This window comes from Erpetoichthys calabaricus, chromosome 3 (assembly GCF_900747795.2).
Source record: "Erpetoichthys calabaricus chromosome 3, fErpCal1.3, whole genome shotgun sequence".
NCBI lineage: Eukaryota > Metazoa > Chordata > Cladistia > Polypteriformes > Polypteridae > Erpetoichthys > Erpetoichthys calabaricus.
Window position 1 is genome coordinate 191,507,484 of NC_041396.2, and position 56,567 is coordinate 191,564,050.

General features: G+C 38.4%; 1 long non-coding RNA gene across 1 annotated transcript; it reads left to right on the plus strand.

The window, feature by feature from the left end:
• The first annotated feature begins 3,392 nt into the window (after positions 1-3,392).
• Positions 3,393-12,854, plus strand: LOC127527020 (uncharacterized). Its single transcript, XR_007934373.1, has 3 exons — positions 3,393-3,596; positions 11,586-11,683; positions 11,720-12,854. It is a non-coding gene; the product is annotated as an uncharacterized LOC127527020 (long non-coding RNA).
• The last annotated feature ends 43,713 nt before the right edge of the window (positions 12,855-56,567 follow it).

The following is a 56,567-nucleotide window of genomic DNA, read 5'->3' on the forward strand; positions in this document are numbered from 1 at the left end:
ATTACTTAACATTCTCAGACTTTGGTTAATTCAATTCAGGGTCACGTGGTATTAATGTAACAATGCAAGGTGACTGTTATTGTCTAGATATGAACAATTGTTAATTGATTGGAGACGGTAACAATGACAGAAAGACGGGAGGCATAGCTGAAGGAATCAGAGTTGAAGATACTACGATTTTCGCACAGAGTAACGAGGGCAGACAGGATTAGAAATTAATATATCAGAGCAGAGGTGGTGAACTTATTTATTGGTGGGGGCCACATTAGAAAAAAATTCAGAGACCGGGGGCCAGATCAGTTCCTCACAAAAATCCAATCAATTGTTACCTGTGTATCATAAAATATTCTAACCATTAACCACCTCCATTCTAAACACCTTACTGTGTAAATATATAAAAACAGAATTGTTACCGTTTTTAATATTTGTTTTAATGCAATAAACTTTTCTAAAACACTTTTACATTGCATATGACTGGAATATTTACTTAACAGTAAAACAAGGTATTGAACATACTTCATCGCTGCTTATGTACAATTTACCCAGATTGAGTGGTACACTATATAAATTATATATTCAATAACAATCATACCTAAGACATTCTAATCTGTTCCATAAAACCTCAAACACAATTGGTTAAGTTGCATGATGAGTACCACTTCTGTATGAAGAATATAATCCATATAATTGCCATTAGATTAGGCTTCTTAGAAGAAGACACCTGGCATCTTTTTTGCTTTAACCAGCTCTTCAATATCAGGAGAGAGCCTCTGAATAATGGCAACATTCAAAATGTCATTTAAGTGTGTGTGTGTGTCAGGCGAGAATGCAGTTTTGATTTCTTTCCATTCATAACTGAAAATTCCTGCTCACAAATCTGAGTACTTCCAAAACTCAAAATTCCTGAAGTAAAGGCTGTCAGTTGTGGATATTTTGGCAGAAGATACTGGTAAAAGCTGTCCAGACCTACAGTGACAAATTTGTTTCTCAACACAGAATTGCACTGGTAAGTCAATCAGTTCCATTTGCAGGTCTATGGGTGCATCAGACGGGCTGAAGATGAAAAGTGAGGTAAACATCTTGATTATTGGATTGGGTCTGTTCATGATCTGAAAATAGTGCTGAAAATCAGTTTTCAGTGATGTAATTTTGTTCTTTTATTGCTCCAAGTAGTCATTCACTCCTTCGGTACTCGATTCTTTCAAACAGGGACAACGTACAGGAATGATAGCCACAAGCTGTGTCTCCCACAGATTCAGTTGTCTTTTGAAATGCACTGATGCTATCGAAGTACTGTAGTAGAAATCGACATCTTAATTAAAAAAAGAAGCTTATCCTATATCAGGACAAATCTGATAAAACTTTGTTAGTCAGTAATCAGGCAGGAGGAAAACTTGTCCAGCTGCGTCATTTATTACACCTGCAGCACCACGCTGAGAAGGGAGCATCTCTTAGGTGTAGGTCTATTTTATGAGCAACTGAATTTATATAACAGTGTCAATCAAACTATACATTTACTCTGGTTGGTTCACTGGTTAACAACCATATGACTTTTATAAAATAAAGGTTTATTTAATTACATTCGTATTCTTTTTATACAGTTCGGGGTGAATCACTACCCTTGAACTTTCTGTGTATATAACAACCGTCCAATCTTCTTGAATATAGGACATCTGATCTCTTAGTCATCTTTCAGTTCATTTTGTGTGAGTGTTCAAGAGCTGCTCCAGCCAGTCCACTGTCCTATTGTCAAATGCATTACGTACAGAATAAAAGTCATGACAGTTATGATGACAACCGAAACAATAAAGATTTAAAAAAAATACTGTATATATATTTGTTTCATTCCAATAAACACCTGGCAAACCCAGTTTTGTAATTTCTACATTGACAACAAATCATATAAACTAACGAATAGCAATTCTGGTGTTACGACCTGGAAATGGTTAGGATAAGGACCTGCAGCCACAAGGGGTCTCAAGGCCTGAACTTGAGGCCAGCTGTGCTAAACGTCTGCAGCAATGTGGATCAGATGTCTTGTGTTTTGTACAACCCCCAGTCTAAAGTCTTCATAGATCGACCCTGCCATGGACTAACCCCCATCTAGAGTTGGTCGTTCATTTATACTCCATGAAAAAAAAAATCGCTAGGGATGAAAATTATAAGGGGAAACGCTCTGAAAGGTGGGGGTTTTATCACATCTATAAAGGCCACAGTGTGCTTGAGAATCACCCGCAGCATGAAGTCGCCGCCCCGCCGATTAAAAATATCACGCATGGACAAAATGGTGTACCCGCAACGGCAAAATGTCGACGTGACGGTGCGTACCGGGGTACTTCAAGCACCGGTCTATTCTCTACATCAGATCAGTCCTTGTTTTGCCAGTGTCGCATTTTCAGTCTTTACTTGTATTGCACATATTTAAAATAAAATGACATTATATACACGTGCCAGAAGGCCTAGCACTGTGTTAATGTTGTGATTACTTTTTAAATGACAGCTTATACTGTTAGATAAACATTTGCGAGCTTTTCAAAGTCGTTTGCTTTGATCTACCAGCAGAGGTCGCCATTCGATCGCAGCGAAAGTGAAAACTGCAACCTGCTGGTGTGGTGGCGCAGTGGTTAGTGCTAATGACACCTCTAGACTCCAGTTTAAACTTTAGGGTACGCGTGTCCCATTTTCTTCATTTCTTTCAGACCTACTGCTTTGGGCTCTATGCTTTATCTATTCTTTTACACTGATCACAATAGGAGTGACATCAGTAATCAATCAACCCAATCCTGGGCCATGTCACCGTCTATGTCAAGTTCATGCTCTCCAACTTTGTGTATGTGAAATTTCTACGGATAACTCAATGCGTTTCTGGTTATGTTGCCTGGCATCCCAAAATTTGTTATGTCTGTGGTTTGAAAGTGCATGTGTTGGATGATGCCTAGCTTGTAACGGAAAATGACTGAATGGATGATAAACTAAAGCCGTACTACAAAACAACATTTTCTTTTCAGCTTAAATATAACTCGCATTCGTTAAAAATAATGAAAACAGCATAATATATGCAATAAATAAGTGATTATAAAGGGGGTATGCCTTCTTATAAACATACAAATATCGAAGCGCACGCATTGCAAAATTAACCATTATGAACTATCTTGTTTTTACAGTTAAAAATATGTTTTATATAAATTCTTTTACATATTCAGCTATTATTTTACAAACTCTTGCTCTACGTTGATCTGACTTAAGGGAAAAATTCGATGACGCTCAAGTAACGAAAGCACGGTAGGGTGAATTGCACGTTTTGTTTGTTTCCCAGTAGTTAGTAAAGATTAAAAAAAAACTCTCAGGTAAAACAGACCGACGTACATCTGGCTATTGCTATGGACAGCAATCAATCAAGTGGTGCTACGTCACTCAGCAGCCTTGATATAAAGTCGCATCAGGCAGCTGAATTAACAGCATCAGTCCTAGAGCGCCGCACCTGTCGCGTCGAAAAAAATCAGAACAGCTGTGGATAAAGAGATCCTGGAAAAATGACCAAAGTGACCCTTGTATGCCTGGGATTACTTGTCCTGGCCGCCTATATTCCAGTACAGGTATGATGAACTGTTTTTCATTTTTTTACGTTTTGCTTTTATGCATTTATTTGTCTTACTAGTAGAAGAACTCAACAGGAGTTACTTCTGAGTTACTGCTGTGTTACTTCTAAACAATGGACCTGCATTCAAGTTTACTTCGATGCATTCTGTCTCTTCTGATGCAGGCAATTCGAATTATTCGAAGTCATTATCAATAAATACATTTTGACTTTATTACTTAAATCTAACTTAAATTTGACAATACTGTACATTTACGTGCGCATAGTTGCATATCTGAAAAGCCTCATATTAATTTTATTTAAAAAACATTGTCTGTGTCTGGGTGCAGTGTAGCCACTACAAACTATTTGATTAATACTATAAATGTAAAATTCTTGGAATTTGTTTTTCTTTCTTTCTTTCTTTCTTTCTTTCTTTCTTTCTTTCTTTCTTTCTTTCTTTCTTTCTTTCTTTCTTTCTTTCTTTCTTTCTTTCTTTCTTCATTAAGATTTTTTGTTTCTTTGGTAATTACTTGATATTACCCATAATCTTCTTTCTTTCAATAATTATTGGCATGAAACACTTAAGCGTCACCCGAAGCCCTCCCAAGTCCCCCAGCACGCTCCTCTTACCCCACTCATCGACCGAGCAGATTGTGGCGCGCTGAATGCTTATTTCTGCGATGAAAACGCTTGCTGACTATTTCTTCAAAATCCACACGCACTCCAGTTTTTGATGAATTGAAAAAGCGCTTGCTTCGTAAAGATGATTTTTTTAAATCTCTATTCGCATCTTTCATAATCGCCTTTCTGGTCGCACTCGGTAGTAGCATATGAGAAATAAAATAAAAGCACGTAATAAACCGTTGCTTTTTATTGCTTAACTGAAAGGAAGCCATCCATATCGGTTAAGACTAGAACAGCTAACAGGTGTTCATTGCATATTTTAACAGTAATAAACATGAAAAGAGCGGTGTGCGCTGTTGCCTCACACGTCCGGAGTTCAAATCTTGTCTCTTCGTAATTGGCTGTGTGCACTTCGCCCGTTCTAAACTTTTTTTTCGGATAGTCCACTCTGGTTTTTCTTTCTCATCCCAAAGACGATTTTAGGGTATCTGGCGGCTGAAAGTGGGTAAATGTAGGTGCGTGCGTGTGCCCCATAATAGATCGGCACCCAGTCTACGGCTAATTTCAGCTTTGCCCGTATGACTGAGATGGAATAAGAAGTTTCGGAGAATGGATGTATGGCATCATAGAGATTTTTTTTTCTCTCGGATCAACTGTACATCGTCGCTCTGTCTCCCTTTTTGCACGCTCGAAACTGTATACTAACTAAGGTATACTTTCGCGCGCAGAAGACAAATAAGACAATGCAGCAATTAAAGATCAGCGTCATTATGAATTTTCCACTGACTTACTGCATAGTATGAAAAATAACAGTCAAAGCATTGAGAATGTTTTTAAAAAAATATGCGGATACTGGCACATAAAAACAAAGGTTCATAATCTCAAACGAACGTCTTTTTGTGAGCAAATAAGCGATTCGATAGAAAAAGCTTGCTTGATGTATATAACAACGTCCAATCCGTGCCTAATGCCTACCAAGAAAACTGAATGTGTAGTACACAAAGCTACACGTTTACCTGTAATATCGAACTTCTAAAACTGGTTACTGTTTTGGACAGACCTGTAATGCTCACATATAGAATATCGCCTTTGACGATGTAGGTAGTAATCAATCTACCCACCCCTCAAAATTCCGTATTCGATTGTTACAATCCACAGTGGCCGGTAATAAGCGTCATTCGGCTGCAGCATCTCAGGTCTGACGCGTTCAGAAAATGCATTGATGTTGGAGTGCATCTAACTCAGCGCGCATTAACGAGTACAAAGTAAAATCCCAGTATATGTTCTTCTCTCCACTTTCTAAACCGCTTTTTCATTACAGGGTCGCGACAAGTATGGGTTTATTAGTACGATCTCGGTAAACAATCCGGACTGGATGTCAGATAATAAAAACCGGATAACGAAACAAGGCATAGTTATTGGGGTTAAGGTGGAGATCGATGAACCGGATTTGCTGCGCGCGCAGTATCTCTCTGCTTTTAAAAAATAAAATACTTTACCGGCAGAACCGGGAGTTGGGATCTGGCTTTTCAGGTCTAGTTTTAGTGAACTCGTCTTTCCAGTTTCAATAGCTGCTTTATTATGGTGTAAGGTCCGGGTTCAATCGCGATATTACATTATTAAAAAGGTAAGAAGTGTATGAAAGGGTGCTATTTGCTCATATTGATAAATAACGGCAATGGAATCGGATCTGTTGCCAAATTTGTTTCACCACCTTAAGACAGCTTTCCGACTTTTGGGAGGCACGGTTACGAAGCAGCCTCACAGCACCACAGTCCAAGCTTCCAGTCCAGGCTCAGTTACAAAATGTGTGGAGTATGCAAGCTCTTCCCTTGGTTGGGACGTACCGCTAACGTACACGCGAATTTCAAAGACGAGTAAGTGTCTGTGCTCTGTGAAAGATCGACGCCCTGTTGGCACCGTTAAGCTTGTTCGACTGAAACCACCGGAAAACTGCCGCATCTAGGCGTTTCCTAAACCGCTCCTTGCTAAAATGCTATGTGAAACGGAAAATAACGGTAGGTAACGTGTTAGAAGCGTACTGATCTAAAACGCTAGACAAACGCTCAAGTGTGAAAGGGTCCTAAATAAACCGGTAATGTGGCGGCGCGCTGGTTTTCTGATCGATTAGCGCTTCCATGATTCGGAACTTTGTAAACAAAATCGGAATATTATAAAAATGTTGGATGACTCGTTATTTCCTAAATGCACCGAGGCACTACAGCTGATAAAAAACGCCAAATAGAAACAGTCTAGTGTTCTACAGTTCCACAGCAGTCCCAAAGGGTCAGTCAGTTGTTAAAAGCGGAGGAAGGCAGCGCAGGCTTGCGAGTCTAACCGGTACAATGAGAAAGAAGGACGATATAAAGCACGCCCGGGTTAGCAGCGCAAGCTCACATTATTAGCTTGTTGTTTAACGTCAGTATAAGGCCAGTTTCCATCCATCCACTCAGTTTCTGAAACTGCGGGGAACGCACTCATGCACGTCCACTTTTATCGCTACATTAACATTTATAAGTAATTTATTTGCAAAATAAAAGATCTATGCTGAAGGCAGTTTTAGGATTCTTGGTATAATGTTGAATGTATGAATTTTACTGCTGTTTATATGAATTATCCTACAATGTATTTTCAGTAGGTGGTACAGTAATGACAGAACTTAGTTGGCAGTGGTGCAATCTGAACCAGTGGCGATAGAATATCAACTCAGGCTCTCATCTACTAGGTCATTCTGCCTGTGTCTGTCATGTTTTACCTATTGGTGGTCTTAACCATTAAGCAGCCTACACTTAAAAAATGCCAAAGTGGTTCTTCAGAGCAATGCCATAAGGCAGTGGTTTTCCAACCTTTGTGGTATCACAATCCAGTTTTTCATGTGCCATTGTATTCGCAGCTCACCTGATCCAGCTCAGTGAATCGCACACGATTGTCAAAGCAACTTTGGGGGGTTAGTGTTTTGTCTGGGGTCGGCCAACCTGCAATGCCACCATAGTTCACAGGCCAAGAAGCGCTGCCATAGGGGAACCATTTTTTCTTCCCAAAAAGAACCATCTTCATGAAGGCCCTAGAAAGAACCTTTATGTATTTAAATCTATAAAAAGTTTTTAAATGATCCTTGCTGCATACAATAACAAAATCCAAGTTGAGGTTTTTTTGGTCTCTCAGTATCCTGCTAGAAAGCTTACCATGCATTAATTATTTCTGTTTTTTGCATATTTGAAGAACCATTTTCAATTTCCAAAATAAAACAACAATTTTATGTACAAAGAACCCTTCTCAGAAGGAAACGGTTCTTTGACAAGTAGGTCTAGGAGGAAACACACAGCCCAGCAAAGTGCCATTAAAGAACCGCAGTTTTTAAGAGTTAAGCATGATGAGCAGTATGTGGTGTTGGTCATCTTTCCAGCACATCTGAATCACTAGAAGACAACTGGCATAAATATGATCAGAACACTGTATTTGTGCAAGGTGAACCATGCTGGATATGCACATTTCTGTGTTGTTCTAATTTTAAAATGTTAATCTGTAAAATAAATAATCTACTGAAAAATAGAAAAGAACAAAAAACAGCTGTGTCAGTTTTCTAAGTGATCACCTTTTCCTTGCTATAGATACTAATTAGGTTAACACTTCCTTGATCATTACTAAATTGATACTGTATATGCTCCAGAACTAATAAATTATGAAGAAAATTATGAAAAAATTCTCAAGACACAATTCATGTCCTTAACAAATCACACATAGTTGGTTCCATTGTTATGAACATTGAGAACTCACTTACTTACTTGAGGTGTGGAAGGTATCTTGTAAAGTGAATGTGGTTTAGGAAATACCGGTCTTGTAAATAAAAAAAAAAATCTAGGTAAAATGAAAGATGGAAATTACTTTAATTATTCAGGCATGTTTAAATGTGCAAAGTGATATTAATCTGTAAGGTAAATGAAGCAAAACTGCTTTATTATCCCTGAGATGTGTGCCAACCTGAGAACTGATGATAACATACTTTAACTCAGTTTTAATAAATTGAAATAGTAGAGTTAAGACCTCCCATTGTATATACATAAAGATATCTGAGGTGGCTCAGCAATGAAAAGAGTTTGTGTGGTACATTCATAGTCTCGGTACACAAGGTGCTTTCAGCACATCCAGAGCGTGTGTATCTCATGCCTGCCATTTTTTTACGGTTTTAGTTGTGTTAGCCAGAAACTATACTGACAACTCAAAAACAATTGCTAACCCATTCACCTTTTTCCCACCAAAATACACATTGGTCAACCAAGCAGACTGGTTAACCAGCAATCTAAAGGTCTCCAGAGTTGGCCGATATGTTTCAGGTTACTTTCCATCATTTAATTGGCTTTACACAGTGACTGCTATATAATAAAAGCTGTAGGATGCTGGTGCTTCCTTCTCAAAGAGCAATCACAACAAGGGGTTATTGGCTTGTTCCAGAACACAGATCATAGTAACTTCTTTGTTATTTCCTATTAGCACAATTGTTATGTTCAGTTTATCATCTGATCTATGAGTTTCACTTGAATGCAAAAATTAAAAGACATGTAGAAAGAAATGAGGAAGAACAGAACAACATGGAAATGCCAACAAGACATTATTTAAATTATTTTCAAAAATGTTGAAAAATCTGTTGCTTATACTGTATGCCCTCTGATAGATTAGCGTCCTGTACAGTAGCAGGTGTAGGGATAAAATAAACACCATTTTAATACACTGTGATGCCCTGGTGCCCTGTCCAGTGTTTGTTCCTGCCTTACATCTTCTGTTACTTGGGACAGGCTCCAGCACCAAGGGATTAGTTGGTTTAGAATGACATGACATGGCATTTTAATACAGAATTTCAGCTTCATGTGCCACTATTCAAACAGAGTTCCTAGTAATGTGATTCAGTCAGAATTTCCAGCCTGATCACCTTGGAAGTGTGTACATGTTCAGTTATCGAATATCAGTTTTTGTAGTCAGGAGGAACACTAGAATCTGTGCCATATGAGGACAATATAGCTAACCAAGAGGTTAGTAGGCTTTCTTAAAGCTTGCTTCATGTGCCATATGCATATAAAAATGTTTAAAATTTGTAACTGCAGCTTGTGGGCAGCACATTATCCTGGTGGTTAGCACTGTTACTGGACTTTTAATCTTCCTTTCATGTCTGCATGGATTTTCCTTCCACATCCTCAAAAGATGTGCAGGTTACATTAACTGGTGATTCCAAACTAGTCCATGTACAAGTGTGATTTTGGGAGTGAGTGAGGCCTGCAATGGGCTGGCACCCAGTCTACAGCTATTTCCCACCTTGTGACCAGTGTTGCCCATATAGACCTGGAGCCTCAACCACCCTTATTTAGATAAAGCAAGTTTGAGAATGATGACGTTTGGAGCAGCAATGCATTTGTTGAAAAGAAGTTCAGATTGTACTAACAATAAGCAGCATGGCAAAAACCTAGAGCCCAGACAGCATAAAAGCTGCAAAGGGATCATTTTGATTCTTTTATTTAACCGTCTACTATCAGTCTTCTTGGCTGTTGTCATCAGATGTCATTTTGTTTAATCTACATCAAATTACATCACCAATAGAGTCATTGCACGATTTCTATACAGTTCCCTTTCTTCTTAGTTGTCTCAGCCATTGCAACCTCTCATATAATACTCGCTGTGTCTGTACATAATCTAGTAAAACTATCTTTATGACAGTTTGATGGGGGTTTCCTCTCACATTTCTAAACAATTGCATATTTTTTAGTTAACAATTGTACATTTTTTCTGTGCAAGTGTGGGCGCATTATGGTCGAAACAGCAATAGAGCAGTGCCCTGTCCAGAGTTGGGCCTTGCCTTGTATCTCATCAGCATGGATTATAGCCCATTTGTGGTCTGGAATTGGATTAAGAGGGTTGGTTAATGTTATGACTGTATACACATTGTGCTGTTTATGTACATTTCATTCTGCAGATGAAACTGTAATCGGGAGACATCCATTTCTTGACATATTATTCGGGTTCTCTATCTTTGCGTATTGCTTTGCTGTCATTGCCAACAGCATTGTTATATCATCACATCATGTGCTTTTGACCTCTGTGTCTATAATTCTTTGGTTTTTCATTTATTTGGTGAATCACAGCCCTTTTTGTCTACATTGGCTTGAATTTCTCACCTCACCAGCACTCTTCTCTCCACATTTATGGGGAATGGAAGCATTTCTGTTAGCACTGCTGCTATTACCCGACTGCCTTTTTAGTGAAGCCATACCCTCTTCTTCTGTTCCTTTACAAAAGTCCACTGAAGATAGGAAATATCCAAAGGACAGGATTTAGTAGTAACAGACAGGAAGACAAAGAAAACATCACATGGTGTTAAAAAGCCCTCATGGGCCTATGTGATCTGAGAATAAAATGCATGCAGCGGTCTTGTGTGGGTTTGTTGCAGTCAGAGTGGGTACCTGCCTATTTAAAGAAATAACTAATGGGTGCACATTCATAAAGAAAACAAACAAAAGAAAAAGCACAGAAAAAACATTCCAAGAAATGGGAAAAACACAGTGCAAAGAGACCTCCAAAAACAGCGAACTAAGTAGCTATCAAAATAAGAAAAAACAGTCCAAAAACAAAGCTTGGCTTTTTCTCAAAAATATCAGAAGAGCTGATGGTCTTATCATCCTTTTACAATACTATCCCAACGTGTTATTTTACCATCCACTATCAAATCATGATAGATTGTCCATTTTGGATGTCTGTAATAATGGGAAATTGCCAGCCTTAGAAAACTATCAAAAATAAAAGCAAGCATAAAAAAACATCACAAAGCTTGCAGATCTGGCTGAGACGTGGTTAACAGCAGTGTACTGTTTGCATGTGCCCCCCATTTTGGAGCATGTCCTCCTCCATCCCATAGAGGTGGTCTGATGGCTCTAAATTTTGCCTTGATGGATGGCTGCCCCATTCATGGCAGCATTGCCAGCACTGGTTTTGACAAACTTGTATTCAAGGAGCTGGTTGGGAAACTGAATGAAGAGTGTGAGTGTGGGTATGTGTAAGCATCGGCCCATGACCACGAGGGCACCTCAGAGGCGCCTGTCCTGCTTCAGCCCCCTTCAGCCATGTGATAGAAAGGTAAGCTAATAGAATGGCATGTGGATGAGCAAGCAAGATCAAGTTTGTTTTCTCGAGACTGCAGTGTTTCAGAATTGTAGCAGACACAGACAATGGTTTTAGACTGAAGCACATTGTTAGCAAATTGATAAAAGTGAAACTTATCAAGCCGTTCAAATAATGTCTATTTAGTGAAATGTTAATGTCAGATTTCATGCTGCTGAGAACTGGGATGGAATACTGCCACATAACCTCATGTTTGGTCTTGCTTTTCTTCTTGCAGGTGGATTGTCAGAGCAGCAGCACCACCACTAACGCTAGCACCGCATCTTCGGCTTCAACAGTAAGCAGCATGGTGTCAACATCACATACCACCTTGATGTCTGCATTAAGCAAAAGTTCATCACCAAGCAACAGTACATCACCAAGCAACAGTACATCATCAAGCGCCACAATTTCATCCTCCACAACCAAAGGGGCCGGCACCTGCTTGAAATCACAGGCCAGTTTATTGTTGGTCCCATTCCTGCTTTGCGCCACCATTCTACTACATCATGGCTGTTAAAGACTTAGAAAGAAAAATCACAGACAAGGAAAACTGTCAAGCCCAGCAGTGAAGAAGGAGGCAGATGAGAGCAAAGTTTTTTAAATGCATCTTTTAATTGTTTTAATATTCTGTAAAACAACATCTCAAAATAAGTGATTTGGAAAACAAACTGCACTCTTTGTGAATGCCCCTTCGGATAAGTGGTTTGTGCAATGCTCCTCTTTTTCAAGAATAAAAATGTCAACTACTACAGTAATTCAAATAGTAAAGATACCATACCAAGGAAAAAAATGACGGGGTCATAAGCAATAAGGTGCGCACTTTCATGTGTTCTTTTAAAATGAACCGATGTAGTCTTCAGTCTTACTTAAAGATTTTTGGTGATTTTTTTATATTCTGTATCTAAGCTTCTGAGTAAAATGGCCTTTAATACTGTTGATGACTCCAATATTCTTAAGGGAAAAAAATAACCAGAAATGAAAATAAACAAGTTAAATTACAAAAAAGCAGACCAGTCACCTTTTAAGCCTAATAACAAGCAAAAATGTACCAAGCAATCAACTATATCTGAAATATTCTAAAAATAATGTTTCTATCTGCAAAGCAAATTTATTTAAACTTGGATTTGAATTTTAAACATAAACCCTAGCTATTTACTCTATATCTAAGTTAGCAATGCAGATTCAAAGTTGGCATGAAGGTTTTGATACCAGTTTAAAAAAATAGACAAACTTAAAATGGAATGTCTCTTTCACATGACTTTTTAAAAATATTTTCTTTATTGTACAAATATTTAATGTACTCCCAGTTTCCTACATTATCTCAGCTGGTCGAATTGAAACTGCTGTGATTTAACACTTTTTCCATAGATTTATATTTTTTGTATAAAATTGGATTGTTTATTTATATAACTGTGTCTCTGTCAGTTTAGCTTGAATGATGGCAGCAATCAGGGAGTAATGTTTTACCTAATGTATTTTAAAAATAATAAACTCTTGGAAATAATATGTTTCTCCTTGCAATATTTTCTTTTTTAATTAAAAAGTACACCTGCTTCATCCTGGATTGCAACATCTTCACAAATATTTGCAACAAAAAGGACCTTTAAGTTGTTCGAGTTGAATGAAATTTATTGGAACTTAACAGCCATCAAAATAAAATAGAGATGGTACAAAGTCGGCAAATGATCTGCAGGATCTCATAATGTTAAAAAAAAGGCTAAAATGCAGTTATCTTTTCTGTATATCTATTATCATATTTTAATATGTCAATGTGAGGGTTTACTTGTAGACTTACACGCAGTGGTGTTTCCAGACTGCCATTCCATCTGCTCTCAGAGCTGGAATGCAGGAGCATGGCTGGAGAGAGTGGTCAACCAAATTCATTTTTTTCAACCCAAAATATTTGGATAAATGCTGAAATTATTATTACCATCTATTCAGTTTCCTATTATTTATATATCTGACTGTTTATAGTATCATATACTTCTTTACCTGTTTTGCACTAATCCTGTGTTTTTGTGTATGTTGCACCGTGGTCCTGGGAAACGTTATTTTGCGCCACTGTATGGTGCAATATGGTGTATGGATGGGATGACAATAAAGCCACTTGACTTGACCCGACTTGACTTGAGAAAGACAGCTTAGCCCCATCTACAGTACATTGTTGGTTTTCAATTCAAACCCTTCATCTAGGAGTCTGCATTCCCACTCGACCAAACTTAATATGTCGCAGCATGGGATATCAGTTTATTACTGTGGGTCCCAGAAGGAAGCCAAGTGACAACAGTTTTTTTCCACAGTTATTGCAAAATTATAATTGAGAGGTGACCTAAATCTTTACATTTAAGGTAAATGTTGTTATATTTAGTGAGCCATTCCCTTTGGGTGGTGGACAATGAGAAAAGCTGCACGTGGGAAGCTGTATTAGAATTAAAATAAACCCATATATTGGCTGATGCAGCTAAAACAAGTCTCTTAAAATATTAAACACATAAAAATGAGAAAAGCAAAATCAGATGTACAGTAGTCATTTCCTGTTGTCATTGAAAAAGGAAAATAGCCATCATTTGCTTGTTGGGTCTTTAAAAGATCTAGCGTACAACAACATGGTGCCATAGACGAAGAAAAGTCCAAGACCCAAATTAGTAAATATCAAGTTAAGGCTGAGTCGAAGATGAGCTGGGGCCATCAAGTCCAAGTCCAAATAATAGTGAGACCAAGTCAAGACCAAGGGCCTCATGTATAACGACATGTGTAGAATTTACACTAAAACATGGCATATGGACAAAAACAGAAATGTGTGTACACACAAAAAATTCAGGTGCATAAAGCTGTGCATAAGCAAAGTTCCATGCACTTCCCCTTTATAAATCTCAATCAACATGAATTTTAAAAACATGTACACGTCTACAGCTCCACCGTGACTCCTCCCAGAATTTTGCATATTTGAATATATAACTTAATATAAATGTCCCCTTCTGTTCAGTGTTTTGTTAAAAGACAATGGGAAAAGCGTGTGTAAAAAAGAAGAAGTTCATGGATTGCGAAGTGCGAAGTGAGGCAAAAAAAAGTACAATTTGGTGGTTTAGGCAGTGGTATGAGCAACAGAACTAAATTGATGGAGTGGCACTCAAAAGTTCAAGTTCAGAAAGTTGCACAATGCCCAAAATACGAAAGAAATGTTCAGATGTCAACGTCAAAGCAAAAGGCAAGAATAATCCCTGGATGCGGTGCCAGCTCATCACTATTGCCGCACCACCGTGCCCCCACATGTTTAATTATTAACAGTATACATTATTTAAATGAAGTTAATTTATCTGTAAAATGTAATATACATACTTTAGTGCATTTCATCATAAAAATTATATCAAGTATATATCCTAGTATTCTAACAGCACACCGCTCCAAGAGGATACTGTTGTTCTTGGAAATCTAAATCGACTAAGGAACCAGTCATAATCATCTGTAAATACACACTCTCTTCTTTTGAATTGGATTCCTTTACTGTCATTGCATGGCACAATGAAATTCAATATGCAACTCCTCCATAAACTTATTTTCTTATAAAATGATAAAAAAATACAATAAAACACTATGAAAAATATACAATATGAAAGCATAAGTACCATAAACATGTACATACAGTGCAGATAGTGCAAATGGTTCATAAAGTGGCTCAGATTGTGCAGTATTACAGTTGTAGTACTCTTTTACAGTGAGGTAATTGAAATTATAAGTACAAACAGTTCTACTGGGAGCACTAGATGGACTGATTGAGTGCGTTTATAGCTCTTGGGATGAAACTGTCTCTGAGACTCGAGATCCATTTGGGAATGGTTCTGAAGCGTTTGTCACGTGGGAGAAGTTCAAATAGACTGTGGCATGGATGTGTGGAATCCATGCAGATGCTGGTGGTCTTTCCTGAGGCAGTGTGTACTCTAAATGTCCTCCAGGACTGGAAGCTGTTTCCTCTGCTGTAAGCTGTAATCTCCCACACTCTCAACACAGCCTGTGCAACTGCAATACATCACACAAATACAATAAACAGGTTAAAATACTCTCTTTGGTGCACTGTGAGTAACAACACTAAAGCAGCTATGGTAGTTGGAATAGTTTGGCCATTCTGTGCACCATTATATTGTTCCAGAATGATAATATTCAAGTGCCTTAAATTTGTAAATGATATGCAGTTAATTTTGATGTATTTGATAAAAGCCCGCATCTTGGATGTGAATCTAAAAAAGAAAGGTAAACCACAGAAACAGTAGGACTGCTTTGATGCTGGGTGCCACCTGTTTGCAAAATCGAGCAGGAATGTATGTATGCATGGTGGGAGGCTGCCATGAAAATGTGTGTGGCTTTGCACCAGGTTTAGTTTTTATACATCTCCAAGTGAGGATGGAAATTGGCAAATATGCAACATTTTTGTGCGTACACACTGTTTATGCATGAGGCCCCGAGACAGGAAACAAATATGGAGTTCTCTTTGAGACCAATCCATAACTAGAATTTAATCAGTTCCAGCCCAAATTTGCTATTTGTCTGATGGAGTCAATGAGACTCAGCTTTACAGTACCCCTGAAGAGTCACTTTAGACAATTGTCATGGGAAAGGATCTCACTAGTCACAGGTGTCCATACAATAGAGCATCAAGTAGAGATAATCCCAAACAAAAACGTCAACTCACAATTACAGAAAATCATCTCTATCTATAAAAAATGATAAGACGTTAATCCATCCAGCATCCGTGCCCTTGCCCAGTTGTGATGTTGTCTAGTGTTCACAAGATGACAGGAATGTCCAATGGACAAAAGCAAGTGGCCAGTGTAAGATAGTAAACCATGTGGCATTCGTCCATGTGTCATATCACCCGTAAAAGTTCTGGAGTGTTTGATGAAAAAAGGCAACAAGATGTACAAAAACAGAAGGATGTAAGGAATATCCAGTGAAAAGACAGTCATAAATGCACAAGTTAATCGAAAGAGACAGATTTTCCATTGTACCATTGGGCCTGTTTTAATAAATGGGCATTTCACTATGCTGGTCACTCTATGTTGTACCAGTAATGTTCTCTATGCCAGTAAATAACAAGAAATGGCCTACGAAGATGAAAACTGTGCAAAACATCCCACTCAAATTACACATAAGGCAATGTATTAGTCACTTAAAATTACAAAAAGTGCATAAACTAAGGCTATTTAAGAATTCAGGTTTTCAAAGTATTTTGTGCCTGCTCTTTGCATTCACTTACTACTATCTAATGTTTTATCATTTTTCCCTTGTAGGTAATGTGCACTTGCAGTTGAGCCATAAAATGCCAATACACCATAGTATACTTTAGCACTACATAAGTCCATGGTTGCACTGAAGAAATAAGAGAACTAGGGTGGTCCACAAACCAACGCAAAGAGTTGATGTTTGTAGAATCATTTTTCCACAAAGATTATTTTTTGTCAATTAGGGATAGCTTGCTTACCTGTGAAATTTTGGCCCGATTGTGAAACATTAAGAGGTTGCTTCATTCTGAACATTTTATTTGTATTTTTACTAAGTACATACTTTTGCAAAGAAAACTGGCAAAGTGAGTAGGAAAAAATAAGAAAAAAATGCAATGGAGAACAATCTAGTACAAAGGTGGAGTTCCTAGAACATTCTAGTAGTAACTGGAAGTTTCCAGAACATTCTAGTTTTAAGAACAAGCTAGTAGTAAGTAGGAGTTTCTGTTTTAGCCCATTTAATGACAATCTCAGCAGAAACAAAGGAAAAGTTGGTGCAAAGCATGAAGTGGCCACAATTATCAGACATTCTTCAACGTCTTAAAGAGACAAATTAATCTGAGCAGCTGAAGTTGGAGGATCTGGTAACAGAAAAAATAACCTTCTTTTTTGATGTCATTCTGGAAAATAGCAACAGCAAAGAAAGGTATTAGCCTTTTCTCAAGAAACCACCAGAACAGTGGACAGATGATTCAATCTTCAATGAATCTTATAAACTGATCAAAGGATGAGGAACAGAAACAGTTTATTCTTCGACTGGTCACAAACCATTGCAAGAATGTTGCAACTTCAGTAAAGACAGTGTTAACGTTGTTTTCTTACAAGTGTGCAACAGTTATCTGCTGTTCAGATCAGATGACATAAAAAATTCCAAATGGAACGAATGACTGCTAAATGATGCTTATTTTCATTTAAAAATCTGTGTGTTTGTTATAAATATGATAAAAAAAAAATAAAACTAGCCTTGTGAAGAACTTGAATCTGTTATTTAGTTGCCTTTTTTTGACCTCCCTAAAGAGGACATTACTTACTGAGAGTTCTATGCACTTTTTAGGTATTTTATTTTAATTTTCAAACATAATATTGAAAAAGAGAAAATTATAGACCAACATCTTGGCTTTTGTCATTTAATCTATAAAAATGAAAAACAACAATTTAACAATAAAGCACCTATTTTTTAGTTATTCCATGTTCAAACTGAAGTCTTTGCAGCTGTTTCCTAACTTTAGTCTGCCTAGGTAATATAAGTTATGGATCATCACTTTTTTTTAAAGAACAACAAAGTTTATGACCAGATAATCTGCACAGCAATAGACAAGAATGTAGCAACCCTTGAAGGAACCATATAGAACACCAGGTAATCTTTTTGTGGATATCGGAACACCTTAATTTGATTATGCAATGCAGTCTCTACCACAGTCTCCCTCATGTCTGCCCGATGTTAAGGTCCCAGTTACACCATCAAAACTGATCTGGCTAGCACTGCTTTCCTCCTTTCTCTCACTATTCTCTCTCTACTATCCTTCTGAATTACCTGTGATCCTCAGCTCCTCGTTCATCTTGGGCTCCCCCCATCTGCTTTTTTTCTGCTCCTACTGTGGGTGTGCGGGTTAGGGAAGCCCAGTCAACTTTACATTGCCCATTGCTCAGCTCTTCACAAAATCACGGAAGTGGGTAGGCCTACTGCTAGTGCAAGTTGGCTGAGCTTCTTGTTTTTCTGGATGCTCCTGTGCTGTAGATCTTCCACAACCAAGGAAGGATGATGGTTGATCTATGTTAACTAGGGATCCACAGTCAATTTTTGGAGAGTCAGAAGTGGAGGGCCCACAAAGGTATGGTGCCAATCTATCTCTGCAGAGTACAACCTTATGCCCAGTAAGAGGAGGTTGGACTCTGTATACCACTTCTCCCACTTTATCTTACCCAAGGCAAGGTCCAACCCAGGAGCTATCTAGTTTTGAGCAGTGCCCTTTCCTTCGTTTTGGACTAATGACCCATACAGATTCTCCTGCCCAGAAGTGTCCTCCCTGCTTATGGAGGTCATAGTTCCGGTGTTGCCTCTTGCCAGTGGCTTGAAGGTAATTTTGGGCAAATTCATGTGCAGCATCCAGATGAACCTGACTTGCATACTCTAATTCCGATCAGGGGCAAGGCATGTGCATCAGGGGCATTGGAAGGACACCAATATACTAATTCCTTTGTGCAGAGTTCATTCCCAAACATTAGGAGTGCTGGTGTTCAGGCTGTTGACTCCTGAACAGCAGAGCAGCAGGTCATTAAAATTTTGGCCAATTGTGAATCCCAGTTTCTTTGACCCTGTGTTGTCCTTAAAGCCAACAGTGTTGCTAGAGTTCTGTTGGACTTCTTAACTATGGGGGTGCAGTGAACTGGTGTGGGTTTTCTTAATCCCCAGTTGTTGGCATATTATTTGGAAAACCCTTCTTTCAAAGTTACAGCCCTGGTCAGAGTGCAGTTCTCTGGGTATGCAGAATCAGCTAAAAAAAACAGCTATAAGGGCTTTGGAAACTGCTTCCACCTCCTGGTCTAGCAGGGCATAGGCTTCAGGTCATTTGGTAACATAGTCCAATGCGACAAGCACAAAACGGTTCTTTTTCTCAGACCTGGGAAAAGGACCCAGGAAATCAACATCCACCATTTCCATAGATGCCCAAACCTGACACTGTTCTAGAGGAGCGCGCAACTGACCTTAGGGTCCTTTCTTAGTGATGCAAGTATCACATCTTCGACAAAAGTCTTCCACATCCCACTTCTAACCAGGGCCGGATTAAGATGAAATTGGGCCTGATGCTGCAGCGCAAAAAAGGCCTATTTTTTCTCACCATTGGTACATGTGCATTCGACACTCACCGTACATGCGCACTCAGACAAAGATGCTCGTACTCCGAAGTATGAACTCAATTTTGGAATTTTCACCAAAAGCTTTTCTTGTTCTGCTGCTTCTTTCCTTTTCTTTTTCGCTTTATCCCATCCACTGAGTTGAGACGCCATAGCAAGCGTGCATGAAATAGTACGAAAGATATCACAAAGTGACGTCACGTGAAAACCTAACAATGAAATGCACAAAATTTCGCAATTCTCTTATGAAACAGAGTAAGAAAAAACAAATTTGCAGAGACATTGGGTCAAAGTGACTCGGTTCAGGCTCATGAGGGTAAAAATTTGTCCACGATTTAAATTTCATAATAGACCAGAATCCTGTCGAAGATTTTAAAAATTCTAAACATCCATGCCGGTCCCGCAGGCTGGCTTTTAGTTTTACCTTTACAGATAACCATTTAAATAGCCATTGATTTTTACTGTACAACTAACTTTCAAGGTGAAAAATTTACTACGTGGCACTTAGCGAACAATAATAAAGTGGCAAGAATCCCCAAGATATTGCAAAAAACGCAGCTAAATTACTAAGTAAACTGTTTAACGTAAAATTGATAGCATTAACTTGAAATCTTTGGTTAACAATAAACACAACGACATTATAGTTACAGTACATCACAGCGCAAAGAACAATAGTAACTGTATAAAAAGTAACGCTGTGTCTAGGCGTACGAAAGTCGGACTCCAAATTTCATTCTAAAAATTATTTTGAGGTTAATATAGCAAAGGAAAACTGTTCAGCTTCCGGAAAATTCTCATCTGTTTTCATCTAGGCCTATTTCAGGAATGGGCATAATGCTGCAGCATCAATAGCACCCACCTTAATCCGGACATGCTTCTAACACCAGTGTAGTGACCCTTGAAGGAACCACACAGGACACCAGGTAAGCTTTCCATGAATGCCAAAGCACCTTACTTTACTTATGCAATGCAGTCCCTACTACATCAAAACAAGAAAATCACAAGCGCCTATGGTCTCACACAATGATTTAGCTAGCATTATTTTTTTTCTTTCTCTCACTATTCTGCCTCTACTATTCTCTTGAATTGCTAGTGCTCCTCCCTCAGGCTCTTCCCCCTGTGCTTTACCACTCATTTTGTCCTGTCTCTGACAGGGTGCAGTTCAAATGCTTCTTTTCCACTTCTACTTGTGGGTGCATGGGTTGCAGAAGCTCAGTCAGCGTTACAATACATTTCATATCTGGTTAGCCAACAAGTTTTGAATAAGTCTAATATTGTTTATTTGTAGGTGTTTATATGAACAAAATGCATTTTCGACCAAATGAAGCTACCATAACAGTGGCTGCAGTCATTTGAAACAAATGAGACCAAAGTTGTAGCGATAGAGGGACAGATCAAGAGAGCAGTCTTCTAATGAACAGGGATTGGTGGAGTTGAATTCTCCACAGTTTGGCAAAGCAGACTAAGAGCTTAACCAAAAATTAAAGTCATAAGTAAACATCAAGTCTTGCTCTAACTGTCAGAAAATGTTCCCCTGAATGCTCTTGTTCAGATGAGGTCTGATTGCCTTGTGTTCATTAAGATCAGATCCTGTGGTTCGTCTTGTGGTGGGTGCAGCAACGTGCTATTAGTGCATGTTCCCAACAACTGTATTTTCCTGGCCCATGAAAGGTAATGATAAAAAAAATTACAAAAAATGGAAATAGTAATAAGTCTGAGAATTACACAGCGTTAAGTAGGACATTTTCAAATATGAATCTAACCAGCAACAAGTGAAAGTGAAAATACACTAAGAAATTGAGCACAGCTACCTCAAACCTGTAAGGAAACCAGACACGAACAGGCCTGGTATGCACAGGGAAAACAAAAAAATCAGATAAAAGTAGGAAAAAAAATCAAATCAAAAACCATATTTGACGAGACCAATGGCCAAGACAGTATTAAGTCTGAATAGAAATACCTCTGTAAGTTGAAGACAAATCCAATACAGCAGAAAAACAAACATCCCAAGTCCAGACTTAACAGCCTTACAACAGAGCTAATGACACAAGGTATGCAGCTTAGATACAAGATAACAAGGACAAACAAAATACTTTTAGCATCCCGCCAGAAGACAAAATGTCCAGGGTGTGAACAGGAACCGGATGAAACCTTTACAAACAGTTGGGAGCTGCATTTAAAACCAGTCGCAGACAGTCATCTAAACCTCTCACACTCCTCAACTTCACACCTGTTAGAAACATGGCATCAGGAAGCAGGTTCTACATATCTTCTATAAAAATCAATGGGAGGACTTAGTGTAGAAAGGAGAAAAGAGAGTGGGTTTTAGGTAAGGCTCCTAAATTTCAACACTAATCTTGTAAAAAAATGATAGCTTTCCTGAGAATCCTTAAGATCTTTTTTGGATAGTCTAAAATTAATAGAATCACGTTTCTGTACTGGAATTAAAAGTTCAAAAATGTATGAATGGATGAACTTTCTTATTTAGTTTGTGAAAATTATTTCAGAGCAAACCATTAAAACAAAGAACACCAGGGTAAAATGATAGAACATCAGTGATGGACTGTCCAGTGTTGTTTTTTGCAATGTGCCCAGTCTTGCAGCCATCTGCAACTGTGCATTAGATTGAATGGGCTTCAGATTGTTATTGTCATGAACTTGGGGTTCCTCAAAAATATCTCAAAAATGTCCACTAGAAGGGGGGAAACATTCAAACCTTGGCAAGCCACGAAAAGAGCAGGTGGAGAATCTTTATAAATAAAAATATTTATTAACTAAAAGGACATTTTAATAAAGAAGCTCTAAAGAACACAAAAGGCGCCACAGGAGTTGCCTGTAATCGACAGTCCTGTAGCAAACAAAATCACAATACTCAAGTCCAAAGAATAGTTGAATAAACAAAGCAAAAAGGTTGAAATCCAGATAATTCACAAAAGCACAGAATAAACACAAGAGGACTCACTAATGCCAACACATTTAATGAATCGCAAAGGACTGTAAGTTTTTCTCAGTGTCCCATAAAGGTGATGGACAGGTAGCTCCTCCTCTTGGGGGATAAACCACTAAACACATTGCACATGAAGACATATAGAAACTAAATAATCAACAACATTGACATAAAAAATGAGCAAAAGAGATATAAAAGAGACATTAAATCCCCAGTTGGTGGAAATCCCCTTGCTGAAACAGACAGTTATGTAGTACTTGCATGGCGGAGGCTGTTTAAAAGAAAACAAATCCCGGCAAGAAAAGAGGACCCATTTTACCCTAATGACAAGTATTTTAGAAAATGTAACCAAAAAGCAGGACAAAGTAGTGTTATTTATAAGTAAGTCAATGTCGCCCTTTTTTTAAAAAAGCAGTATATTAGGTTAGAAAACCCACCTGAAAAAAATGTGAGCAATTGAAATGGTTTTTAACAACCATTAGCAGCATTAGAGCCATGAAGTTAAACCCATATCATCAAGCGGTGATGTAAATGGATGGTTGAATTTGCACAGACATACACATACACACATGTGCACATTTCTTACATTCTTCAGTCTCTTGTTTCTTGTATCAGGTTTCCTGCATTTAATCAAATAAGAACAAAGGACTGTTTGTGCCCCTTATTAACAATTCATTGAATCAGTAAGCCAAATCTCAATGGCTTTAGGGAATCGCTTTCGAACTGGCCTCCCTGAGAAGTGAATCGGTTTCTTCACTTATTACATCTCTTCTCCATGTAGAACCCAAATGTGTATTTGTGTTCTTAAGTGAAACAGGATGGTCTTAGTGACTACTGTACACTGAACATAGCAACATTATAATGCCATTTTTGTGTGTTTGACCACCTTCTATGTTTGGTTATTAAAGTATTAATTTCAAGAGGGTTAGAAAATAAATAAATGGATGGAGTTAAAGCACAAAAGAAGAAAATTTGAGTAAAGGATAAGTTCTGCATTTTTAGTCAATTTGTTCGCAATCATAGTATATATACATTTTTCACATTAAGTTGTGTTTTACAGTGACGCATTTTTATACATTTAAAAAATACCATGCCTATTCTTGTTGTTCAAAATGGGTTTCCATATTTTTAAATCATATACATTATCAATCTTTTCCATTGATGCTTATTAATTATTTATATTCCCTTTAAAAGAATACAGGTCACTTATCAATCATTTAAGCCCACTTTTACAGTCATATAAATGTTTTCAGTTTTATGGTTTTAATACTGTGGTGGGCCGGCACCCTGCCCGGGGTTTGTTCCTGCCTTGCTCCCTGTGTTGGCTGGGATTGGCTCCAGCAGACCCCCATGACCCTGTAGTTAGGATATAGCAGGTTTGGATAATGGATGGATGGATGCTTTTAATAATCATTTAGTTTCCCCCAAATCACACAATTAAATATGATATCTTCATAGCATCATAAGATTTAAAAAGACAATGATACAATTGCAGTGTCGACGTCGAGTACCAGCTGAATATAAGCAGGTCCTTGCTTATTGCATTACTCACAGAACTACCCAGTTAACCAGCAGACACATGTAAGTAGAGCAACCATAACTAAATATGGTGCTTGATTTGTTTAGTTCTTTTAATGTCAAGATTTTCTTTGAGTCTTTTAGTTCTTTTATGTAAAGATTTTGTATGTTTAAGTATTTTTAATTTTTCTTTTTCATTTTTATTGTCTAAGGAAGCCGAATCTTTTGACTCGGCTTGTGTGTTGTGTGATTGTGTGTTCCATTTGTTACTTTTCTATCCATCTTGTATTGATTCTGTCTTTACTTATGTTCTGATGGCCTGGTTTGGATATCTTAATATCAGCAACATAAATAGAATACGTAACATTGTAAAATGAAACAGTAAAATACCAGTGTCAACAGTCCACCCTCATGGACCTCAGCGTATTCAGTGTATTCTCTCAGCGAGGACTCATTTATTGCATTCTCAATATTAGTTGTTGCTATCAGGGGTACAAAGCAATCAGTTAAGATAGTCTTTCGTTCCAACTGCTATGACGTTCTTAATAAATTTAATTCTAATAAACATCCATGGGCTTACATCATAGGTTGAACAGTTAGCTTTTTGCATCAATCATCAAATGTTGATTTAATTATTATGCCTAATATGTTTGATCTAATGTTTCACTATAACCACTCACTGCTATATTTAATGTATCTGTACTAAGTTTATGTTTGGTGGCTGTGTTCTTCTTAATGTTACATCGTGGTATCTCTGTAAATCCAATTGACAAGGCAAACTTTCCTCATGGGACAATAAAATGGAACTGAATTAACTCCCACTCCCTTGTTTGTCCTGTGTTAACATTTTTACTGTTATTTGTAATTTGTGTCCAGTCCTTTTTCCCCCAAAGTATGTGTTTAAAGCTCTTGGAGGTTACTTAATGTAACCTGAAACCCAAGACGCATTGCTGTGGCATTAGCTTTTAGGTTTACTTGGCTCTTTACTGTGCTTCCTGTTTGTGATTTTTTTCAGACCTTAGTTTTCATCCATTTAGCCTTTTGATTTGGGATTTTTGCTTTCTGACTTTGATATTTGGATAGCAGATTTGGTTTATCTTTCATGGATTACCTTAATTTTTCTTTTGTTTTTGCTTTCAAGTTTTGGTTTCTTTTTGAATATTCTTTGAATTTAATTCTTGAATTTTTCATTTTTGCTTCTGAATTCTTTTCATCTGTAGTTTTGGACAGTTTGAAATGTTGTGATATTTTGGTATAGTTTTGGAAAATCTAAATATTATACATATTAAAAGTTTTGTGTTACTCATAGTTCTTTCATACTTTTTCCCTCTCCATTTTTGGGTACATCGTAACACCTGATGAAACACATAATAATTCAATTTAAAGCATTTCAAGATAAAAGCTGTCTCATGCAATACATTAATTTTCTTAACAAGCTTATCCAGGGTGAGGTTGTGGGGAAGCTGGAGCCTATCCCAGCAAGCATTGGGTGTAAAACAGAAACAATACCTGCACAGGGTGCCAGTCCATTGTAGGGTGAACACACAAAGGCAAATTTAACAACACTGTTTCACTGAACCTGCAAGTCTTTGAATTATGAGAGGAAATTAGAACACCTGGAAGAAACCCACACAGGAGCAGAAGGAACATGAAAACTCCATGCAAAGAGCACCTGGGATGAACATGAACTCTAGTCTCCTTACTGCAGGATAGCAGTGATAAATCTAACCCTATCCTTAGGTGACAGACAGCACATACTGTATCATATTTTGTCTTGTTTAGTTCTAACTTCAAACATCATTGTAAGCATTTTCATAAGGTAGTGCTGTCCTGGTTTGCCGTACCATTAATATTTACAGTATGTACCTTTTAACTCATAATATTAACAGTTTTTCTATTAAAACCATAAAATTAAACCATTAAATCATTAAAATTAGGAGAATGAACTGTTTCCACTAATATAGTATGATATATATGTGAAAGACTGTATAAGTATTGTAACCCTTTCTTTCAAAGGGTTTAAATATTTTGTTAATATGCAGTTATTATTGGCAAAAAAAACAAACACATTGATAAAAAATATAAATTAAACATGCTCTTTTGTTTATAAAGTATATTCTGCCTTCATTTACTACTAAGAAACAATACATGAATTTAATAAAATAGATTGACACAGTGGCAGTGTGGTCGGTTCTTCAAAGTCCTAGATTATAAACATGGCTTGGCCATTGCCCAAATGAAATTGTCCAATTGCCTCCTTGTATCCATGCACATTTACTCCCATTGTTTTCGTTTATGTCCACATCATTAAACACTCACCAGGTCAGGTTTACTGGAGACTCTAAACTGGCCCTGTATGAATGAATGAGGATGAATATGCCCTGTGATATACTGGTATGCTGTCCAAGATGAACTCCTGTCTTGTGTCTTTTTGTTATTTTTTGTTAACAACCTTTTATTGATTATAAATGAGAGCTCCTGTCTTGTGTCTGATGTTGCTTGAACCTCTTTTTAATAGGTTGTGTGAACCCCAGGGGCGCGTACAGCCACCCTAACCCAACACAGACAGGCCACACAGCACACATTTTATTCACGTGGGGAAGCACTCTTTCTCTGCTCCCCACAACACAGTACATAAAGCACCCAATAACACAGTCCTGTTTCTTCTTCTCCTCTTCTACTCCTCTCCTGGCAAGCTTCATCCACCGCCTTCTGACTCCCTGAATAGTGGTGGCTGACCCCTTTTATAGGACACCCAGAAGGACTCCAGGTGTGGTGGAAGTGCTGCTAAATAGGGCTTGGGTAAGGTCCAGGTGCCCCCTGGTAGTGGCCACAGGTGCAAGCAGGGTTGATCTTCCATGCTCCAAACCTGTGGCCCTGCTACAAGCCAGGGGGACTGCCCTCTAGCTTTCCAGGGGAGAAAGTGTCAAGAATAAGCCCTCTCCCCCAGTCCTTCTGTGCCAAAGGTGTTCTGGCTGGGTAAGGACCACGGTGTCTGCCACAGTGGATTTTTAAAAGGTTCAATTATCTCTAATTAAAAGACACAACAGCCTCTACTAGGAGACACTTTGCTCTGCTCTTGTAGACTTAGAGCTATCATGACACAATCTCAGCTCTACGTCTAGATGCATCAAATATGAATTTTGTCCATCCATCTATCCATTTTCCAACCCGCTGAATCTGAACACAGGGTCACAGGGGTCTGCTGGAACCAGTCCCAGCCAACACAGGGCGCAAGGCAGGGAACCAATCCCGGGCAGGGTGCCAACCCACCGCAGGACACACACAAACACACCCACACACCAAGCACACACTAGGGCCAATTTAGAATCACCAATCCACCTAACCTGCATGTCTTTGGACTGTGGGAGGAAACCGGAGCACCCGGAGGAAACCCACGCAGACACGGGGAGAACATGCAAACTCCACGCAGGAAGGACCCGGGAAGCGAACCCAGGTCCCCAGGTCTCCCAACTGTGAGGCAGCAGTGCTACCCACTGCGCCACCGTGCCGCCCATGAATTTTATTAATAATTAATAATTAAACACATTTATATAGTAATTTTTTTCTCACTACTCAAAGCACTTTACATAGACAGAGGGGAGCCACTTCAACCACAACCAATGTGTAGCACCCACCTGGATGATGTGACCACAGCCATTATTGTGCCAATACTCTCACCACACATTAGCTATGAGGTGGTGAAGGGCAGAGAGAAATAGCCAATTAGAGACAGGGGATGATTAGGGGGCCAGAATGGACGAGGGCATGATGGGCAATTTAGCTAAGACATTGGGATAAACCCTACTCATTTCGAAAGATACCCAGGGATCTTTAATGACCATAGAGAGTCAGAACCTCTGTTTTACCTCTCATTCAAAAGATGGCATCATATTTACAGCACAATGTTCCCATCACTTCATTGGGGCATTGGGATCCACACACTGACCACGTGTTAAGCTCCTCCTGCTGGTCTCGCCAACACCTCTTGCAGCAGCATCCCTATCATCCAAGTACTTACCAGGCCTGTACATGCTTAGCTTCAAGTGGATGATGTGTTCTGAAGTGCAGGAGGCATGAGTGCTGGCTTTAAGACTTCCTTATTGTATTTCTGGTACTCACTTTTCTCACATTACTCTAAGTAGAAGTTACCAGTTAACAAAAACATGGACATTATTTTGACCTAGGGTGTGCTACCCAAAGTGGAGGGTCAGAACAAGATACAAGAACTAGATATGCCAAAAGGCCTTTCCTTACCAGTCATGTGGAAATTAAAGCATATCTTTGGATACATATGTTTTGCTATAAAAACTAAAGTAGACTAGAAGTTAACTTTTTAACTCTTTCAGGGTTGATGTTGACTTTTGTCGAAATTCAGGGGTAGAGGACAGTAATCAGCTGTAAACTGGGACAAAACTCGCCCTTATGTTTTAGTTCGACTCTCTTTGCTTGAAGGAAAGTTCCATACCTTTGTTGATTTGACCTCGATTCCCTGCATGTGCATGAGTAGTGAAGAGCAAACAGCCTCTAAAATGGCAGCGATATCTTAAAGCAAATGTGCAAAGCAAAATACTCCATGGACGTTTTACGTATTATTTCTGCAATCAGACTGACTTTTCGGACTCTGAGTTTAATGCAAGTGATCTGGAGATGGAAAACGAAAATGAGATAACTGCATCAGCCTATCGGTCCCCAGTTGATTGTTGTACTGAACACATTCGTGTAGTGGAAACACCTACAGCAGTGTTTGCCTAGGAGGACCACCACTTATGATGACAAACCATATTGCATCACACTGCAACTGCCACCGTTGCCCACCAGCTTTGCTAAGAAAGATTGGTAGCCGGCCTGAAATGCATTCACACTGGCCATTGAAGCGCTCCTGTGCAGCCACTGCTGCCAGAGATGCCAACAGCAACCACAGCACGTAGCAATAGACATTTTATGTTGATTTCTGTGTGAAGCCAGTGCATTGTGTTGAGCTTTTTGGAAAAAATATTCAGCCCTCAAAGAGTTAAAATGATGACATGTTCAGAGTGGAAATCTTATTCAGCAAGAAGTAACTTAGTATACATTTCAATAAAACAGATTTAGTTATATTAAAATATTAAATCATAATTTTCTTTACAAAATTGTTCAAACTTTGTGAAGCTGAATGGGGACAGTGAAGGAAACAAAAATGTGAAACTCTGTCCACCTACATTAACTCAAAAATTGACTTGATTGTATTTTTGGTCTATTATGAACCTTAATTAAAAAAGAGTGAATGAAAATTGGTAATATGCCCTGCCATTTCCTGGTAATGTTCAGTAACTTGATGTCAAGTTTTCTTTCATTGTTCATTTCTCTTTAGGAGATATGTTATCTACCAGAACTCAGAGAAGAAGCAGAAGAAGTTCAGTCATTTTAATTTTTTCCTTAACACAGAAGGAGGACACAAGAACGTAACAGGTTACCTATCTATATACTTTTTTTGTAACCTACAGATTTATAAAATAGTTGAAAAATAATGATTCTTATACTGACATATAATGATGATTGTTCTGTATGGTGCCAAGTAATGGAGTATGCAGTCTGACACACTAGACAAAATGAAGACCGAATGATAGATCTGTGGTACAAAAGGTACATTAAAAGCCCACTGTGTTAATACAATAAAATGAAATAATACAATAAATGTAAAAGAACTGTAAAAGTCCAAAAGAGAATGAATATATGGGCAAATATGTGAATGATAAAGCATAAAGCATTAATGAAAATAAAATTAATACGCAATACGAATGTTCTGGTGCAGCCTGGGATGACCTTCGACTTTTCTAGCCTTTAAACCCACCCCATCACCACCACTCCCACCCATTATCTGTTAGGCTTTTCAATCACATTTTATACAGCCCCATAAATGACCTGTTGATCTGCAGAGTCTGCTCTATTAAGAGGGCTAACAGCTTCTTATTTTCTCTGAGCTCATAAATATTGCATTGAACAAGCAAAAAGTAACTGCTTTCTTTGTTGTTGGTACTTACAGCTGATGAATAGGCTAACATGTGCTGTGGCTTTTAAGGTAGGTCATATACTACAAGAGCTCAGGCAGTGCTCCAGGGATTTTGACTTTTTGCTATGGGGTTTGGTGGGGGTTCCCCTCATTCATATATAAGCTAGGAGACATAGAAATGTTAAGTAGAAGACCGGTGGGTTGGGGTCCCCCTCAGTACAATTTCCAGCTGCTGGTTAACTCGGTTGGCAGTACAGAAAAGTTTGATATGGAGTACTGAAAGAAAAAGTGTCCATACTTCAAAGAGTAAAATGCAGATGTACTGGAACTGCAAACTGGTGAGAAACTGGCTGAAATCAAACACTGAAAGAATAAGTTCCTGGTGTTCCAGACAGCAACATGTCCAAGTGCTGGTACAGAGTACTGGTGAGTACTTCAAATGCTACTTTCCATTTTCCTCCTTGATGCTTCACTGTAGACAAACCACCGATAAGGTAAGTGCCATGGTTTGGTTACAAGGAAAACTGTTCAAATGTTTGTATAAGCAATCAGCCTTTGATTTTATGCATCTAGAAATCCATTTATTATTAAGGCAGGTTACAACAGCCCAAGGTCATGTAAGCTTAATTCTCAAGTAAATGTGCTTCTTGCCCATTTTATGGTTTATTTTCAAGTGATATGATATAACATTAATAAGATTGGCACCACATCTGGGGTTTCTTTCTGATTTGTGCGCTATGCCGCCAGTATAGACTCTGGGAACCCATGATCTTGAATTTGCCAAAGTATGGTGATATTTCTTATAACTTTTAAGGTATACTTTATAGCTTTGTATAGCTCTTTTTGACATGAATGTGCCATGGAAGGCACCATATTGAATAAAGTCTGATTGACCGTGTAAGGTTAACTGGTGGTGTGGTGTGGAAATGCACCGTTACATTACTTCTGTTCAACTGATTAACCGGAAAAACACAAAAGAACTAATATACAAAATATCGATAATTAATTATATAAGTCATCAGAATACAAACACCTTACACTGGATTCACTTCATTTACAATTCAACGACTGTTGTTACGTAAGCTTGCTCATGAACTTGAAGCGTAACTGACTGATGTGCATGCACTTTCAGCAGTTTAAAACGACACCCCTTCATTTCCACATAAGGATAAGATCAGTATGCCGTTGGAGCAGCAGACATTCTCTTGTGTTGCCAAACATTTTGAGAGCAAGGTTATAGGAAAGGAAAATCACAGAAAGAAAACAAACAAAAAAAGACCTGAGGCAGAAATGAAAGCACATAGTGTCAAATGTGAATATCTTTTAAATTTTATAAAGTACCTGTTCCAAATTCTACAGTTTAAAAAAGGAATTAAATAAACAAAACTCTTAAAAGTGGTTCAGTCACAATTAACTTTTTTGCTACTGTAAGTAGCTAACTTGTACTAAACTAGTGTTAAGGTTTTGTCTTTGCCTTATTTTACTGTAAACCTAAGAATTCAAGGTCAGTCTATCACAGGGCAAACTCGGCAGACACTTACCGGCCCAGTTTAGAATCAGCTTGATGGCACAGCTCTTGATCTGCGGAAAGGAAAGGAAATCATCTCCAGTAGCCAGTGTTAATTGTCCCTGTTAAATTAACTTCTTTATACACACTTTAAGAATTTATTTAACTTGGGAGATGTTTCTGTGATATATTTAAATACATGTTTAAACTGTGAGATGTTATGGAAGTTAAACTCAAAATTAATTTATTAACTAATACTTTTGTTTTAACACACTGCATGTACAGTACCCTGATTTTAGCAAGCTGCCCTGCTGAACATGTTAACTCACTTTCATTCTCTGGTAAATAGGTAGTAATAATCTGCCGTTTCTCACAGTAGACATTACTGAGGGAGTGTGGGAGGCATAAACAACCAACTGTTAATGGAAGAACTGAATCACATGAACTAAACATGGGGAAAGTAAGAGTAAGTGAGCTAGCACTGTGACAACCTGAGTTGAATCATCGGGTAGAAGTGTCCTTTCATCACATTGGCCAGCCCAGCAATGACTCAGCTGTTGAATGGCCAATAGGGAGGAGGCGGCTTGCTGGCTGAGGTCTCCAGGACTCCGACCGTGTCTGGCTTGTCTGAATCCTTTTCTGCACTCTGGTCATAGCTCTACAATTAGGTGATGGGACAAATACTGTTACTTTTCATTTATGTTAATTAGTTTCTACTTTGTTTTTGATGTAGTTGAACAAATCTATATCAACATAGGTGATAGTTCTGCATTTAGTGAGTGGTATAATCTTCCATCCATCCATCCATTTTCCAACCCGCTGAATCCGAACACAGGGTCACGGGGGTCTGCTGGAGCAAATCCCAGCCAACACAGGGCACAAGGCAGGAACCTTGTAGTTTGTACTGTTGTTATTGTATTTTTGAGGTGTATACGATAGATCAGCCACCTAACTTGTGTTCTGTTTTGTACAGTATATTGCATTTACCCCATTTGCATGCCCAACCTACCTGAATCACTCTGAATTGCCTTTCCCAAGATTTCTTCCATTTTTTTCCCCTACAAGTTTATTTTTTGGGGGGTGTGGGGGAGATGTTTTTCTTGTCTTCATAGGGAGTTAAGGCTGGGGGGCTGTCAAAAGTCAGGGCCTGTTAAAGCCCATTGTGGCATTCCTTGCATGCTTTAGGAGTATATAAGAAATAAATTATTTTTGTTTTTCAGACTACATATTGCTAAATGCCCTGCTACAGTACAATCCCAGGCAGTGTGGCAGCAAAGTTACAAAGTTTTGGAATACCTCAACTGAAACTAGTGATATTAGGTGGTCAACTTAAAAAAAAAAAAAACTACCTCTGGAATAGCACTCAGAATCAGAGAGTAGGTACTGCAAGACGACAGTAAAAAATTGATCAGACTCTTATCAAGAAACATGGCAATTAAGCTGAATGCAGGAAGTCCAAGTCATTGATGGTTCAAAAGCCAAGTGTTCAAACATCCTTTTGTGAGATAAGCCCAGTCTTTGACACCATCCCTGTCATATTGCCAATGGTAACTGTCAGCTTTTATTCATAAATACAACTGATTAAAACACATGGAATGCACTTAAAAAACCTACAACTTTAATTGATATTTTCCTCCTTAACACATTCACGGCCAGCCATTTAAACTTTAACAACTACAAACTGCCTACTGCCCCCTTTGTGCATATGAGTACATATGAACATTGGTAATCATGAGAGTAATGCCACAACCAAACTGCACAATATGAACACAGGTGAGAAAATGACGATTCTACCAATACAACTCAAAAAATTATTATAGAAGTAATGTTTGAGCCTAATGAAATACCTTAAGACCTGGGTGGATTTCATCAAAATATCATTCACAGATCAAGGGCTGTCAAATCCGATTTTCATGAAGACAACTGATGTTCACTTTGGTTGTTAAGAAAAATACAAGCAAATGTGGTCTCATTGAATAAATGCAACATAAAGAACAACTTTGGGCAATCAAGAAACATGACCACAAGTGACTGAGCTTCAACATTTACATTATGTCAGATAGTAATATTCTAGTAATATGTGGAATGACAGGTTTGTGGAATGCTTCTTCATTGGTTTGGTGGTGTGCTTCATAGTTCAAGTACAGCATACTTTGTTTCAGCAAAAAACATTTACATGTACATTGATTTGCTTGGCAGATACTTTTATCCAAAGTAACTTGCAAAGGATGTCAACTGTGAATTTCCTCTTGGGATTAATAAAGTATCTATCTATCTATCTATCTATCTATCTATCTATCTATCTATCTATCTATCTATCTATCTATCTATCTATCTATCTATCTATCTATCTATCTATCTATCTATCTATCTATCTATCTATCTATCTATCTATCTATCTAACATAATTGAGTAACATCAGACTAGGGACTGATTTGAACACATGTAGACAGACAGGTTACAAAATATGACCACTACAAGTGGAGAGCTATCAAACTAGCATAACAAAAAATGTATCTGTTAACAAAATGACAGATATCCACAGAGCAAAAAACATTCCTTAACAATATGACAGATTTTCACAGAACAGTAGGGTTTTCAATTGCTTCTTAAACACATTGAGGGAGTCAACAGTTTGGATGGAGATGGGCAGCTTGTTTCACCAACTAGGAGTGACATATGAATTGAGTCTGGATTGAGATTTGATACCACACAGAAATGGCATCACCAGATACTGTTCACTGGCAGACCTGAGTGGGTGAGAAGAAGAAGGAAAAAACATTACTTCTGAACTATCCATTGAGTGTTGTGGAATATAAAAGAAAAAGAAGCTCCACAAAGACAAAGTTTTGGGGACCGTCCCCGTATATTGTCCAATGGACAAAAATAAAGCAGAAAAAAAAGGTTGAAATGATCAAAAGTACTGTAATGGTAGCAATTGACAAAGTACATGAAACAAAAGTGTTTATATACAGTATGGGAATGAAAACAGGAAGTGTTTGGCAGGAAATGACGTCGAATTCAGGAGCCGGAAACAACGTCATTCTGAACAGAACCGAAAGTGAAGTCATCCATAGTGGCCAGAAGTGATGTCATGGCTGGCGCCGGAAGTGACGTCTTGGCGACCATTTTGGAACCCAGAAATGGAAGGACATTTTTCCTCGGTTTTCCTGTTGGGAGATTAAGAGATTCAGGTAAGTGCCACATGAAAACTCTTTGTCTCGCGATGTTTCACTCACCTTTAGGCTTTTTGACTGCCTCCTAAATGCATATGTGTGACAGTGTCGAGTTACAGATTTGTGCTCTTTTATTTTTGAACTAGCAAAATACCCGCGCTTCGCAGCGGCGAAGTACTGCCTTAAAATTGTTATTAAGAAGAAAAGTAAACATTTTTAAACTGAGGGAAAATATACAAATAATTATTGTTAAGGATCTCTTTGTATACCATGTTGTCAGTTCGGCCCTATAAAACCTGCTTAACTTTTGTAAGTAAGCTGTAAGGAATGAGCCTGCCAAATTTTAGCCTTCTATGTACACGGGAAGTTGGAGAATTAGTGATGAGTGAGTCAGTGAGTGAGGGCTTTGCCTTTTATTAGTATAGATACCCTACAAAGGTGGAGCCATGATTCCGGTTGGACTTGATACTGTTGATTTACTGTGGGAATTAGTAGTAATTGACAGTGGAGACAGAGAGGTAAAGCTCAGTTCCCTTAACCCACCTGAGATCTGTGAATTCTCATTGTCCACCTCACTCATATTTTTGCTTCTACTTTCGCTCTCGACTGGAGCCAATGCTGCAGTGTGAGGTCCAAGTAGATCCATTCCTTCGCCAGTCTCTTCCAAATAAGTCTCTGGCAGGCCGTATTGTAAACTTAAGACTGGATTAGGCTTTGATGAAGCTTTAGTTGCCTTTTCCTTATCTTTCTGAACCTTTGATCTTCTGCTCATGATTTAATGTACATATACGTAATTAAAACCTCTCAGGTTGATTAAATACAGGATACCTCAAAAAAGGCAAAATAACATCGCTGTCATTACAGTTCCATCCTAGACATCCATTTCTCACAACGGATGAGACCAACAGTTCTTTGATGTGTTCATTTAGCTCTTTATGAAGAGCTTCATTTGCCAAACAATTTACTCTTACCACCAATTTTAAATATGTACTCCTTTAAACCATTGTCCGCTATATTCTTTATAGCAAAATACCCGCGCTTCGCAGTGGAGAAGTAGTGTGTTAAAGAGGTTATGAAAAAGAAAAGGAAACATTTTAAAAATAACGTAACATGATTGTCAATGTAATTGTGTTGTCATTGTTATGAGTGTTGCTGTCATTTATATATATATATATATATATATATACACACACACAGACACACATAAACATATATATACATATACATATATACATATATATACATATCTACATATACACATATCTACATATACACATATATACATATATATATATATACATATATATATATATATACATATACACATCCACATATATATACATATATATATATACACATATCAACATATATATACACATACATATACACACATACATACACACACACATATACATATATACATATACACATACATACATACACATACATATATATATACACACATACATACATACATACACACAGACACATATATATACATATATATATTTACATATCTACATATATATATATACACATACATATATACATATCTAAATATATATACATATCTACATATATATATATATATATATATATATAGACATACATATATACATACATACATTCACATATATATATATATATAAATATCTACATATATATATATATATATATATATATATATATATATATATATATATATATATATACTAATAAAAGGCAAAGCCCTCACTGACTGACTCACTGACTGACTGACTGACTCACTCATCACTAATTCTCCAACTTCCCGTGTAGGTAGAAGGCTGAAATTTGGCAGGCTCATTCCTAACAGCTTACTTACAGAAGTTAGGCAGGTTTCATTTCAAAATTCTACACGCAATGGTCATAACTGGAACCTGTTTTTTGTCCATATACTCTAATGGAGGAGGCGGAGTCACGTATCGCGTCATCACGCCTCCTACATAATCATGTGAACTAAAAACAAGGAAGAGATTTACAGCACGAGTCAAACGCGGGAACGAAGGTAAATAACGTTAATTTTTGAGTGTCTTTTAATACTGTGTAAGCATACATATTAACACATGTGCAATTAAACATGTACATTTATGGGGTGATTTCTCAGGCTTAAAAGCTCGCCTTTTATTAAAAAGGTAAATGCTAACTGTTTTCATTCTGAAGGGCACAAACCACGTTAGATTTCAGCCGTTAAACGCGCAAAAATGTCAGTACACCAGATAAATAAACGCAACATATTATCAGTTGAATTGTATCCTTACAATACATATAGAAATGTGTAAATCGTTAACTAATATTATGGGATGGTGTTTTTCGACTTGCGCCTTGATTTAAACGATTGCATGTCTTGGTGGGTTTGCGTGGCTTATTGTCAATATCTTTACAGCTCTTTTTAAGACTTAATTTAAATAGGTTTTCTTTTCTTCTTAATAAAAATTTAAAAGCAGTACTTCACCGGTACGAAGCGCTCACTTCACTCCCTTACGGGAATCGAACCTCGGACGTCAGCGCTAGAGGCGAAGTCCCTAAAATTGCACCACGGCGTGTGGTTCGTTTATTTGACAGCATGTAGATCGGGGTAATTACATTCACAGCATTCGTAGTCTGATTCACAATCTGATTGTATGGGTGGTTACCTACCAGGTAACGCTTATGGTTAGCCAGCAAGTCAGCTCGAAGTGATCACTCGAGTAAAGGCAGCTTCACAAAAAAACAGATCCTTAACAAATTGTTATTGGTATATTTTCTCTCAATTTAAAAAGGTTTTCTTTTCTTCTTAATAAAAATTTAAAAGCAGTACTTCGCCGGTGCGAAGCGCGGGGATTTGAGCGACTGACGCATACAGACATATTCATGAGTGCAGGTACTTCGGAAAGAAAGCACCGTGTAAACCTAAAGTTTAAATTAAGTTCATAGATCTACAAAAGGTTGCCATTGATTTCAGGCAAGATTGCTTTTCTCCTGTACAACTATACGTTGCATTCTCAAGAGTGTGCTTGCACAGCTTGGTCATATTACAACCGGAGTGCTGAACTGACAACGTGGTATACAAACAGAACTATAACAATCGTAAAAAAAGAAAAAAAAAAGTGAAGAACCCTTGCATTTAATAAAAAGGCTCCTTCCTTGGCGTTCGTTTATAAAACAGCGGAAAAGCTGTGTTAAGGCTGCTTCACAAAAAAACTGATCCTTAATATACAGTAGATATAGATATAGATATATATATATGTATGTATGTCTATATATATATATATATATATATATATATATATATATATATATATATATATATATATATATGTAAGCTTATAAGTACTGCCTTACTTCTCTTTAAGAAAGGAAGATGTAATGATACTTGATTTAAACGATTCCATGTCTTGGTGGGTTTGCGTAGCTTATTGTCAATATCTTTACACCTGTTTTTAAGACTTATTGACTGAAACGGGCTTTCACGAAAAAAGTTAGGGCTTTGCTACAGGATACACCCTCCACAAGTTAAGGAAGTAAAAATAAAAGTATATATTTCTGTTTTATTTAAACATTTTAAGTTCGTATGCATAGCCCCATTTGGCTGTTTTAGTTTTTTTTTTTCTTTCTTCAGTAATATTTAATCTCCTTAAAGAAAAAGAACATATGCATTTTACTTTTTTTGTATCTCTTTAGTAATATTTTAGTGTAAAAGGATAACCAGTATTTAAACCTTTTATTTTACTTTATAAAGTTATTTTACACAATGTTGAAAAATTAATAAGAAAGTTACATATTTTGGCAGCTGCTGCTTTAATTTTCAATGAAATGAAAAAAGCTCTCTGAAAGGAGAAACGCTCATTTATAAAGGTTTGCTGCAGATGACTTAACTGAAAATAAACAAATAGTTCCTATGTGTATAATACATATTTATCTATTTTACTTATGCCTTTATTCCAGCAACTTGCAACATCTGAGGTACAATTTGTTACATTACTTTTGTTTTTTGCAGCACAGGCAGGTGAAGTGACTTCCTCAGGGTCACACAGTGGTGTCAGTACCAGGATTTGAACTGACAAGCTCCGGGTTTGCTGAAATATTACTGAAGAAAGAAAAAAAGCGAAAACAGGCAAATAGGGCTATGCATACAAATGTCCATCCATCCATTATCCAACCTGCTATATCCTAAATACAGGAGCTAATCCCTGCCAACACAGGGCACAAGGCAGGAAACAAACCCCGGGCAAGGTGCCAGCCCACCGCAAGGCGCACACACCCACACACCACGGACAATTTAGAATCGCCAATGCACCTAACCTGCATGTCTTTGGACTGTGGGAGGAAACCGGAGTACCCGGAGGAAACCCAGACAGACACGGGGAGAACATTCAAACTCCATGCAGGGAAGCGAACCCGGGTCTTCTAACTGGCACCTTTCACTGCGCCACCATGCCTCCCGCATACAAACTTAAAAGGTTTAAATAAAGCAGAAATATATACCTTTATTTTTACTTCCTTAACTTGTGGAGGGTGTATCCTGTAGCAAAGCCCTAAGTTTTTTCATGAAAGCCCCTTTCAGTCAATAAGCCTTAAAAACAGGTGTAAAGCTAAACTTGCAGCACCGCTATTCAATTACACTTGCCTAACGGCACTCTTAAGGGGAGATACTGTGGGATCTGGGCATCCGTCAAAGCACCAATCACAGGCCCGATTAGAAAGCGGGAAGCTGTGATTTGTTGTCTCCCTCCCATGTAACAATCACAGCCCATGTTACAACGCACTATGTATGTATGTATATATGTATATATGAAGAGGATGGATGGATGGATGGATGTGTATATATATATGTTGATATGTGTATATAAATATATGTATATATATGTGGATGGCGGCACGGTGGCGCAGTGGGTAGCGCTGCTGCCTTGCAGTTGGGAGACCTGGGGACCTGGGTTCGCTTCCCGGGTCCTCCCTGCGTGGAGTTTGCATGTTCTCCCCGTGTCTACGTGGGTTTCCTCCAGGCGCTCCGGTTTCCTCCCACAGTCCAAAGACATGCAGGTTAGGTGGATTGGCGATTCTAAATTGGCCCTAGTGTGTGCTTGGTGTGTGGGTGTGTTTGTGTGTGTCCTGCGGTGGGTTGGCACCCTGCCCGGGATTGGATCCTGCCTTGTGCCCTGTGTTGGCTGGGATTGGCTCCAGCAGACCCCCGTGACCCTGTGTTCGGATTCAGCGGGTTGGAAAATGGATGGATGGATGTTTACATAACCTCTTTAAAACACTACTTCTCCGCTGCGAAGCGCGGGTATTTTGCTATATATATATATATGTGTCAATGTATGTATGTATATATGTATGTCTATGTTTATATATATATATGTGCATATGTATATATATGTGTATATATATGTACATATGTATATATATATATGTAGATGTATAAATTTGTATTTGTATATATATGTATATGTAGATATGTGTATATGTAGATATGTACTGTATATATATGTATATGTATATATATGTTTACATAACCTCTTTAACACACTACTTCTCCGCTGCGAAGTGCGGGTATTTTGCTAGTATATATATATATATATATATATATATATATATATATATATATATATATATATATATATATATATATATATAGCAAAATCCCCGCGCTTTGCAGCGGTGAAGTACTGCTTTTAAATTTTTATTAAGAAGAAAAGAAAACCTTTTTAAACTGAGGGAAAATATACCAATAACAATTTGTTAAGGATCTGTTTTTTTGTGAAGCTGCCTTTACACAGCTTCTCCACTGTTTTATAAATGAACGCCATATAAGACCGTCCTTTCTCCTTGCTTCGCGGTTCTGTAGTGTTTTATTGTTCGTTTATTATGATTGTTATAGTTATTGTGTAGCTATTTGAGACTCACTTTTCTGTTCAGGTACCCATTTCCTTTATGTAATCCGCGGATTCTCCACTATTTTTTGTTCGTTTATTACGATTATAGTTATTTATTGATTCCCTTCTTAAGCTGACTGCCTGCTCATATAAGGCGCTCCGCTGTTTTTTTGTGAAGCAGCCTTTACACAGCTTCTCTGCTGTTTTATAAACGAACGCCATATAATGCCATCCTTTTTCCTTGCTTCGCCAAGCAAGCAGCCTTTTTATTTAATCCACGGGTTCTCCGCTGTTTTATTGTTCGTTTATTACGATTGTTATAGTTCTCTTTGTATACCATGTTGTCAGTTCAGCACTCCGGTTGTAATATGACCAAGCCATGCAAGCTTACTGTTGAGAATGCAACGTATAGTTGTACAGGAGAAAAACAATCTTGCCTCAAATCAATGGCAACCTTTTGTAGGTCTATGAACTTAATTTATGCGTCACTCGCTCGCTTCTTATTGTTTTGCTGCCTTCTCAATTGTGTAATGAATGTTTTCTTCAGCGCTCTTTGGGGCTCTTCCTTGTTTTCTACGTACTGCGTTCACAGTCAGTTCATGTGATTACGTGGGAAGCGTGATGATGCGATACGCAACTCTGCCTCCCACGGCCATCGAGCTGCAGTCTATTACAGTATATGGACAAAAAAGAGGTTCCAGTTATGACCATTACGCGTAGAATTTCGAAATGAAACCTGCCCAACTTTTGTAAGTAAGCTGTAAGGAATAAGCCTGCCAAATTTCAGCCTTCCACCTACACGGGAAGTTGGAGAATTAGTGATGAGTGAGTCAGTGAGTGAGTGAGTGAGTGAGTCAGTGAGGGCTTTGCCTTTTATTAGTATAGATATTTTTGAAAGATTTTTGGTTTCAAAATTTGTGCAGTTCCATGTGTGTTTCACAAACAATGAGCACGTAGTAATTCATTCAATTAATTTCTACAGTACACTTTCCATGGACTTGCTCAGTGTGCTGCTCACATTTAGAAATATAATACAGACGAGTTGAAACACAAACAAAATTCAATAAAACAAAAGATACAATAAATTAAAAAAATCAAAACAGACTATGAACTTACCTAGGCTACATTTACTGTAACTGTGGGCTGTGGGATATGGCCGGCCGTTCATCCCGGCCAATACCCCACGCTGCCAGATGGAGCCTTCCCGGCAACTTGGAGGTGCCCCAAATTCCAGCAGGGCATCATGGACTTTGGAGTTTTTCTTCACAGCCCTGCTGGATACCGTGAGGGCTGCCAGGGAACGCTGCAGGGAGGCCCAGGGACTTGTACTTTCTGTATAGCCCGGAAGTATTTCCCACTCACAGGAATGGAAGAAATGATATACTTCCGAGCTGAAGAAAATAAGTTTCTACCTGACCCTGGCACTTCAGAACACATCATCCACTTGAAGTGATATAAAGTCACATGGACTGAGGGGACAAACACTTCCGGATCATGGACTATAAAAGGATTGTGGGAGATCCCAGCAGTGAGCCGAGTTGGGAGGAAGGGTAACTGAGCTGCTGGAAGGTGTGGAGGATTATTGATTTATTTAAAGTATAGTGGAGTGGAGGTGCTTTGTGAACATTATTATTATAATAAAACCATTATTTGGACTTTTATCTGGTGTCTGGCGTCTGATCTGAGGGTTCAAGGGGAAGATAACCCCCCCTATCTGTCACAGGGCGCACTGACAACGCCCACGTACACAGCAGAGTATGTCTGTGACTGCATGGAATTATGGGATTGCTGGGTGCAGGCATTCTGGACAGAGAGCCAAGTGACTGCAAGACTGAAGGGACAGAGAAAAAAAAGGCAGCAATGGGAATGAGTGGAACGGGGATAAAGATGATAATGTCTGATGGGGGCTTCCTGTGACCCAACCAGTTCGGTTAGGAGCAAAGAAGTCGGTCATTAATTAGTTTTTTTTTATTTTATAGATAAATATTCATGCCAGAGTCACAGGTAGCTTTAATTTTAGAATTTTGTGTATGTATTGCACTGATAGTCATTGAAGTGAAGTCATGGCAAACCCGGAAAATTCTAAAGGAATGGAAAATTGCAAATATTAACCCCTTATATAAAGAGGGTGATCAGGCAGATCCAAGCAACAATAGATCAGTAAGCTTAACATGCTTGACAGGTAAATTATTGAAAGGAAGTATTAAGGAAAAAGATTGAGCATACCGGAAATCTACAGTATGAGGAAGCAACAAAAGGATAAGATCAAAATAGAGCATATGATATTATTTATCTTGATTTTCCAAAACCAATTTTATAAGGTGCCACATGAGAGGTTGGGCATCAAACTAAAAGAAGTGGGAATTCAGGGTGCTGTGTGTAGATGGGTGCAGAATTGGCTCAGACACAGGAAACAGAGGGTTATGGTGCAAGGACCTCATCAGAATTAGCTGATGTTAAGAGTTGTTTCTCTCAGGGTTCAGTGCTAGGGCCTCTGCTATTTAAATACAGTATATATTAATGATTTGAATAGGAATATAAGTAACAATCTGATTAAGTTTGCAGATGATACCCAGATAGGTGGATTAGTAGATAATCTAGAATCCACTGAATCTTTACAGAGGATTTGGACAGCATACAGGCTTCGGCAGATTTGTGGCAAATGAAATTTAATGCCAGCAAATATAAAGTATTACACAAAGGAAATGCAAATGTGAGATCTAAATACACAATGGGAGGTCAGAAAATCAAAAGTACACCTTCGAAGGATTTATGAGTTGTAGTGGACTTGACACTATCAACTGCCAGATGGTGTTCAGAAGCCATTATGTAGGCTAACAGAATGTTAGGTTATATAGCACAATGTGTAGGAGGTTATGCTGAAGCTTATAAGACACTGGTCTCCATTCTACAAAAAGAACATAGCAGTGTTGGAAAATGTCCAGAGAAGAGCAAACAGGCTGATTCCAGGGCTACAGGGGATGAATTATGAAAAAAGACATAAAAGAACTAAGACTTTTCAGTTCGAGCAAAAAAAGAAGTGACGTGATTGAAGTGTTTAAAATTCTGAAGAGACTTAGTACAATGAATTAAGACTATTATTTTAAAATGATTTAATCAAGAACATGGGGATACAGGTGGAAACTTGTTAAGGGTAAATTTCACACAAACATTAGGAAGTTTTTCTTTACACAGAGAACCATAGACACTTGGAATAAGCTACTGAGTAGTGTGGTAGACAGTAAGACTTTATGGACCTTTAAAGCTAGACTTGATGTTATTTTGGAAGAATTAATGGACTGGACTGTCAAGGTTTATTGGGATGAATGGCCTTTTTGTCATCTAGATTGTTCTAATGTTCTTATGATATAATTTAAAGATACAATATAAATAATAAATTGTATTGCAACTATTAATATGATTAATACCCCCATAAAACCATTAATTCATTACCATAACCTGTTTATCCAGGTCAGGGTAGAGGGAAAGCATGAGCTGTCTATTCTGTCTCTCTGTCCACATCTGTCTATTCCATATAACCCCATCTGAAAGGGAACTGGCTTTGAAATGGGTTTATATGAGGGACATTCAAAAAGTTTCCTCACTTTGGATTTACTGTGGCTCATCTTACACCTCTTGCATTCATGGTTTTCAACAAAACCAAGCACACGAGAAAAGCCAAAATTATTCATTTTAGACAACCCTAGTGCAGCATCGACATGATGTTATCATTTTTTCTTAACCAGTATAAATCAAATATAGTGTAATAGCTTGTGGAATAAGACCAATATGTGTGCTGCAACTCATTCCAATCATATTCTAATCAATGAAATGGCCCAAGTGACTGGAGGTTTAACATGCAGGTAAGAATTGTACTGTCCCCTCTACACATGTCAGTACTACTATTATTACTATGCGCCCACTGTCCCACCGATTGTGTAAGCCTGCTTGATTCAGTTATAAGGCTGCTCTCTGTTCCAGCAGCATTGCATGTAAGGCAAGAACCAGTCTTGAATGGCAGACTAATCTTTTTAGGGGCACACTCATTTGTATTCACACCTGGGCTGTTATGGATTTGCCAGTTCACCTGAACTGAAGATGCATGCCCTTCTTGTTTTTGTTGGTGTAGTCATTCTCAAACCCTTAAAGGACTACCCCAGTACAAAATCTTGTTTGGAACATTAGTGAAGTACTGTTCGGATTGAACTGCTAGGATATTTACAACAAAATGTACCTTATGGTAAATCTGTTATGTGTTTAATGATAAGTCTTCTTTCAGATTAAAATCCATATTGTCCTTAATGGTTTATATGAATAACACCTATTATTTTACCTTTTTTGATGATCAGTCTATTCTAAATGTAAACTGATTGCTCCATTTTATTAGATATTCTGACATTATAGATTTGTGCACTTTTAACACCATTGCCATTTTGCTACTTTCATCTGCTCTGCGGGCGGCACGGTGGCGCAGTGGGTAGCGCTGCTGCCTCGCAGTTGGGAGACCTGGGGACCCGGGTTAGCTTCCCGGGCCCTCCCTGCATGGAGTTTGCATGTTCTCCCCGTGTCTGCGTGGGTTTCCTCCAGGCACTCCGGTTTCCTCCCACAACCCAAAGACATGCTGGTTAGGTGGATTGGCGATTCTAAATTGGCCCTAGTGTGTGGGTGTGTTTGTGTGTGTCCTGCGGTGGGTTGGCACCCTGCCCGGGATTGGTTCCTGCCTTGTGCCCTGTGTTGGCTGGGATTGGCTCCAGCAGACCCCCGTGACCCTGTGTTCGGATTCAGCGGGTTGGAAAATGGATGGATGGATCTGCTCTGCTTTGCTTTGTCTTTAATATACAGCTGATCTCAAAGCATATGTATTTAACTCTTTCAGGGCTGATTTTGACTTTTGTCAAAAGGAGGAGTTGACGATGGTAATCGACTGTAAACAGTGACAAAACCAACTGTTATGTTTTAGTTGGTCTCTTGTTGCTAGAAGGAAAGTTAGATTAATTTGTTTGACCGAGATTTCCTGTGCTCGCATGAACAGCAAGGCGCAAACAACAGCCAAAATGGGACTGACATCTGGCGTGAGATCAAAGCGAATGCGTAAAGCAAAATACTCCGCAGACGACGTTTTGCCTATTATTATCTCTGAACTGGACTATGACTTGTTGGATTTCGATTTTGATACAAGTGATTGAAAATGAATGTGAGGTTCCAGCTTCAGATGACTGGTCCCCAGCTAATCGTGGTACTGACAATGTTCGCCAGGTAGGACTGCCACTTAACACTTTGGGATTGCTAAAATATAAAGTGCAATATAAATAAAATTTATTATTATTATTATTATTATTAACAATGATAAGAGGTAGAAACCAGATTGCAATGCACTGCGACCGTGACCACTGCTGCTGCTGCTGCCCCAGCCATGCAAAGACAGCAAGCCTGCTGCACATTCTTGGCAAACTGGCAGCCACAGCATGCAGCAACAGACGTTTTATGCTGCTTTCTGTGTGTGTGTGACACCATTGCTTTTCAGAAACTGTCTTTGGGAAAAATATTCAGCCCTCAAAGAGTTTTAGATTCATTGCACTAACCAGAATAAATTACTAGTGCCCATTTAAGAGTTTTGGCTACACTGTCTGATACTGATACCACATAAGATGCTTTCCATAAAGCTAGAACTGTTTATAGGATCAGACTCAGATTGAAGATATACACTGTCAGGTTTGGCAGCTTTGTGTTGCATGTGTTTCTGTAGTTCTTTAGTCATTGTATAGGTCAGTCTTGGGTGGCTGGGAGGTTGGTGGAGGTTGGTGGAATGGTGGGTGTAATTCATTGAAGATGGAGCAAGCAGACAGACACACTGGCATTTGGTATGCAGAAGTGTGATTGAAAAGTGAGGCAGACAAAGAGTGTGTGGTTAGTGGTATGTGGTCTTGAGGAGTATTGTCATCCTAAATAGGGATACAAGGGGAGTTAAATTGCACAGATTGCCCAGGCACCTGGGTGGGTACACTGTGAGCAGGAAGGCCACAGTCAAACCTGTTAAAGAGTTGATTTAACTCGATAGCCCTCTCCAAACTGCCCGTATCTGACTGCAGTAGAACTGGTGAAAATTCATAAATTTTAAACTTTACTTTGGTTGTCTTCTAATTTAAATCACTTTCTACACACTAGCTTTCTATAGGGAAACCCCTTTCTACTAACTGGGAGATGAAAAGAAGGAGACCAAAGTGTCTGGCTTTTAAAAATAAAACAATAACTGCAGCTCTTAAGTCACGTATTGAAGTCTATTCTAACCCAAGCAACCAACATGCTATTCTTTTATTGCTGTGAAACTTTGTAAAGGAATAACCTGTGAAATATATTGGAGCACTTTTCAATGGTGTAAAGGAAGGACTCACAACATGTGTAGATTCATAAATCTAAATGGAGCACAACAAGGGCTTGAGCATTTCCAGTGGTTCATTATGACCAGTTTTTTTAAACTATAGGTTGCTGCTTTTTGGGCCTCCCAGGCTCATGACTCACCATTTTATTTAATGGGAAAGGATTACATACGGTTTGTGAACTGTCTCGTTTTGGATCGCCGCAGGCAGTTTAAACAATCGACATTGCTCCGCTATGGCTATTGGCAACAGTTCCTCAAGGGGAAAGATATGGGCTGTGTCTCGAAGATATGAAGAAGGACAAGATTGGGTCGTGAGGAAAAAAAGTTTAAGACTCAAACATTTTGTCTGACTACTCTTTATCCAAAAGAGTGGCATTTTTTCTTTAAAGCTTTCTTTGAATCAGATCCAAGTTAATAGTGAGTGTCAGGCTATTCACTAGAGAATTATTAGCATCAGTCTCCAGCTACTTCTGAAGACTCTGGCATGTTCTGTTTCTGCCCCAGGTCCTTTCACAGTGGGCAGTGCCTGGTACATCTCTACTATGACACAACTCGTGGTATGTATCCCTAAATGCACTAACCACTTTGGATTTTCTTCAACTGGAGGAGTAATTACTTTACTGTAAGATCCTCCAAAATAATTAAAATTGTCCTTTTTTAATGAATGCTGAGGCATGCAACCATGCACAGGAACTCCTTTTCAACTGCTTGTCCACATCATCTCATTATTTTGCTTTCTATTAAATTTGATACCTGAATAAAACAAGGATTACTTCAAAGTGTAAAGAACCTATAATCCAAATGTGACATTACCTCCTCAACACACAAATAAAAAACGTCTCTTTCAGTACCACAATAAGACAGAAGTGCTGAAGTTCACCGCGATGTTAAGAAAGAGAAGTTTAATAATCAGCTATTTCAGTATAACTGGTGCTTATGCCTAATCTGAGAGGAATACAACATTTTAAAATGCAGGCTAAAAATTCCAGTATGAGACATTATTGTGCAACTCTATTTCTTTTTGACCTTTTAGCATGCTCACATCAAGAAATAATCTGATGAAAAATATTGCACATTTGATGTGAAAAAAAACAGATGTAAAGAACATTAAATTAAGATTAAAGGTGGTTTGGATACCAGGGACATCCATGTACAATAAGGCTGGTAATTATAATATATATTTAAATGTATTTAAATGTAAATGCACACTGAAACTCTGTTAACACAGTTAGGAATTGGTCTGCCACCGGTGCAAACGCAAGTTTGCAGGCCCCCTACCTAACGTGTCTGTCACCTGCTGGTTGATGCAGGGAACGTTTAAAACTGGCCACTAACCTGGCCTTAGGTTCACTTTCTGTCTTCTCTTTTGTGCAGGAAGGCTATCTGTACTTTAATCCTGAGGAAGGAGCGATGGCAGGATGACGTTGTCATCGTCACTGCCTGCATGCTGCAAGTCTCTGAGTGACGGCTCCCGTTTGAATAAATGCTTTGAGAATATTCCTGTCTTCACAACTATCTTTATATATAATATGCTACCATGGCTGTTCGTTTGTCTGTCCAGGATTTTAAATCATCTGTAGCTCACAAACCGTTTGACCCATTGACCTGTAATTTGGTTCACATATACTATGTGACGTCTACTATCTGCTTTTGGGGTGATGATTGACCACCAAGGTTATTTCTCTTTTTATTTTTATTTTATTTTATTGTAGTGGCAGTGGCCAGCAGGGTGGCTGTGCGGTGCATGCATACGGGCACCATTCTCATCCCTACCACCTTCACTGTCACTTCCCCTACCTCTTCATATCTTAAATCATTCTTGAGGCAGATTGAAGACTTAAGTGCCAGCTTAAGTGAAAAATGAAAGAAAACGTACTAAGTAATTGAAACACAAACACTGACATAATCAGTTTTAACGTGAAAAGATACCGATGGAAAATGAGAAGAAGCGGGCTGCTAGGGTGGAGAAAAGAAGAGCTGCTCAGGAAGCAGCAAGCGCATCAACCTCTGAGCAAACGAATGCTAAACGTAGAGAGAGAGGATGAAAACTAGGAATGCTCAAGTCAAGTGTATTCACAGCACGTTATCGTGCAGTGCGCCGTTACTGGTAAAGCATATTTTTTCAGAAACCTGGACTCACCTCCTTCTCTGTTGTGTAAGTCTGTGACCTACACCTCACAATATATAAAATGCTAAAGTCTGTCCATCCGTCACATGATTACTCACAAACTGCTGGGGCTAGAAACTTAATCTTGGTCTTAAATGAAAGCTTATGACCTGCTACATTCTGTTAATTTAAAAAATTGAGGTAGTTTCAGCCTTGTCAAACTGAAACTTGTGGGTTTCTTACAGCAAAGTAATAGGCAAACACAGTGACGTGGCGCAAAGAAATAGTTGACCAGTGACATTTGCTGAGCGTCAAGCAAGTCTCAGAGGCTGATAATGTGATGAGCAACACCATAATAGTAAGAAGAAGAAAAGAAGCAGAGTGACATCTGATGAGCATTGAGTGCAGGATACATAATGCAAGAATGACAAAGATGAAGTACTGCATGCGGCTGGAGGCCAACATGTTTCACTAGTATAAAAAAGAAAAGAATGTGGGAAGCACAGCATTCACCTGTGCAGCCATCATCATGTCTGCAAGTATATACAAGGGACGTTCAAAAAGTTATTAAGAATTTCAAAAACAAATTACATCACTTTTCTACAAAGTCACCTTTGTTTGCAAAGCAATTTTCCCAGCGACGTACCAACTTTTTAATGCCCAATTACTTCTCCTCCCGCCTTCACAGTTTCCAATGAAAATAACCTTTTTGAACGTCCCTCATATAAAGTAAGACAGTAATGAGCAAAAGGCTTATAAATCCTATGAAAAAGGTGGCTTCTAAGAAAAACAACACTGACTTAATATTTTAGTTCCAGAATGCTGTAAATTTCTGAGCATGTTCTATAAAAGATATGAAAATATTTTTCTAATTTTATAAAGTTGTATGTACTACAGTTGGTATAGAAAAGCTGAACTCCACATTGAAAAGCATCTGCTCAGTTTACAAATGGATTTCAGCACAGTATTTTTTATTCAATATCATTATGAATAGTTAATTTATTATGACAAAATGTGCAGTTTGCTATGAGCTAATGAGCTTGTGTGGCAAAATCTTTCCTTGCCTCTCATATTTCCAATAAATTTACAATGCAGATTTAAAAAACTAAGAACAGTGGTATAGCGTCTGAGACTATAATGGTGATCTACATAGTGAAATTTGAAGAAGAGTATTTGTACAGTTCAATAAAACAAAACATACTTTCATAGTGTACACTGTGGTGGATGGCTGAGACTCTTGCCTAGCCAGGACGTCTGGAGAGTGGAAGGACAGAGAGAGAAACAATATCTCCCCGTAGACACGAGAGGGCAGATGCCATGGTTGGCGTTAGGGCCATGGGAGCAGAGCTTAGAAGCTCAAACCTGTGGGGGCCCTAGGCCTCCTCCAGGGTGCATCTGGACAATCCCAGAACCCTGAACTGAAGAGAATCCGGGAGCACCTGGAGTGCTTCCAAGTGCCCATGCAGCACTTCAGCCACAAGAGGAAGTGCTGCGGGAAGATCGTAAGGGAGCACTCCATTCGGGAGCCAGTGTTGGGAGGCAGAGGACAGAGCTTGCGGGAGAGGAGTGGAGGCGGCAGAAAAGAAAGGAGAAGAAAAGAAAGAAAAGGACTGTGATTAGTGATTTGTGCACTGTGTGCGTTGTGCAAGAAGACTTTGGAGACAATAAACATGTGCTTTGGGACTTGTGAGTCTGTGTCTCTGTCTGTGTCCGGGCTGATCTTCCACAACACACATTGCATAAGTAACAAAGTGCTACAGTCTGAGTTATGCCCTAAAAAGTGAAACACTCAGTTTTGCTGCCATATTTTGTGAAAATGCAAAATATTGATGTCAGGGTTTTTTTGTAAAATCCATACTGTTTCTAGTAATGACATCAGTAGTTCACAAAGGCAATATATTTAAGTTCTTGGATAGCTCTGTGCTTGTGATATGACATGCAGGGTGTTGAAGATTATTATAACAGAAAAAGACCATGACATGATTAAATTGCAAATAATCATGGTCAAAAAAGGGAAAGCGAGGGTCAAAATACCAGAAGACAAAATGAAACCAGGCAAGCACAAGACAAAACAAAATACAACCACAAGACAAAAGAAAATCATAAGTCAAAAACGTAAGTGCTCAAAATCAAGAAACCAAACCTAACAGTAGGGCTTACTTGAAGTGAAGCTATCTAGTGCTAGAAAGTTTTTCTGTCCACTGAGGGATAACCTGAATGTGCAAATGCTGATCATTTGGTCAATAATGAGAACTTTGTGAAAATAATGAAAATCAAAATGGTAATAAAATATAACCTTTGAACCCCTAATTGAAATGCAAAACAGACATACATAAAAACCTTAAATAAGACAAAAATACATGCATTATGACAACCAGGTTAGGTACTGCAGCACCCCAACCCCAGACACAACCTCACTGCTTATTTTAACCTTGCACAAAGGATTCAAAAGTGGCATAAACAAAATACAATACAATTCTTCTCTCTCTTTTTTTTTCTCCACACCTCCGAGTTGAGCTTTGTCCTCCTTCCACCCAACTCTGACTCACTTGAATGAAGTCTAGCAGTCTTTTTTATGTTGGACCCGGGAATACTTCTAGTGCTAGGGTATAGTAATTCTGGGTCAGTTGGAAGTCCACCAAAGTAAGGTTTAAGAATCCCTTCAGCTCCCCCTAGCATCTCCCATGGAACCCAACAGGGTTGTCTGATGGGACTACAGGTCCCAGAATACCCTGCTGGCATCCGTTTGGGAATGCTACCCCAAGGAGGCTGCCGCCTAGCATACTGAGGGAGAAAATATGTATCAGTGTTCATCTCCACCATTCCTTCCATTGTCACAAGTAAGCCAAGTAAGGATCCTTGATCAATCCTGGTTGAGATGCCAGTCCACGTGTGCCATCCAAAACAGCATAATAATGTTTGTATAGGTGAACTTACCTGATACAGTTCAGGATTGAATGGTTCGACTCCATTTCTGCCCCAGTCTGTCACACTTAAACACTCATACAAGCCTAATTTAGAGTCAACAGTTTGTCTAACTCATGCAACTTCAGGATGTGGAAAGCAACAGGAATACCCAGAAAAAAACAAGTGTGCAGACATGGGGAGAATAAGCAAACGTCACACGGGAATGTTCTGTGAAAATTAGCAGAAATTATTTGAACTCATGTATAAACGGTGCGTACGCACAGAAATGTTGCGTACGAACGTTTCCACGCTCAAATCGCGATGTATAAAACTAAACTTGGCGTAAAGCCACACAAATTTCCACGGTACCTCATACCCTGGCGAACGCAATTTCTCCGCTCGGTTTTGCAGACTGGCGACACCCAGCGTCAAAGCAGTGCTACTGTTCCTGTGTGGTCACCCTTTCTTTCTTAGATCCACATTCCTGACGCGGCTTTATAAATACACTGAAACTAACTGCATATTGTTTATAAGTGTAACGCATCTGATTGTAATTAACCTGCAGCAATATAATGGTCCAGGGAATAGCCATAGTATTCCAAATACCATAACTGCTTTAGCGTTGTTACTCTCAATGCATCTTCTTCTTCTTTCAGCTGCCATTAAGGGTTGCCACAGCAGATCATCTTTTTCCATATTACTTTCACTGCAGCACTCGGAGTATTTATATCACTGTATCTGTGTGGGGAATCACAGCAGCAGCTAATTGGAAAGAGAATTATCGGGATACAGCATGAAGCAGATGCTGCCTCAGCCACATCAAAACACTTCAGAGACTTCCCTGTACGGACTTCGCGGTTTAGAAAAAGTTTCATCCCAAGAACTATAAACGCACTCAATCAGTCCATCAAGTGCTCTTTGTAGACCTGTTTGTACTTATAAGTACAATCACCTCACTGTAAACTTGCTCTACAGTTATAATATTGCACAACCTGCGCCACTTTATAAAGCGCGTATTTACATATGATGACGATATCATTTTTAAGATGAAATGCAGCAAAATATGTTGATTATATTATACAGATAAAACTTTAACTTCATTTAAATAATCTGTATTGTTAATAATTAAACATGTGAGGACACGGTGTCGCAGTGCTAGCTAGTTCAGGGATTGTTCCTGCATTGCGTTGTATTGTTGCTGGAGCTGACGCGACACTGGAAGGATAGATGGATAGAATAATTAAACATGTACTACGAAGATATTTCAATGTTCCTTAAAAGTTCTGAAGAATCGGCGTTCTAAGCTTACAAATGGCTTCACGTCTATTACAGAGCTGATTGTGTGGCAATTGGGTATTTGGAGAAAGAAAAGTAAGTACAGGAATTGGAGGTTAGTACGTTTGAAAGAGACAGTACTTCTATAATAAATTATTTCATCGAAGGTCGTGCATGGCGCAGCAAGCCTCTTGTGTGAGACATGAACAAGCACTGCGCCACCGTGTTCCCATATTTAATAACATGCTTTCATTCCTGTCATCATGAAAAAGATATCACGTATACATCTCAGTATTTCAATTATTCAGAGAGCTGTAATATCACGAATGTAATGGATTATGTGTCCTATCGGAGAAAGAGAAAGCCCGTTTAAGAAGCAGGTAGTGATTCTTAAGCAGGTAGAGCACATAGAAGATCAAATATAGAACAAAGCTTTTAACATGCTACTTTAGTTACAATGGGATTTGAGAAACTAGTAAATTAAACGATTTTAAGATGAAGTTTATGATGTTCTACTTTAATGACAAAATAAACTACGTGATTAAAATGGAAATTTCGAGATTAAAGTTGACATTTCGTGCTTTTTTCCCACTGTGTGCCTATTTTTTTTGTCTGTACCCTAATAAGCTTTCATATGACACTCAGACGGTGGGCTACGACTCGCCATTTCATGGCGATTTTGATATGTGATTTTGTTTTTTATTTCGGGCACTGTGCGACTTTGTGAACTTGAGCTTTCAAGTTTCTCCGACACTCTGTCACTCGATCAACTTCCTTTGGTTGATTATACCACTGTTTAAACCAACAAATAGTACGTTTTTCCTTTGCCTCCACTTGGTATTCGCTGAAATTCTTATATTTTCCCCCGTGCTTTTCCCATTGCCTTTTCACAGAACACTGGGCTTAAGGGCTATTTATATTGATTTGCATATTCAAAGAGGCGTAATTCTGGGAGGAGTTGGGGCGGGACAGAAGGCGCGTGCACGTGCGTTATTTTTCACGCTGATCAGGATTTATGTAGCGGAAGAACGTGGAAGTTTGCGTATGTACAGATTCCTGCATCTGGATTTTTCTGTGCGTACACACTTTCCCGCTTTTGTGCTTACGCCATGTTATAGTGTGAGTTCTACGCACAGCGTTGTACATGAGGCCCCAGAAGATGAAACACAAGTCAAGAAATGTGCAAAGTTCTCATCTGAGAAATCAAGTTGAACTTTTAGTCCAACCAAACAAAACCCTAAATTGTAGTCAAAATAATGATGCCAAAGAATTAAATATCACAAAACTAATGTAGAAAAACAGAGATTATCATTCAAACTCAGATAAAGGGGATGAGAACAGCACAACCTTTATTCTGTCACACTGCTGTTGTCATGACCTGATTACAAAAGATGACACGGTAAGAGCAGACAAAATGCCCATGCCCCAAAAGCAAAATGGAGTTGAAGTAAGATAGAAATAAACTGTAACAATATCAAAACCAAACTGAAACAAAAAACTAGCAACAGAACTGGATAATGGTTTAGAAATATGACAAAAACCAGAATTATAAATGGAAAATATTTTCAGCAAGCACCTTTCTGAACCAAGGCCTCTGGAGTTGTGAGGCTGTATTACCCATTGAAACATTCTGAAACTGTTTTCATACACCACCATAAAATGCATCATGAGAATTCTTATACTCAAAATGATCTTGTGTAAAATAAAACTGTAGCACAAACAAAGTTTATCTCTTTAAGAGAACTAAATAATTCAAGATATGCCCTGTTGCAGAAAGCAGGACAGGTAAATAAACTCAGAGATGCGCCAATAACCTCATGTGGTTGAACACAAATTGTAACAACAGAACTTCACCGTGTAATTTTAAAATTGAACATGGTTGGTTAATTCCGAAAAATAAGAATGCAATAGGAAGTTACTAAACAAAATATATTAAATAGCTTTAGTAATGGTTGACTGAGATATTTTTTGACATTACATGACAGTGCATTAGGTTTATGAAAGACTGTCTTGCACTAAGGTTCGGGTAAGGTTTTTGTGCATTTCTTTTGTTTAAATGTCCTTGCTTTATTTTCACTTCTCTCAATCTGTCAGTTTTCCAACTTATTTTACTCCTTTGTAAAGTTACTGATCTATATAGTCCATTCCAGCAATAATGAATCCTGGACAGGCTGTCAGGGCATATTCATACCAGGATATATTCATTGTCAACCCCCACAAGGACACTAGGGGAGCATACACACTTGGCAAGGATATCCACTGGCCAAGACTTGAACCCAGGTCTCTGGTGATGTGAGGCACTGTGCTTCACTGTCATCCTATTCACTTAACTGCTGGCTGCAAATTCTTCACAAGGGAGTGAGCAATTAGCAACATAATATGCTGAAGGATATTACTTTGTTTACCTGTTCTGGTATTTGTAATTCTCTCTCCAAAAGCTTAATTACTTCTGTCAAAGTATTGAATTGGGCAATGCTACCTTCCAGCCCAAACTTTGGAAGAAGTAGGTGCTGAAGATGAACGAATGCAATGTCAATGAACATCAAGATTGCTTTCCTCAGTCTAAACATTTCTGCTGCATGCCTTAAACTAGATCTGTATGGAGGACCACCTGCAATAATTGTGGTTAACAGCATATGCAGAGTTTGACATCCTGCACATGGCCACGTTGATGAATTGGAAAAATTGAATAAATGACCAACAAATATATTACAGCAAAGAAACAATTCCTTCTCAAATGTCCTTCTTGCACATTGTAAATGATTAATTCATTGTTCATAAGGATAGAACACTAACAGGGGACCTTGAGGAGTACGTAATTCAGCAACAGCCTCGCTTAGTTAATTCAAGCCCATCTTTCTGTCCTAAATATTTACTTTTTTATAGCAGAATGATGAAATTTTTCTATAAATAAAACAATGACAGGTTTAAAACAGGGTTCAGTATACTGTACAAGGTAATTATTAAAGATCAAGGTGACATGGTGGTTTAATGGTTAGCCACACAACTCCGGAAAGCTGGAGGTCATTTCCAGCCTGGTCACTCACACATAGTGAACATAAGCTTCTTAAGTCTCAGCAGAGTTGTGCTACCTATTCTTGCATCCTTACATTTCCCAAAACTGCCCATACTAGGTTGTTAATAATAATAAAAATAATAATAATAATAATAATTCTTTACATTTATATACCACCTTTCTCACTACTCAAAGCGCTAGTTGTGATAGCTATTCTTGTTTCCTTACATATCCCAAAACTGTCCATGCTAGGTTAATAATAATAATAATAAATTCTTTACATTAATGTAATGCTTTTCTCACTACTCAAAGCACTTTCCTCCAATTGTAGATGAAGTAGTTTTGGTGTGCTGTGAGCATACTGATCTGGCTTATTTCATAATTTTGT